Source organism: Gymnoscopelus braueri (genome assembly GCF_963280865.1).
Source record: "Gymnoscopelus braueri genome assembly, chromosome: 9".
Lineage (NCBI taxonomy): Eukaryota > Metazoa > Chordata > Actinopteri > Myctophiformes > Myctophidae > Gymnoscopelus > Gymnoscopelus braueri.
Genome location: NC_137610.1, coordinates 26,915,225 through 26,987,313, shown reverse-complemented (window position 1 = coordinate 26,987,313; position 72,089 = coordinate 26,915,225). Strand labels below are relative to the sequence as shown.

Genomic DNA, 72,089 nt, shown 5'->3' with positions numbered 1-72,089 from the left:
CTGTTGAGTGAGAAAACATTAAGCAAATCATTTAGAGGAGAGTGGACCCCCAAAAAAACATTTGGAGACCCCGACCCACAGGTTGAGAACCACTGATATAGTTCACCATTGTCTACTTTATAGTTGTGGTGTGAACTCTGCCATCCACTTGACTTAGAACGATTTAGAACTACATCTTTATAGTTATAGTGCTTGGTGCGAACAGCTAAGTGAGCTTTTAAAGTCTCTGTTACGGACATTCTGAAAGACAAATGCTGTCCTTCAGACTGTTAAGCCTGATTTATACTTTGTTGCACGCTGGTGTTGCATGCCGTAAATAGCAGAAAGATATACAAGCTCACAACGCGTCACATTCGTGATGCGCTGTGAGCTTGTAGATCTGCTATTTACTGAGCACGACACCGGCACACAACTAAGTATAACTGAGGCTTTAGCCCTTATTGTTGTCTCTTCGGCTCTGCAGTGCAGTAATGTGTTTTGTGCGCACTTTAACTGGATGTTGATTTCTTTCAGCCCCTTTAATACCTCTCCCTCAAGAGACCTTGCCTTTTGCCAGCCCCCGCAGTTGTAAATAAAAATGTGTTCTTAATCTAGCCTTGCCTGGTTAAATAAAAGTTATGTGTTTCTGAAATAGGTTTCTCAAATAAATAATTATCTATAAAAGCAACAATGTTGTCCATATCTCCCTACCAGATGGAATACTACTGTACGTGGCCAAAGTACATGCAATATTATCTTATCAACAGTTTGAAGCCGACCTCTGTTACTTTCTAGGAACTGGGTTATTTTTGGTTAAACATTCCATGAACACGCAAGCCAGTGCATCAGTACACCATCACACGTCATACAGTAAAGAGTGAGTCACATGGTCATGGTCAGACATCACATGTCAAGCCCATGTCAGTCTGAGAATATTTCCATGGTATACACTGGACTGTACTCAGTCACAACCATGACCATGACCTATGGTATCGTGTTACAATATTCACCTTCCTCGCATTTTTTGCTTGTACAAGTGTGCATCTTTATCAGCATCAGTACAGTGACAAAACAAGCTAAGTGAATGGAACAGAGGCAGACACCCAACAACAACCAACAACATGCATTTCCCTTAGTTTATATTTCGGTAGACCCTTTAGCAAGGTCAAAAGCAGAACTAATTTCACAAATGGTTACATGTCTGAACTTTTGTGGCTTGTGGCTTAAATAAATCCCAATTATTTTGCTTAATTTTGTAATAATATTCGGTGGAAAATGTTTTTATCATCTTCATGACTTTGTAACTCATTGTGCCTATCAGAGCCATATCTTAGGTTAAATGTCTTCTGTGTGATCTTATTGTACCTCTGTGAGCCTGATGGATGTGGAGATGGCTTGTACAAGGTTCTGTATGTGTATAATGATGAGGAGAAAAGGGCAAGCTGCAATAGCTGACGAAATATAAGACGTCGTATGAATTGATTGCAGAAATTAATTGCATTGAGTTTCACAATTGCACAATTATGTGAAACCCAAAAACAGTATGGTAGATTACTTGGAGCCCCTGGGAGTCAATACTTGGTCCCCTCTTTTTTTCCATCTACTGTACACAAAATCTCTTTGCCAAAAACAGCAGATCTACGTTCTCACAACGTGCTGCAACCCGGTGCATTGAGAGCTTGTAGATCTGCTATTTTCAACATGCCCAGAATAGGGACGCTATGGTTGATGTGGTTAATTGTGCAGCCCTAATGTGAAGAACATACGGCAGACAACATACCTTTTCTCTTTGCACGAGGAGTCTCTTGGCTTTCTCCTCTGCAGCTTTTTGCTCCTTATTGACCGTGGCTTCGGCAGACTGTTTTTCTTGTACAACCACTGACATCTTCTCCTCCACACTCACAGCAGCACGTCTGGACTCTGCTGCCCTGAACTTGGGGACCAAGGGAGCAATGTAGCTCCCTACAAAGGCCTGGACAGAGGGAGCAGAGTAGGACAGGTAGTGACCGATGCCCTTCTTATGTGATGATGGGGCACTCGTAGCAGCAGGCTCTGAGGCCAAGGTATTGGACATTTGCACGAGGTCACTAGTTTGTTGGCCCGGGGAGGAAATGGATGATTTGGCACCACTGTCTACTTTCTTCTCATCCGTCTTCTTAGTACTGCTGCTGAAGTATGCGTCGATTTGATGGGACAAGTAGTTGTTGTCCACTTTCTTCTCATCAGTCTTAGTAGTACTGCTGCTGAAGTATGCGTTGATGTGATGGGACAGGTAGTTGTAAGTCTCATCCAGGTTGGCTGAGAAGGTGCTGGGGTGGAAGAGCTGTTGTGTGGTGGCAGGTTTGGAAATTGTTGCTCCCTTGTTGTTGGTCTCACTTCCATTTGGCGATGACGGTTTAATCTCGTCCAACACTTTTGCGGCAACTTTTGTTTTGACAGTGGAAGCATGAACACGCCTCAGCTTTTTCTCCCCTCGCTCGCGGACGTTCGGAGCTGCAGGTGTGGCAGTCGCCTGGGCAGCAGTGGCAGTCGCCTGGGCAGCAGTGGCAGTTTCCTGGGCAGCATTACAGTTTGGTACAGAGGTAGTGGTTTTGACGTCAGGTGTAGCAGCAGGAAGAGGAGTAGGAGCAGTAGACACAGTTGAGGTGGGTGTCGGTGTGCATGCTGTTGTAACAGTGGGAATGGGAGGAGGTTGGTTGAGAGTAGGTATGGTTGTGGTCTCTTCAGCCTTTGGCTTAACTTCAAGGCTGGTCTCAATCTCTTTGCTCAGTTGGGAAGCGTTGGGTTTGAGTCTGGCGATTTTGGAGAAAAGTTCTGTTCGTGTGCCGGCAGCGCTAACAGCCTTAGAGACAGTGTCAAGCGTGTTCCTGAAGCGCGCCATGTATTGACTCAGACCAGCGGACCAACGAGAGGTCGAGGTGTTCAGACACAAGGCACTGGTGTGCAGTCCAAGCCGCTGTCTCGCCTGACTCGCTCTGCCGAGCCAGCCCTTCCGTCCTCGACTCCGCAGGCCCTGGACGTGCTTCCACCTGAGATAGCCAAACCCGTGGATGGCAGGCTGTCGCACGTAAAGCCTGTAATGGGGGGCACGTAAAGGAGACAATGGAAGCGATGAAGCCGGCCTCTGAGCTTGCGCGTGCCACAAGTCGATGGCTCTGCTCACTTTCAGCACCCAGGTCTCGGGAGCCCCTCTGTAAGCCATTGCTTTTTTAGGTCTTTGAGGTCACGTGTGTCACAAGGAATTATTATTCCATCCAAGGTAACATTACATCTACACACTCTTGCTTTTCATAAAGCTGGTGAACAACAGAAAAAAAAACATGATGCAAGCATGAGTGAAAGAAGGTAATGAAAACAAAATACTACAAAATGTTATGATGATAAAATGAAAACATGTGATGAGATAGCTAGCATCGTGTTTAAACTTCACTTGCTGTTCTCCTTTGTAAACCCTTTTTTTTTAAACTGTGGTTGACATTAAATATACACGCAACTATAAGCTGTTACGTAACCCAGTGGTGTAAAGTAACTAACTACATGTACTCAAGTACTGTACTTAAGTATCATTATTCTGTTGTTATCATCATCTATGCTGCTGCATTGTCTGAAGGAAGCCAAACCAAAACAAGTTTTACTCTTATGTACCTGTACACAAGATGTAACATTAAAGTACAACCTTCAACCTTGAACTTTAAGTACAATGTTCAGGTATTTTTTACTTTACTGGAGTATTTCCAATTTTCTGTACTTTTACTTCTACTCCACTACATCTCAGAGGCAAATGTTACACTACAATTATTAGTATTATTTTCAAAAGATTTGTAAACATTTTATACATTTGAAAACTTGAAAATGGTACATTCTGCATAATGGGTACTTTCTACTTTTGGTACTTTAAGTATATTTTGATGCCAATTACTTTTGTTACTCAAGTAAATTTAGAATTCCGGACTTTTCCTTGTAACAGAGTATTTTCTACATTGCAGTATTGATACTTGTACTTCAGTAAAATATGCGAGTACATTTTCCATCACTGTTATGTAACTACACTTCACATTCATCAGCATTAAGCTAGCTAACTCAGAGATCAGTCAGTCAGCTAGCCATGCTAACCCGAATGGAATAAATAGAAGTATGATGAACATACCAGTGTTCTTCATGGGAGCTTTTCGAAGAAGATAAGCCTTTCTGCCATTCATTAAAATATCATTCAGATAGTGATGATGAATGTATAAATAGAGCGTTCATTCACATTCCACACAGACTAACGTGTGTTGTTATCTTGTTGACAGTTTCTTTCCAGAATGGTGGTGGTGACGTTGTGTGTGAGAGGAAAACAATGACCACGTGATCATCGGTCTGTCTGTCACGACGGTCATGGATGAACTTCAACCTGGTGTTTGCACTTACTATCTTTTTGGTCCGTACATCAACATGACTGTTTAAATTTCAAATATAAAATGCTTACCTCATGGCCATGGATGTTAAAATAATATGCGGGTCCTTAAAAGTACCCGTATTTTTCGTATTGTTCAATAAAAAGCATTTTAATACGATTAATGGCCATTTTCTTATTTTTTTTCACCAATTGCTTTCATCCATGTAACCCTATTGGGTGGAAGGTGTATTGCACACTAATACATAATAACTCTATGATAAAATAGCCACCGATCAAATTAAAATGCTTTTTATTGAGAATTACAGAATATAAAGGTACTTTTGAGAACCCGTACATAATTGAAACATTTGTGGGCATAAATTAAGTACTTTATATTTGAAATTTGAATGATTATGTAGATGTACAGGTTAAAAGGAAAGAAAGTGCAAACACTATGTTTAAGTTCATCCATGACGGTCATGAAAGATGACCGTCTGGAATCCATGGCTAGGTCTGGCCTGTAATTGGTTGTCTATCGCCCATCCCTAAGAATGGAACGTGTTCATTGGTTAAGGGCAGAGCCATCGGGCAGAGGCTTATAATGGATTCTCAACCGCCCAGAATTTCAATGGCCTTTTGACTGTTTTGAATGAAATAACAGCAGTGATGGAAGAAGTACTCCATTTTTTTTAAACTTAGTAATAGTATCAATACCATATTGTAGAAATGGTCTGTTACAGTACAAGTACAAGTTTTAAGTATTACAAGTACAACAAGTATTAAAAATGTACTTGAGTAAAAGTACAAAAGTGTTGGTATCAAAATGTACTTAAAGTACCAAAAGTAAAAGTACTACTCATTATGCAGAAGGTCCCATTTCACAAGTTTTCAAAAATATTTTGAAAATAGCAGATCTTCAAGCTCACAATGCGAGTGAACTTGTAGATTGGCTATGGGCTGAAGTGTTTAATGTATGTTTTGTAATAATAATAAAAATCAACAAAGTATCTATCTAAAGTTTTCAAATAATTGTAGGGGAGTAAAAAGTACAATAGCCTATTTGCCTCTGAGATGTAGTGGAGTAGAAGTAAAAGTATAGAAATTTGGAAAAACTCCAGTAAAGTCAAAGTACCTCAAAATTGTATTTAGGTACAGTAGTAGTAGTAGTTAGTTAGTTATTTTGTAGCCTATACAAGAACACTGCTGATAGAACCAATACGGCATTAGTGTGTCGTCTTCCCCTGGTTCAGGTTAATTTATGTCTGGAGGTGAGATATGGGTGCTTTAACGGTGCGTCCAGCCTGGGCTCTGCGTGGTGGTGGCCCTGGTGGGTGCTCGGAGCCGCGGCCAGACTCTGCAGTAACGTCCATTCCAGAGTCCAACACCGCCACCCAACGCCCGGCGGCGGTCACTGATCTCGGCGTGCTCCGCGGCCGCTGCCGCCCACTAGCCCTGGTCCAGCGCATTAGAACCAGAACTCAAGTCACTAACGCTCTGGACCAGGGCTAGCCGCTCCCTAGACGCGGGCGGCGCCCCAGCAGTTTCACACTCACTCACGGTAGGATACACTCTTTTAAATGCAATTAGTTGGCCCTTAAAAGGACCGTTGGTGGGAGTTTTAAACTCCAAGCTCACTCCAGTGACAGACTGCTCATCGTCTCCATCACCCTCCTCTCCTCCTTCTGTACCTCCACAGAGGAGAGGTATTTCTGGATCTGATGCAGTTGCTGATGTAGTTGCTGCATACTATCAGCCCACTGAAGGAAAGCCTCATTCCTCTTCCTCATCTTCTTCTTCTTCTTCTTCATCCTCCTCCTCTCATCCTGGAGCCAGAGTTGGTGATGGAAGGAAGAACCGAGGCCGGGTTGAGAGGCCACCGGGGGGCGGTGAGGAACAGGCGGTTTAACCATCTCTGATGCAAAGAACGCTCTTCTGCTGCTGCTGCCGTTGATCAGGAACGATATAAGCCGTAACGATAACTGTTGCTATTTTATAGCGCAACGCACAGGTGCATATGCAAATTAGGTGCACGACTCCCAGAATATGATTGGCTGACAGGCACGTCACTTTCACCGGCCATTTTAAATTGTAGTCAGCCAATCGGGATACGACGCTCGTCGCGTCGTATCATTGATTGGCTGACTGCCGCCGCTGTCTGTCAACGCCACTCATAAACTTATCGGACGAGTGAGAATTTGAAATAATAATAATAATAATAATAATAATTTATTTAAAAATTTAAATTTAAATTAATAATAATGATGATGATGATGATGATGATGATGATGATGATGATGATGATGATGATAATAATGGAAGTGAACGTTTTAATCTTTATGAACTGACAACTGAAGAGTGTTTATGATTTCCCAGAATGTAGCATTGAGCAAAATTAAGCATTATGGATTCATTTTATTGAACACTTTTTGTTTAGTAAAATTAGTGGACGCAACTTTCTTGCATACCTGCAGGGCAGGCCAGGGGTAAAAGTTAACATCCACGTGTGATTATCCTGCACCAACACAACTAATGTCTGCCTCCTTGTCTACTGTGATACAGAGAAAGTGGTGACCTGTCGAAATATTTGTCTCCCACCACTATAGTCTCATAATTTGGTAGGTCACTAATTTCACCGCAACACCACCATGCTGGAGGATCTCAGGCAAAGAGTTGTGTGCACGGCCACGACGGGCCAGCTGGATGTCTTTGGGCAGCATGATGGCAGCATGATGGCAGCGGTGTAGTAACTGTACATTTACTCGAGTCAAGTACCGTACTTAAGTACATACTTTACTGGAGTATTTCCTATTTTCAGTACTTTTACCTCTACTCCACTACATCTCAGAGGAAAATATTGTACTTTCACCACTTCTTCAGCATACTTTGGAAGTTTGGCTATTGAAGATAGCTGATCTACAAGCTCACAAGGCGTCGCTTTGAAATGGGACATTCTGCTTCATGAGTACTTTTACTTTTGGTACTTTAAGTATATTTTGATGTCAATACTTTTGTACAGTTTTTTATTTTGAATTCTGGACTTTTACTTGTAACAGAGTATTTCTACATTGCAGTGTTGATACTTTTACTTAAGTAAAACATTAGAGTACTTTTTCCAGCCATAACAGAGGAGCTCTGGAAGCGCAGGTCTGTCTCGATCGGTTCGGTAATCTTCTTCACTGCTCATTGTTCATGTTTAAGTTCATGTTTAAGATTTGACTAAATTATGAGCCATAATTCATTTATTACTTAAAACTTGTTTCATTTATACTTAGTCGAATGACGAACTTCATCATGAAAGCTCACAGAAACGTCGTGACATGACGCATTGTGAGCTTGGAGATCGGCTATTTTCGTTATTTTTGAACATGTATAAACATGTCTGTTGTTTTGCTTCATAAAGTTCATGATCATTAGCTGCCAGTGAATCTATCAAACTAAGTGTTATGTTGTCTGCTTTGCTATGATGCTCTGAGTAGTCTGACTAGTAGAGTCTAGTTGTTGTTGTTGTGTGGTGGTGTTTTCTGGGTAGTGTAGTGCAGGGGGTCTTCAGCGTTGTTCAGGCCAAGGACCCCTTAGCTGAGAGACAGATGAAGCAGGGACCCCCACTACATATTGTATAATAACATTGTGTTGCAGATTAAACTTTTTCATAGATTTCATAGATGGCTTCATTGACTATCAGTGTTGTGTGAATTCATGCTTTTTGTTTATTTCAGACATTTAACCACTTAAACCCTCAGCTTGACCTTTGACTTAGTATTTGGTTTGCTCCTTTCCCCTCTGCACACCAAACCATTTTGCAGAAAATAACCGGTCGTGAGCTTGTAGATCTGCTATTTTTGGCTAATGTTCCCCTCAGAATGGGGATGCTAGGGTTCTAGTGGTTAATCCTATCACACAAAGATTTGGTGGCCCTCCTGTAGCAAGTAACTCTGAGGACCCCCTAGGGGTCCCAGACCCCCTGTTGAAGATCCCGAGTGTAGTGTATTGTTGTCTTGTGTTCTATTTGTCAGTATTGAATTATACTTAGTGTTATTATTAAGTTTAATCCTAAAGCAATGTTTATAGAGCATGACAACTGAAAAAGCCAAAAGTAAAGACTTGTCATCTAAACCCCTGAAGGACTTGGAAAACAGACTTATGATAGCTGTTTGGTGCTTTTAACCTCTGGTATGGATTGTTGTTGTCGCCTTCTTGTGTTCTACCTACCTACCTACCTACCTACCTACCTACCTACCTACCTACCTACCTAGTACCACTACCTACAATGCATGATGTTGACATTAAACATAACAGTAGAATGTATATATTTTTCTATTTTCCAATTCCTCTCGTATACCTCTCCTATGTAGTACCTCCATGTACGCTGAAATAGTGTACACTGAAATAGGGCATTCATTTATGACAAAATCATAAATATATTAAATATGGAGATACAAGGTGTGTGTGTGTGTGTGTGTGTGTGTGTGTGTGTGTGTGTGTGTGTGTGTGTGTGTGTGTGTGTGTGTGTGTGTGTGTGTGTGTGTGTGTGTGTGTGTGTGTGTGTGTGTGTGTGTCTGTTTGCAGGCAAAATAAGCTGCAGAACGAAACGTGTGAATCACAGCAGCTGAGTAACGACATCGCCAACAACAGGAATGATCTGCTGTTGAAGATTGAGGCGGAGACCACCCAGGTCCAAGAGGTCTGTATCACGCACGCACACACACACACACACACACACACACACACACACCACTTATACCCTACATACTATACAATGAATGTTGACCAAGGTCCCCCAGGGCTCTATCCTGGGCCCTCTCCTGATTCCCCTCCGCACCAAATTTCTATTGCGAAAATAGCAGATCTACAAGCTCACAGTGTGATGTTTTTGCTATGTTTTCGTTTTTTCTAACTATGCTATTGTTTAATAATACTACTACAACGTCTGAGGAATCTGCCAATAACATCATGAATCATGATGATGTTTTATATTGTCAGAATCTGCTTAGTTTGCGTCCATTTACATGCTAAAATAGTGACTTTGAGAGTTGTTTCACCATGCGATGTAAGTCAATGAGGAGCATTTTTTTGATCATCCATTTCTAATCAATGGAGCAACAGGTTTTGATAATCTCGCCCACCTTTGGAGTTACATCATGACAAGATGACTAAACAACCCAAATCTCTACTATTGCCTTAAGTAAAAGTAGCAGTACCACAGTGTAAAATACTTTGTTACAAGTACAAGGCCTGCATTCAAAATCTTATAAGGCAAAGTATCAAGCATCAAAAGTATCAAAATATACTTAAAGTAGCAAAAGTACAGAATCATAAATATCATGTTATTGGACTATAATTATTGATCATTAACCACTTATTTTATATTTCAGCTTTTCGAAAATAGCAGATGTACAAGCTCACAACGTATCACATTGCTGTTACATCTGCTATATTTAGAAAACACAGGACATGATGTTAAAGATCCAAAGTGCCGAGGGACTCTCCCTGAGCCAGGCTTGCACTTGACCGCATACCTAAATAATTAGTATTAGTATTAATATTCTAAACCTGCCAAGTAACTAGTAACTAAAATGGTCAAATAAAAGTACAACATCTTACTCTGAGATCTAGTGGAGTACAAGTATAAAGTATTTAAAACTAAAATACTCAAGTAAAGTAAAAGTACTGATACAGACCACCTCGAAAATTGAACCTTGACTACCTCATCGTCAGGAGCTTTCAACAGCAGAGACGCTGAATTAGAAGCTGTGCAGTCAGCTGGCAGAGTACATAAACCGTTGTATACACAGTTACACACAATGTGTATACTTGTATACACACTATTGTTAGACTACACTATTGATAGTACAGTGAATGATTTCAATATCACTTGAGGTGTTTGTTTTTTCTCGTGCATATGTCAGTAATGATGATATACTCTGCATCTGCTCAACTAGACCTACTGTATCATCATTGATATGAGCTCTACTGTACTGCATATGAAGCTTGTCAGTCATCTTTGCTGTGCAGGCCATCGATACATATGCTTCTCAAATATGTTTTCATCTAATGTCCAGTCTGTTCCTGACATAAATCCATACATTGCGGTCTTATGTGCACCATATTTAACTAATTTCCTGCCAATCGTGCATAAATGCGTTCTATTAAATAGCGCACTTGTCCGCCAAGATCGCATTAATGCGATCTATTGTTTAATTGTGGTTTAATAGACGATCGCGCTGTTTTCTATACATTCCGAGATCAGTTTCGTTTTCGACTCACCTCCGCCTCACCCGGAAGAAAAATCAGCAATTTCCGTTTCCGGTTTCCGGTTTCAGCTTGAAAGGAGCCAAAATAGGGCAAAACACGTTTTTTCACACAGTATAAAAAACGAATGGAGAGCTCCGGTTCTATTTTCTTTAGTCTGGATGACGAACAGTTATCGTCGTTGTGTATACCAACGACCTGAAACCCGATCAAAGCTAAGCTAAGCTATTTCTGCCCTACGGAAGTGAGGCGGAAATACGTCGTCAGCCACCCGGATATGACGTTTGCAGCCTGTTTGGGAGGGGGGGAGCGAGAGAATGGAGACGTAGAGAGAAAACTCTTAACTCTTTGAGTGCTTCTCTATATGTCGTGTGTGTGTTTATAAACACAGCCAGACAAACGATCAACAAACGAGCAAAAATCTGTAACCGGTTGAAAAGGGTTATAAAACGCAAATCGCTGGCACAGGGGTGAGTACATTATGAATAAACTCTGGCAGTTAATGTGTATGAGGTCTGGATAAATGCTGAATTACTGACCCTGAACTTGTTATGTAGTTACCTGGGCATAAGCCTACATTTTCCATCTTTATCTGTTGCTTCTGTTGCTCGTGTGTTCCATGAGCAGTCTAGGAGCCGAAGGTAAAGTAGATTTACTCAAGTACTGTACTGTGTATTGGTATGGAAATAACCAGATACATTACTGTCGAAGGAGGGGTTTGGTGGTGGAGGTAATAACTTATTCAGGATAGATAGATCGGCTATTTTCGGCAAAGATGTGTGTGTGTGTGTGTGTGTGTGTGTGTGTGTGTGTGTGTGTGTGTGTGTGTGTCTGTGTGTGTGTGTGTGTGTGTGTGTGTGTGTGTGTGTGTGTGTGTGTGTGTGTGTGTGTGTGTGTGTGTGTGTGTGTGTGTGTGTGTGTGTGTGTGTGGCACATTGGGCACAGCTACCACGTCTGTAGTTCCCATCGGGAATGTCTTTCAAAAAAGTATTTCGTTTCTGTTCAGGTGTGAATGATCTCACCAACTGTTCCCTGAAATTGGGAGGGTGTTTGAAGGGGCTTCTTTATAAACCGTATTGAGTCTTGGGTCTGATTAGATTATGTGCCAATCTTTTTTAATTCAAACCCCATGGGTGTACCTGAGAACACAGAAAGGATAGCTGGCCTTTTTAAGTTTAGTTTTATGTATCAGACATTCCTCATCTCCTGTTTTCCATATTTCCAATTCAAATGACTATAAGCTGGGTATCTGCGCTGTAGCTGACATCAGAAAAACGTATACAAGCATCAACTCGAGAACAGCCAGTGGGTACCGATGTTATAAAATAGCATGTAACACGTTCTCTCTCTCTCTCTCTCTCTCTCTCTCTCTCTCTCTCTCTCTCTCTCTCTCTCTCTCTCTCTCTCTCTCTCTCAAGCACTTGAATGGTCAAGTGCTAGTCAAATTCTATGAACGATTTACAGATGATATTTTTTATCATCTTTTCAGGCACTCGGCAAGACCTCCACATGTTCCATGAATACCTCAACAGCTGCAATGAACACCTCCACTTCAACGTGACTGCAGACATTAAGGAAATCAGCTTCTTGGACATCAAGGTAGTCAAGGACAACAACATTCTAACCACCAATCTGTTCCGTAAACCCATTGATTGTAACACTCTCCTCCAGTGATTCCTCACTTACTCCCCACTGGGTAAGGAAATCAACAACACACTGCTCAAACACTGGCACAGCATCAGTTCTGACACCGCTCTCAAGCCAACCCCCTACAAGTAGTATACAAACGAGCACCCAACATCAGGTCCATACTGGTCAGGTCAGAACACAACCCTCCCGGACCCTGAACCTTTTTAGACAATATCCCTAGATTCCCCACTGGTAATTTCAAATGTGGATCATGTGCTCATTCTGCTCAATACAGTTTTATTACTAAATGTCAATTATTCAACCATCCACACACTGGGAAATTAAAATCAAACAAACCATCACCTGTACAACAATGTGACAATGTGATTTACGTATATATGCTCAAGTGTCCACACTTGTGACGTGTGTTTGGACACACACACACACACACACACACACACACACACACACACACGTGTCCACCTACACACACACACACACACACACACACACACACACACACACACACACACACACACACACACACACACACACACACACACACACACACACACACACACACACACACACACACACACACACACATCCTACAAAATAGTTTCAGTGCTTTCTTATGACTTCTGATGAATAGCAATCACAACAACAAGAATGATTCTATTAGACTCCATTCACATCATTATTGTTCTGTTACACAGTAAAATCCTTGGTTCATACTTGTTCATTTATTATTTTTTATCTGAGTTTAAAAATCTTCATCAGAATCATGTTATGGTCTTATTACCTCCCTATTTTCTTGTCAAATTGAAAAACAGACTATCGTACTACAATATACATTTTGGAATGCAACTCTTCATCTCTAGTTCAGTCTGTCTACGTTTTGTGATTTATTTGTTGTTTTCTCTAGTTCATCGACACGGTGGTCAACATTAACATCACGTCTGTGTGTCTCTCTGGCTGCATGTCAATACACTTTAGTCCCCTTGTAACAAGGAATATAAACAAGCTCTTAGCTCTGTTAGCTTATGATATATCTGTGTGAAATGTTTATATTTGGCCTGACGGTTGTGCTAGAGGATAGTTCATGGGTCACTCAGTCAGGGTTCATTCAACAGAGTTACAGGAAAATAAAATGAATAAATAGATTCACAGTTTAAATTATAGTATACATTTGGCTTAAGATTGCTATAAAAGTTATTGTTTTGGCATTTTCAACAAACTAAATAGTTCAGACTTCAATATTGTATGTGCATTGTTTGTGAATCATAGGGCATTTATTGTTTTTTTTTAACTAGAAAGATTAAATATATTGTATGTACTGAAAACACTCTTCAACAAACAAAATAGGTCCCTATTTCTAGCATTGATCTGTAAAGAGAGAGGTTACGGATTGACTGTTTTCTACATTTTTGTGAGTCATAGCACAGTGATAGAAAAAATGGAACAAAAAAACAAAAGAAGTAGCACAGTGTTTTGTGTGTGTTGTACCAATCAAAGTTTCTTCCTATTACAGTGGTTTGTGTGTGTTGTACCAATCAAAGTTTCTTCCTTGCAGAGTGTATTGCAGTTTTTCATGGCCAACAAGCTGAGTAAAATAAGAAGGCCCACGATGGACAAGCCGAGTCCAGAGCCCTATGTGCCAGCAGAACTCCAGAGCCGTTGAAAACAAGCGCTTCTTTTCCAATTTACCTGGAATGCCAATTTACCTGTAACATATATAATATACCAAGATCATATTCCTGTGTCGTGTATGTTCTCTTTTTTTGCACTCTTTCTTTTTATTCTCGTTATTATTATTATTATTCTTATTACCTATGCTGCTGCATTGTCTGAAGGAAGCCGAACAAAAATAAGATTTACTCTTATGTACCTGTACACAAGATGTAACAATAAAGCACAACCTTGAACCTTGACCTTGGGTGTTGCTTTCCAAAAAGCTTTTTGGCAAGCGACACTGTGGTATTACAGAGTATAAACCAGGCTTTATGTTCCTCTATAGGGCTAGATGACCAGGGCTCTGCTTCCAGCCAGACTCATTACCAGCTACGTGATTGGCCTGCCCTGCACTTGTCCATGCAAGAATCAGAAATAGGGTTAGATCATCTCAGAGCAGCAGTGACCATGAGGGGACCAAACCATGGTATCTTCATGGACCCAGAGCAGAACAGAGAGATGCGAAGAAGAGCTCAAATTCACTTAACTGATGAACATTGGTATCCTGCCAACTTAAGTTTCAACCAGAAACATAAAATCTAAAGCATGGGAAAATATAAAATGATCAACTAGAAAATACCTGCTAGTGGACGAGAACGGTCATGCACATGTGAGCTCCGACGGTTTGCCTCACAGTTACTTCAAAATGTTATCATTTGTTTAAAAAACCTCAACTAACAGAACAATAGTTGGATTATTTCGTCGGTCGGTGCATGGAAACTTACAACCTCAGAAGCAAAAAGGCTACTTTGTCGGAGGATTCTAACGACGCCACATCGTGCCAAACAATGGCGGTCGGAGGTGGACCCCTAACGCTAGAGACGGTGTTGAAAGCGATACGTGAGTGCAAAGATGATTTGTCTAAACAGATTGATGCCAAAACATCCAACATTCAATCGGCTCTCAAGGCGATTGAGAACTCTCTATCAACTTTATCAGACCAAGTTGGAGCAATGGAAGTACGCGTGTCTGCTAATGAAGACAACATGGCGGACGTTCTTCTCCGACTCGAAAAGGCTGAGAAGCAGTTGGGAGACGCGGAAGGCAAATTGAATGATTATGAGGACAGGAGTAGACGAAATAACGTGGTTTTATTTAATATACCAGAAAATGCTGAAGGTCGGGATGCTACTGCATTCCTAGAACGCATTATACCACAGGTCCTCAACCCTATCGTCTTTGAAACCCCGTTTATCGTTGAACGCTGCCATCGCCTCGGTAAACCCATTGAGAACAAGACCAGGCCACTGATAGCAAGAATCCTCAACTTCAAGCACAGAGAAAAGATGCTCCACCGATCCAGAGAGATGAAAGAAGTCTTCCTCGACAAAAGAAGAATATATCTCCACCCTGACTGCAGCGCCGAGACGCGACGCAAAAAGAATGCCTACAAAGCGGTAAAACAGCTGCTGTTGGATAAAAACATCACTGACTATCGCCTACATCATCCAGCAAAATTGCGTGTCGCCCACGGTGGAGCTGTGAAATGGTTCAACACACCAGAAGAAGTGGAGGACTTCTTGAAGACCTTGGATTAAAACTTTTTTATTAGGATCATTTTTCAACAGGTTAAACCTAGCGGACATTATGGCAGGACAGCCACGGAACTATTCTTCCTGAAAAAGGAATGGGAGTAAGTCATATAACTACCTTTACAATGTTTTTTCCCTGATATAGATATGTTTGACTTTTTTTAGTTGACTTACATTACACGTAGAGGGGGATCTCCCTTGTTACAATTGGATTTTACAAGGACTATTTTTTGTTTATATTTCGGATCACCACTTCTGCATTCTCCTTTTTTTTCATCTTTATATACTGGCTCTGCCTGATTTATTGTTTATTTTTCCACCGCTAGGTTATTTGTTTTGCCTTTTTTTTCTGTTACAAAAGCTCCCTAACATGGTGAATTTGATGTTTCTTTTATTGAACTATGGCTCGAATTTAATTTAACTTTTCAAATATCAGATGTCTTCAAATGTTGATCTGTAGTTTTTGTTTTGTTGGGGAGGGGGGGAATAATTATGACCGATGTTGTGATTTACTACGAATGACGTTATTAGTGATGATGCCTCCATCTACATCAAACCTGACATCCTTATAGGCACTCCAGTTATTGAATTAACATAGTAGAAACCCATTTGGACTACTTTTTCTTATAGTATAATATTTGATTTTAGAATTGATAAGTTTTTAAAAAAATAACTGGGATGTCTAGACTTATTATTTTGTTTAAATATGCTTGGCCTACCATCTTGCCCATACTCCTCACTCCTTTAATTTATATAATTGTATTTTGCTGTTGCACATAACGGTTAGGCTATAAAGTATATGCATACTTCTACATATTTTTTATTTTTGCTAAGTTAAATTATTTTGGGGACTATTTTGACTTTTGATGTGCTTTGTGTAGATTTAGCAGGGAGCAGAGAGAGGGGGCGGGATTGGAATGCTAAGAATGTCTGCAGGCTACACGGGGATGTTGCTAGACTGCAGTGTCAGAATTGACCTGTTTTTTTTTTGTGGTTAATTGGCGCCATCGTCAGGCGAGGTGTGGATATGACTTTTTCAAAAAAAAACAAAACAATGGGATTTCTTTTCTTCTCTCAGAGCTGCAGGATGGAGGCTTCAATTCACTACTTTATTTCACTACTTTATTTCAAAAAAAATTATTTTTGTTCTGTATTGAGGTTGGTATTTAGAGAGATGAATAGTAACTGTGAGGGCAACCTTACACTAGGTAAGAGTAGCCCATCTAATGTTTGTTTTTCTGTTTTTCTGTTTTCTTGGGGATATTTCATGGGCTCCTGGGGATTTGAATGGTCACTACTTGGGCTCGCTATTGTATTTTAATAGCTACGGCACCTTATTCATGACACAATACCTGACTCATAGCTCACTTTACATTATTGGAATCCTGTTGTGCTCCTGGCTGGGAATTTATTATCATAATATGCTCCATACTAATTTAAATGACTAGTGAACTAAATTTTGTCTCCTGGAATGTGAAGGGAATTAACTCTCCAATCAAGAGGAAGAAAATAATTACTTATTTAAAGAAATTATCCACAGGTGTTGCCTTCATTCAGGAAACTCACCTTACTGATCTGGAACATATGAAGCTAAGAAGGGACTGGATCGGCCACGTCTTTTTTTCCTCCTATACTATAGTAGTGCACGTGGAGTTGCCATACTTGTAAACAAAAACATAATGTTCAAATTGAACTCAGTAAAAAAGGATAGGAATGGCAGATTCTTGCTCTTAGATTGTGTTTTGAACTCAAACAGGGTAACATTAGTAAACATATATGGTCCCAATCATGATGATCCATCATTTTTTAGTGACCTTCTCTTGAAACTAGCAGCAGTCGAGGGCCAGTGCCTTGTCGGAGGTGACTTCAACCTGGTTTTATCCCCGACAGCCGACCGTTCTCAACCAAAGACACTCACACCATCCCGAGCAGCCTCGGTGTTGAACCATGGTATGAAGGACTTAGGACTGTGTGACATTTGGCGTACACTTAACCCCAATGGTAAGGACTTCAGCTTTTATTCTAATACACATAAATCCTATAGCAGAATTGACATGTTTTTAGCTCCACAAAATATAATTACAAGGGTAACGAGCTGTGCTTATTTACCAGCTGCATTATCTGATCATAACCCAGTAAAGCTGATTTGGAAAATGGAGTCTGTACGGCCCTCCTCGTTTCGATGGAGATTTAAATCATTCATGTTAAAAGATCCAGATTTTATCTCCTCTATGAACACTCAAATTGATCACTTTCTTGAGGCTAATTTGAACTCGGCTTCTCATGCCAATGTATGGGAATCGTTGAAGGCTTATATGAGGGGTTGTATTCTGTCTTACAGTGCTCATAAATCAAGGGAAAAGAGAGAAGCCTTATTAAAATTGGACGTAGAAATTAAAATGCTGGAACAGCAACATTCTCAAACTAATAGAGTGGACGTTTTTAATACTTTGACCTTAAAACGGATTCAATACAATAATTTGTGCACTAATAAGGCGGAGGCTGCTTTGGCTAGGACCAACTATCACTATTATGAATATGGAAATAAAACAAGTAAGCTTCTAGCATGGCAAATTAAAAAGGAGGATGCAGACAGGATTATTCACTCCATTGTTAACGAAGAGGGCAGTGTTCTGACTGGTTCAACAGAGATTAATGCTGAATTTAAACTCTTTTACGAAACATTATATAAATCTGATCATGGCACCATTAATGCTGCTGCAGAGCGTTTCCTGGAGGGCGTACCTCTTCCTCAGATCAATCCTGAGGATAAAGAATGGCTAGATGCTGATGTAACTGAGGAGGAGGTTCTCCTGGCCATTAACTCTCTGCAAAATAATAAAGCCCCTGGACCAGACGGTTTTCCAATTGAATATTTTAAATCATTTTCAGATAAATTATTACCCCCATTGACAAATATGATTAAGGAAGCACTGGACAGTCAAGCCCTCCCACCAACTCTGGAATTGGCAACTATAACATTATTACCCAAACCTGACAAAGATAGACAAAAATGTGGCTCCTACAGACCCCTAAGTCTTTTAAATGCAGACTACAAGATAATCTCTAAAATGGTCGCAACCAGATTGGAACTGGTCTTGCCAAAAATAATCCATCCTGACCAAACAGGATTTGTCAAGGGGAGGCAAGGGTCAGATAATGTTCGCCGCTTGTTCCATATAATAGATGCTGCTCAAAGGACAAAGGAGCCCACATTAATAATATCAATGGATGCGGAAAAATGTTTTGATAGAATTGAACCTAGCTTCCTGTTTCAGACTCTTGAGGGAATGAACTTTGGAGAAAAAATGATAAAATATATTAAGACCTTTTTCAATGCGCCAAGGGCTCAAATTCTTACCAATGGGCATCTGTCGGACCCCTTCTTGCTCTCTAGAGGAGTTAGACAGGGTTGCTGCGTCTCTCCCATGTTGTTTACGATCGCCATTGAACCGTTTGCCCTTGCAATTAGAGCCAATGAAGCTATTTCTGGTGTTAAATTTGGTACAACTGAACATAAACTGTCCATGTATGCTGATGATGTATTGATTTACTTGACTGATTTGGCCGATTCAGTCCCTCCACTGTTCCAGTGTTTACAGGAGTATAGCGCAGCTTCGGGTTATAAAATAAATCTAACTAAGAGTGAGGTTCTTCCTTTAAATGCACAGGATACAAATGTCAGAGAACTTATTGATCCACTTAAAACGTGTCCTAGTGGTTTCAAGTATCTGGGTATAAATATTAGAAAAGAGCGTGATAAGGTTTTTAAAGACAATTATTTAAGACTATTGGAGAGAGTTAAGATCGATGTTCAAAGATGGACTGATTTGCCTTTGTCCCTAATTGGTCGAGTGAATACGATTAAGATGAATGTGTTGCCAAAATTTATCTATCTGTTTCAGTGCATCCCATTGTCTGTTTCCAAAGGATTTTTTAGTGATCTCAACAAACCCATTTCCTCCTTTTTGTGGCAGAACAAAACTCCACGTGTCAAATTAAGCACACTCCAAGCCCCCTATAATAAGGGAGGCCTAAATCTCCCTAATTTTAGATATTACTATTTGGCTTCGCAGTTCCGCCCTTTATGGACATGGTTACACCCTGAGGTTGGTGAGGTCAGGTGGCTGCATATAGAACAGGTAGAGCTTGGTCTAACCCCTTTGAAGATCGTTCCCTTTTTGGGCTCAAAGAAAACCCTCTCCAAAATTACAAAGAATCCTATAATATTGAGCGCTTTTGAAGCATGGCAGGAGTCCCATAAATTATTAGGAAAAGATACATCTCTGATGAGATTGACACCTTTATGGGATAACCCTAATATTCCATACCCCATAGCTGATGGTACATTGAAGAGATGGGTCAATAATGGAATCAGAACTGTGGGGGATCTATACAAAAACGATATATTGTCAAACTTTCAACAATTGTCGTCCAAATTTAACCTGCCCAGACATGACCTATTTAAATATCTCCAAATTAGACATTGGATTCGAGAAAAATCTACAGACTTTCCAAATATCCCTAATAAATCCCCTTTGGAGGATCACATGGCTAGTACACTTGTTACCTCCACCAAAGGTCTAACATCCTCCATTTATAGTATTCTAAACAAAAATCTGCCAATTTATAATGCAATGACTTTTAAACATAAATGGGAGACAGACTTGGGATGCACTTATGATGATGTGGATTGGCAAAACATTTTAGAGAGGTCCCAGAGAGTGTTGATTTCAACAAAACATAGACAGATGCAATTTAACATTTTTCATAGAACTTACTTTACCCCACTCAGATTGCACAAGATGGATGGGAATATTTCCCCTCTGTGCCAAAGATGTAAAGTATCAGAAGGTAATTTGGTTCATATGTTGTGGAGCTGCCCACACTTAGATGATTATTGGAAGTTCATCTTGTCCAGTGTCTCGGAGATCGTGGAATCTGACATTCCACATGACCCAAGAATATGGTTACTGGGGGACGTCAATCCGCTCAATATAAATTTTAATAAAAAATATTTCGTGTCGCTCGCCAGTACAGCCGCGAAGAAAGTCATCCTAGTTAATTGGAAATCCGAAAATTCACCCTCACAGAGACACTGGTTAAATGAACTCTCATCCTATTGCACACCAGAAAAGATATTGTATAATGTAAGAAGAAAACCTGCAATATATCAGAAAATCTGGGGTAATTTCTTTGAAGTTCTTCCATCACTATCTCCTAACAGCTGATTTTTCTATCTCCTCTGGTTTTTATTATTATTTTTTGTTTGCTTTATGATATTTGATAATGTCTGAAAGGTGTTGTGAAAAGAAAAAAAAAAGGAAAATAAGAGAATATTGAGTGTTGAGTAGTGTACCATTCTGGGAAAGGGGTGGGGGGAGGGCATGGGAGGACTGTTTTTGTATTTTTGTCTTATTTCTGTTTTGTTTTTGTGTATTGTGTCTTTTCTTTTATTTTTTGTATTTTTTATTATGTCTTGTTTACAAAAAAAAAAAAAAGAAGAAGAAATGTGATAATGATGTGTACGTTGTACATTGTCAATAAATAAATCATTATAAAAAAAAGAAAATACCTGCTAGTAATAGACCTTAAACACATTCACAAACACATTAGATATACCAGTCCACGTAAGAGCAGTGAACAAGGAAAGACTGCTTTTATTTAATATGCGCAAATGGAACAAACTTCAGGACTCTCTGAAACTGGTGCAATTGGTCTCAATAGAGACATTTAGGGTGCTTCTTGAGGACACACTACATAGTGACAACACCTGTTTCATGTAACACTATATTTATTTGCATCCGTGACGTTGTAATAGGATTCAAATGTTTGTTATTCTTCTTGTCATTATTTATGTGTTTTATATGCTGTTATCAGGGTGTCCTTGAAAAAGAGAGCTTGCTCTCAATGGGCTTCCCTGCATAAATAAAGGAGAAAAAAAACAAAGAAAGAATTACACAGGCATGCATTTAAATTGAATTTCTTAAACAAATGTCATCAGTTATTATACCAGATGGGCCTCTCATTTGCCTGGGATGTCTAATGTTTGGACTATGTGCATAGGCGCCGGAGGCGGGGTCACACGGTCCTCTGTGTCCCCCCACTTTTCAGCTATCGACTTCTTTTTTTTATATATAAAAAAAACTTTTGAAAAAAAAAAAAAAAAAACTGTCTTTTTTTTTCTCTACCGGCGCAGTAGCTCCGCAGCCTCCGCCCACCCCACCGTTCGCATTGTCAAGCGGCCCCAGCCAGACATGCTAATTGCCTCTAATAAACAAGTCTTGATCACTGTGGCTGTGCTAAACATGTTCTGCAGGTTTTGGGGAGGGTGTCATTATTGTCATTATTGAAATGAAGGGTCGCTATGCTGTGTCCCTCAACTCCCTCGTCCTGTGTGCACTAACAGTCACTCACTGCATGCACTGAATACCAGTGGTGGAAAAAGTACTCAAATGTTTTACTTTAACAAAAGTATAAATTCTGCGAAGTAAAAATACTCTGTTACAAGTAAAAGTAAGGTATTCAAAATGTACTTGAGTAAAAGTAGAAAAGTATTGGTATCAAAATGTATTTAAAGTACCAAAAGTAAAAGTAGGCTACTCATTATGCAGAAGGTCCCATTTCACAAGTTTTCAAATGTGAAAAAAAAGTTTTCTAACCCTTGATACTTTTACTTAAGTAAAACATTTGAGGATGGGACACACTGGGATGGGTAGAGTGTTGTTAACTGTTTTATGGTCATTTCATGAATTAATTAAGCAAAAAAAATCTAGCGCGCTTCGCGCGCGTACATGCCCGCAACGCAGTGGGAGGGGGGCGGGGGGAAGGGAGGAGTCATGACGTCGTCGCTGTCCCCCCACTATTTAACCCCTTCCGGCGTGCCTGACTATGTGTAATCATAACATGAATGCTAGAGGTGAGTGGTGTTGCGTGCTCTGTACACCAGGTGGAGCTATCTAGCAGAGTCTAAGTTATTACCTGTCGTGTCCATGACGTAATTTCCACCCCGTGTCACGTGCTGTATGATCATATTGATAGAAGGTCAAACAGAGACGAAACAAGCTCTCTGCTATATTTCCACCGGGCGGGGAGACATAGGTGACAGTGATGATTTTAAGGAATCAACTAGTATTAGAATTACAGGCTTGCTGTTTGTCTTGCTGTTAAAGCAGGACAGCTTTGAAGGAAACTTAGCTAACACGCTGGATGTGCTCAGCCTCAGACCTTGTTTTTAACTCTATGGCACGGACTCAGAGCTAGCATTAGGATTGGTGATAGGAGCTCTGGGGTCTAGATCTAGCGGATTAACAGCTACTGGAGTTGTCGTAATAATATCAGCAGTAGATGGAAATGCTCTGTAAGGTCTGAGGCTCAGGATGCAGGACGAGACACAAATAAGGACGCTTGTCTCCGGTTAGAGCTGAACCACGACGACGCGGTGAGGCCTTTGGTGGATTGGAGCTGTACTGGCGGTTTCTATCGACTGACCCCTGGAACCTTTTCTATTATGCGTTCCCCGGATGCAGTACACTCCATATGAGCCTGGCATGGAATCGGTGAGAGGACATCTCTCCTGGGGAAACTTAAAACGTTCTAGGTGGATAAGTTACATCCATGCCTGGATCACAAAGGAATAGCTCAGAGACCTTGTGGTACCATAGGTTTTCTTTCTGAGCCCGTAGCGGTGGGACAGCAGATTTTCAATCCGGATAAGATCAGTAGGATTGGATCTTATGAGCCTAGGAAGAACCCGATGCAGTCTCTGGTAAGTCTAGTCTTTCTAGTAGAAATGTAGTGCCCTGGTTGTAGCCACTATAGATATATATCTATAGGTATATATGTAGATATATTATAACTATGGTTGTAGCCTAGCAGCTAAAGTATGTTGAGTCCACTCCACACGGTTCTAATCTAATCTGATTTCGGTCGCTCAGGTCAACTTTGTGTAACAGTTTGAGATGTAGGTCAAGATCAACAACCATGTAAGGAATGTAGTTAAATAAAACAAGAAAAGCTTCAAAACAGGGTTAAAACCATTTGACGCCGTGTCCACTGAGAAAGCCCTTTGAGCTGGCAGCGCCAAGCCACCAGCCTGCCACAGCAATACATGTCTATGTAACGACGCTCCTTACAAAAATAGGCATTTGCTTCTCAGCACCACCGCGCTCCGGCCCCCCGCGCTGCCCCCGCTGAACCCGGTGCCCATCGCTTGGTACTGGGTTGAGCGCGGGTGCTCACCGTGCTGGGCGCTTCAAGCTTAAAACGAAGGGAAAGGAGCGCTGCTCTCTTGATCTTCATCTGTCTCTGTCAGACTGAAGACAACACACCCGGTCTGACGTTGAATCGTTGCCACAAAGCCACGTGAAGCCCGCCTCATTTACCATTGTTTTCAGCCAAGCTATATGTTAATAGATCAGGAGGACATTTGATTTGAGCACAGTAATGGTTGATCGGTTTGAATGTTGTAATAACGTCCATGTGAGTGCTATGGACATGATGCATGCATCCACGGTGCTCCTCAGCTCAAAGCCGCGCGTTATGGCGACGCCATCACAGTGTTTTGTCTGTAAAATAAGTGATTTATTTTGGGCGCTTTAATTGTGTGCTGAGTGCTCTCTCTCGCCATGTTAACAAGCTAAGAGCCTATTTATTTTTATATAATAGTTAGTTCAAATCGTGAGTTTTTTGTTTGTCTGGACTCTCAGTGAGTCTGGTTCATATGTGTCTGTGTGTGGAGGTCAGGTGAGCGTTTATATGGGTGCTTTAACGATGCGCGCTCAACAATGACAATGACTTCGTGGTGGGTCCGCTAGGGACCGCGGTCCGGACCAGTCCAGAGTTGGCGCTGGCCGCAGCCTACCAGGCCGGCTGGCTGCCGCTCAGCTGGCGCCGCTCTTACGGATGTCTCCAGCTATGGTCCCCCTGCGGTTCATACCGCACAGTTTATTAGTGTAGGCTACACACTCTTTTTGTGTACAGTTGGGTGGCCCTTAAAAGGGCCTTTTTTGTGGGAGATGTAACTCCAAGCCAAGGTCACTGCAGTGACTGACTCCTTCCTCCAACTCTTCTCCTCTACGCCACTATCATGGAGAGGATTTGTTGGATTTGGAGCAACTGTAGCTGCAACCGATCAGTCTGTTCAAGGAACTCCTGATGGTCCTCTCTACTCCTCTGTCTCCTCTCCTCCCTCCTCTGTCTCCTCTCCTCCCTCCTCTGTCTCCTCCTCTCCCTCTTCTCTCTCCTCATCTTCCTCCTCATCAGCAGGTAGTGGTGAAGAGAAACGGCCGTCTCCTCCATGATGTAGGAAGGGTAGGCGCTCAACTGACGGTGTTCAATCGGTTCAACCATCTCTGATGCAAAGGAATCTTCTTTCAGCTCAGGAACGATAACTATGTGGAGCGGTAACCGCTGCGCTTTTATACAGGTGCATATGCAAATTAGGTGCGCGACTCCCATGATATGATTGGCTGACAGAAGACTCGAAAATCCGTAGCGTTTAAATTGCAGTCAGCCAATCAGGATATGACGGCGAGTAGCGTCGTATCGTGATTGGATGACTAACTGCCGACGGGATAGATGCTTTCTTCATTAAAACGAGAGTAAACCACTTTTTTTTTTATCCAACTGGGCGTGTCCAAGGAGCTATCACTCAAGTCTCCTCAAGTTTGCTTTTTCCAGGCAAGACAAAAACGGGTTTTTGAGCAGATGCGCATTATGAAGTCAAAAATGAAAAATAGCAGCTGTAGATGAGAAATAAGTCTATATTTAGTTACTATATAACCTATTTATGGATACAAAATCTACATAATGTTTATAAACAAGCTGCTAAATTACTCAACGAGCCGTCTGGTCGCTACCCCCCCCATGCTGCTCTCTGTGGAGCCCGTCATAGGAGCCCGATCACGGCGAGCATGGTTCCCTGTGCTAGAAATGACCAAATCTCAATAAAAAAAAAGCACAAACTAACTACTTCACAAGAACAATCTTCAATACTTTAACATGCACAGCTGCTAATTAAAAACATTCATATAAATTCGCGAATGCTGTGTGGAAAAAGCATCGGGGAACCGGCTGCCTGCACCAGCTTGAAAATAGCAGATCTAGGGGAAATGGCCCGGCATCTCCTCACGACCGCATCGCGACCACCGGACTGGAGCTGTGTTTAAACTTATTTTGTCTGTCTATACTCTATAGATGTAGGTCTAGTACATCTGCTAGATTAAAAACTTTAATGTTTTGTTTTTGTGGGTATGTGTTTTTAGTCCACGATCGGCATTCAATGGTTAGGGGGACAGTGACAGAGCTAAAGTAACTAAGTACATATACTCAAGTACTGTACTTAAGTACTTGAGGTATTTTTTACTTTACTGGAGTATTTCCAATTTTCAATACTTTTACTTCTACTCCGCTACATCCCAGACGCAGATATTGTACTTATACTCCACTACAATTATTTGACAACTTTAGTTACTAGTTACTATGTGGATTTTCAACCCTATATACATTTCGGCAATTTGAGAATAGCAGATTTAAAAGCTCACAATGTTTAATGTTCACAACAACAACAATAACTATAATAATAATAGGCCTATATATATCTGATATATATATATATATATATATATATATATATATATATATATATATATATATATATATATATATATATATATATATATATATATATATATATATATATATATATATATATATATATTATTATTATTATAATAAACGATCTATCTATCTTATGCATAGTCCTATATTCTACACTTTCAGAGTTATGGGGGTCCTTGAAATTAAAAGGTTTGCGCACCACTGTACTGGTGGACTCCTGTAATTTGCCATAGTAAATCAGTGTCAGACATATTCTTTTTTTATAATGATTTATTTATTGACAATGTACAACGTACACATCATTATCACATTTCTTCTTCTTTTTTTTTTTTTTGTAAACAAGACATAATAAAAAATACAAAAAATAAAAGAAAAGACACAATACACAAAAACAAAACAGAAATAAGACATAATACAAAAACAGTCCTCCCATGCCCTCCCCCCACCCCTTTCCCAGAATGGTACACTACTCAACACTCAATATTCTCTTATTTTCCTTTTTTTTTTCTTTTCACAACACCTTTCAGACATTATCAAATATCATAAAGCAAACAAAAAATAATAATAAAAACCAGAGGAGATAGAAAAATCAGCTGTTAGGAGATAGTGATGGAAGAACTTCAAAGAAATTACCCCAGATTTTCTGATATATTGCAGGTTTTCTTCTTACATTATACAATATCTTTTCTGGTGTGCAATAGGATGAGAGTTCATTTAACCAGTGTCTCTGTGAGGGTGAATTTTCGGATTTCCAATTAACTAGGATGACTTTCTTCGCGGCTGTACTGGCGAGCGACACGAAATATTTTTTATTAAAATTTATATTGAGCGGATTGACGTCCCCCAGTAACCATATTCTTGGGTCATGTGGAATGTCAGATTCCACGATCTCCGAGACACTGGACAAGATGAACTTCCAATAATCATCTAAGTGTGGGCAGCTCCACAACATATGAACCAAATTACCTTCTGATACTTTACATCTTTGGCACAGAGGGGAAATATTCCCATCCATCTTGTGCAATCTGAGTGGGGTAAAGTAAGTTCTATGAAAAATGTTAAATTGCATCTGTCTATGTTTTGTTGAAATCAACACTCTCTGGGACCTCTCTAAAATGTTTTGCCAATCCACATCATCATAAGTGCATCCCAAGTCTGTCTCCCATTTATGTTTAAAAGTCATTGCATTATAAATTGGCAGATTTTTGTTTAGAATACTATAAATGGAGGATGTTAGACCTTTGGTGGAGGTAACAAGTGTACTAGCCATGTGATCCTCCAAAGGGGATTTATTAGGGATATTTGGAAAGTCTGTAGATTTTTCTCGAATCCAATGTCTAATTTGGAGATATTTAAATAGGTCATGTCTGGGCAGGTTAAATTTGGACGACAATTGTTGAAAGTTTGACAATATATCGTTTTTGTATAGATCCCCCACAGTTCTGATTCCATTATTGACCCATCTCTTCAATGTACCATCAGCTATGGGGTATGGAATATTAGGGTTATCCCATAAAGGTGTCAATCTCATCAGAGATGTATCTTTTCCTAATAATTTATGGGACTCCTGCCATGCTTCAAAAGCGCTCAATATTATAGGATTCTTTGTAATTTTGGAGAGGGTTTTCTTTGAGCCCAAAAAGGGAACGATCTTCAAAGGGGTTAGACCAAGCTCTACCTGTTCTATATGCAGCCACCTGACCTCACCAACCTCAGGGTGTAACCATGTCCATAAAGGGCGGAACTGCGAAGCCAAATAGTAATATCTAAAATTAGGGAGATTTAGGCCTCCCTTATTATAGGGGGCTTGGAGTGTGCTTAATTTGACACGTGGAGTTTTGTTCTGCCACAAAAAGGAGGAAATGGGTTTGTTGAGATCACTAAAAAATCCTTTGGAAACAGACAATGGGATGCACTGAAACAGATAGATAAATTTTGGCAACACATTCATCTTAATCGTATTCACTCGACCAATTAGGGACAAAGGCAAATCAGTCCATCTTTGAACATCGATCTTAACTCTCTCCAATAGTCTTAAATAATTGTCTTTAAAAACCTTATCACGCTCTTTTCTAATATTTATACCCAGATACTTGAAACCACTAGGACACGTTTTAAGTGGATCAATAAGTTCTCTGACATTTGTATCCTGTGCATTTAAAGGAAGAACCTCACTCTTAGTTAGATTTATTTTATAACCCGAAGCTGCGCTATACTCCTGTAAACACTGGAACAGTGGAGGGACTGAATCGGCCAAATCAGTCAAGTAAATCAATACATCATCAGCATACATGGACAGTTTATGTTCAGTTGTACCAAATTTAACACCAGAAATAGCTTCATTGGCTCTAATTGCAAGGGCAAACGGTTCAATGGCGATCGTAAACAACATGGGAGAGACGCAGCAACCCTGTCTAACTCCTCTAGAGAGCAAGAAGGGGTCCGACAGATGCCCATTGGTAAGAATTTGAGCCCTTGGCGCATTGAAAAAGGTCTTAATATATTTTATCATTTTTTCTCCAAAGTTCATTCCCTCAAGAGTCTGAAACAGGAAGCTAGGTTCAATTCTATCAAAACATTTTTCCGCATCCATTGATATTATTAATGTGGGCTCCTTTGTCCTTTGAGCAGCATCTATTATATGGAACAAGCGGCGAACATTATCTGACCCTTGCCTCCCCTTGACAAATCCTGTTTGGTCAGGATGGATTATTTTTGGCAAGACCAGTTCCAATCTGGTTGCGACCATTTTAGAGATTATCTTGTAGTCTGCATTTAAAAGACTTAGGGGTCTGTAGGAGCCACATTTTTGTCTATCTTTGTCAGGTTTGGGTAATAATGTTATAGTTGCCAATTCCAGAGTTGGTGGGAGGGCTTGACTGTCCAGTGCTTCCTTAATCATATTTGTCAATGGGGGTAATAATTTATCTGAAAATGATTTAAAATATTCAATTGGAAAACCGTCTGGTCCAGGGGCTTTATTATTTTGCAGAGAGTTAATGGCCAGGAGAACCTCCTCCTCAGTTACATCAGCATCTAGCCATTCTTTATCCTCAGGATTGATCTGAGGAAGAGGTACGCCCTCCAGGAAACGCTCTGCAGCAGCATTAATGGTGCCATGATCAGATTTATATAATGTTTCGTAAAAGAGTTTAAATTCAGCATTAATCTCTGTTGAACCAGTCAGAACACTGCCCTCTTCGTTAACAATGGAGTGAATAATCCTGTCTGCATCCTCCTTTTTAATTTGCCATGCTAGAAGCTTACTTGTTTTATTTCCATATTCATAATAGTGATAGTTGGTCCTAGCCAAAGCAGCCTCCGCCTTATTAGTGCACAAATTATTGTATTGAATCCGTTTTAAGGTCAAAGTATTAAAAACGTCCACTCTATTAGTTTGAGAATGTTGCTGTTCCAGCATTTTAATTTCTACGTCCAATTTTAATAAGGCTTCTCTCTTTTCCCTTGATTTATGAGCACTGTAAGACAGAATACAACCCCTCATATAAGCCTTCAACGATTCCCATACATTGGCATGAGAAGCCGAGTTCAAATTAGCCTCAAGAAAGTGATCAATTTGAGTGTTCATAGAGGAGATAAAATCTGGATCTTTTAACATGAATGATTTAAATCTCCATCGAAACGAGGAGGGCCGTACAGACTCCATTTTCCAAATCAGCTTTACTGGGTTATGATCAGATAATGCAGCTGGTAAATAAGCACAGCTCGTTACCCTTGTAATTATATTTTGTGGAGCTAAAAACATGTCAATTCTGCTATAGGATTTATGTGTATTAGAATAAAAGCTGAAGTCCTTACCATTGGGGTTAAGTGTACGCCAAATGTCACACAGTCCTAAGTCCTTCATACCATGGTTCAACACCGAGGCTGCTCTGGATGGTGTGAGTGTCTTTGGTTGAGAACGGTCGGCTGTCGGGGATAAAACCAGGTTGAAGTCACCTCCGACAAGGCACTGGCCCTCGACTGCTGCTAGTTTCAAGAGAAGGTCACTAAAAAATGATGGATCATCATGATTGGGACCATATATGTTTACTAATGTTACCCTGTTTGAGTTCAAAACACAATCTAAGAGCAAGAATCTGCCATTCCTATCCTTTTTTACTGAGTTCAATTTGAACATTATGTTTTTGTTTACAAGTATGGCAACTCCACGTGCACTAGTAGTATAGGAGGAAAAAAAGACGTGGCCGATCCAGTCCCTTCTTAGCTTCATATGTTCCAGATCAGTAAGGTGAGTTTCCTGAATGAAGGCAACACCTGTGGATAATTTCTTTAAATAAGTAATTATTTTCTTCCTCTTGATTGGAGAGTTAATTCCCTTCACATTCCAGGAGACAAAATTTAGTTCACTAGTCATTTAAATTAGTATGGAGCATATTATGATAATAAATTCCCAGCCAGGAGCACAACAGGATTCCAATAATGTAAAGTGAGCTATGAGTCAGGTATTGTGTCATGAATAAGGTGCCGTAGCTATTAAAATACAATAGCGAGCCCAAGTAGTGACCATTCAAATCCCCAGGAGCCCATGAAATATCCCCAAGAAAACAGAAAAACAGAAAAACAAACATTAGATGGGCTACTCTTACCTAGTGTAAGGTTGCCCTCACAGTTACTATTCATCTCTCTAAATACCAACCTCAATACAGAACAAAAATAAAAAAAATTGAAATAAAGTAGTGAAATAAAGTAGTGAATTGAAGCCTCCATCCTGCAGCTCTGAGAGAAGAAAAGAAATCCCATTGTTTTGTTTTTTTTTGAAAAAGTCATATCCACACCTCGCCTGACGATGGCGCCAATTAACCACAAAAAAAAAACAGGTCAATTCTGACACTGCAGTCTAGCAACATCCCCGTGTAGCCTGCAGACATTCTTAGCATTCCAATCCCGCCCCCTCTCTCTGCTCCCTGCTAAATCTACACAAAGCACATCAAAAGTCAAAATAGTCCCCAAAATAATTTAACTTAGCAAAAATAAAAAATATGTAGAAGTATGCATATACTTTATAGCCTAACCGTTATGTGCAACAGCAAAATACAATTATATAAATTAAAGGAGTGAGGAGTATGGGCAAGATGGTAGGCCAAGCATATTTAAACAAAATAATAAGTCTAGACATCCCAGTTATTTTTTAAAAAACTTATCAATTCTAAAATCAAATATTATACTATAAGAAAAAGTAGTCCAAATGGGTTTCTACTATGTTAATTCAATAACTGGAGTGCCTATAAGGATGTCAGCCCTGCTGAAAAAACCAGCACAAACCAGCTTATGGTGGTTGCTGGTTTTAGCTGGTTTTAGCTGGTATTAGCTGGTCTTAGCTGGTCTTAAGCTGGTTTAGATGGCATACCAGGCTGGACAAGCTGGTCAGGCTGGTCAGGCTGGTTTGCCAGTGTAGTTGGTTAGCTGGTCACTAAGCTGGATTCTGCTGGTCTTTGCTGGTCAGCCAGCTGGCTGGCTGGACTGACCAGCAAAGCCAAGCTGGTAGCTGGTCTTTGCTGGTCAAATGGGTGGACTGCCCAGCAAAGACCAGCTTACCAGCTAGACTTAGCTGGTCAGATGGCTGGACACTGGACAGACCAGCAAAGACCAGCTTAGCAGCTGGTCAAGTTTGGTTAGATCAGTGGTTCTCAACATGTGGATCGGGACTCCCAGGGGGGTCCCCACGTGATTTGGGGGTGGTCCCCAGATGACAGTGAAGTGATAATTTAAGGACCTTTAAGACCTTTTTAGTACCTAAAAAAACCACCATTACTGCATCAAAAGTAATCAACAAACTATACTATAAAAAAATGTCAAACATTGGCCAAATTGTCTAACAATAATAATAATATAAGAAAACATTTTGAAAATAGCAGATCTACAAGCTCACAACACCTTCCTTGCGAGGCGTTGTGAGCTTGAAGATCTGCTATTTTCACAATAGAGTCAAACTAAACGTAATGCATCAACTCCTACATTCCAAGTGCTTTAAGGGTGGGGGGTCCCCAGTTCAAATATGATTATTTTGGGACGTTGCGGCCTGAAAGGGTTGAGGACCACTGGGTTAGATCACGTGTGTGTTTCCCAAAACAGTGGGTCGGGGCCCATTTGTGGGTCATGTACACATCACGAGGAAAGATCCTTTTTTTTGTTTCCTACAAAAATATATTACTATATTATTTCAAAACATTTCCCACCCAAAAATCTAAAATCTTCATCAATAAAAAAACTAATAAATACAAAATCTAAGAAATTCCATCAATTAATAAAAAAAAACATGCAGTGAAAATAGCAGATCTACAAGCGTTGTGAGCTTGCAGATCTGCTATTTTAACTAGTTTGGATCCCGGGGAGACATCATACCTGCCATTAGACTGTGAAGATTTTCTTCTGTTACAATTGCCCCCCCCCCCCCCCCCAGTATATACAGTATATTTTATTGTATTGTATTGTATTGTATTGTATTGTATTGTATTGTATTGTATTGCATTGTATTTTACTTTACATTTCTTGTCCTTTGCTTGTGATGTGACATAAATATTATATTTAATAATAATAATAATAATAAGGGTAATAATAATAAGAATAATAATAATGTATTATTATTATCATGACAACATTCATCCAAACTTATTTACTTAATTTCGCAATTGGCAAATAATATGCTAGTTTGATTCTAAATAACACTTTTTTTTGCTATGGTTACCAAAATGAACAGATCTACAGATCTACATCTTGTCGCAATTTGACGTGTTGTGAGCTTGTACATCTGTTTTTACAGAGAAGTGGGCCCTTTATGGGCCCTGAGCAGTGTTGCCATATCTGCTTATTATAAGTGACTTTGGTCTTGTTTTTCTGTAAAGTTGCTTGTAAATATTAGTGAAATATTTCACTTATTATTTTTGAAAATAGCAGATCTACAAGCTCACAATGTGTTGCAAATGCGACGCACTGTGAGCTTGTAGATCGGCTATTTTCAAATAGGTTTAAAGTGCAAATGTCGCTTCTTTTGGGCTTAATTTTTTTCACAGACCTGGCTGCTTATTTCTCTCACAAAATCTGGCAACACTGTCTCAGCAGGCTCGCGACCCTTGAACTCTATGTCCGCGACCGCTCGAGATGCGCGGGGAGAACGAATGCTGCATGCAGGCTGCAGCTCTCACTTCAATAGAAAGTTAGATAAATTGCGTTGCTTTGGATTCATCAAAAATAATTATAAACCGGCTTCAGAGAAGATAAAAGAAAGAAGAAGAAGCGGCGGACATTTTAGGTGAGTGTTGACACACAGAAATACTATTTATGTAGGCGTTTTAGGCTACTATTACTGTATTGAAGTGCGTAGGCTGCTGTGTTCGAAGTCAATCACAAGTGACTCATGTCATGACCCAACTCTACACATTTAGTTATTTAATTTGTCTTGATAAAGGGATTATGACAATAAATTATAGTGGGAATATACAATATAATTTATACTATAGGCCACTACTGCTTGCCTGTGTGCCGCTCAAAACTAAATTCAGAATATGACGTCTGTGTGTGTGTGTGTGTGTGTGTGTGTGTGTGTGTGTGTGTGTGGACACATGCTTTCAGTGATGAAGCTACAGAGTGTTTTAATATCCCGTGAACTCTGAACATTAATGATTCCCTTGTCTGTCTGTCTGTCTGTCTGTCTGTCTGTCTGTGTGTGTGTGTGTGTGTGTGTGTGTTATTATTACACATTTCTTTGGCTGCAGTGGCCAAAATGAATGGTTTGCAGCCCTACTAAAAGAGAAAAAGGAAGAGAGAACCATTATGTGTTATGCCCCCCCCCTCCCACAAAGAGAAGAAAACAGTTTGAAGGTAAAGTGATATTGTTTTGTTAAATGTTAAAGTAATCATTGCTTGTTCAGTAACAGGGGTCTCCCAGACTCTCCACCTCTTTAGTAAGCCGAAAATGCATTTCCAGGAATACCAAATTTAACCAATCAGAACTCATACAGGATACAGGATAAATAAGTTACAATTGGAAGTGATGACACAAAGAAGTGGGCATACAAAATTTGAACCCATTTAGACCAGGAACGCATCTGTGTAATTGTTTTGATTTCTTTGGCTAGACCTTTGGCTTCAAAAATAGCAGATCTACAAGCTCATAGCGCGACACCGAGTGGCGCGCTATGAGCATGTAGATCTGCTATTTTTGAAAATCTTTGAATATATATGTTTTAAAGTGAACATTTGTACCTCAAATCTTTTTCCTTTTATGTTCAAAAAACTTTTAGGATTTAGAGAGCATTTTTAGAATCGGCCCCAGGTCTTAATGGGTTAAAGCTGCACTATGTAACTTTCCTCTTCTACCCCGGATTTGAACCCGGTTTCCTGAGCAAGTGCTGTAACCTTTTACCATTGAGCTAATAGAGCCTGCCTGCTTGCTCAGGTGATACATTGAATCTTGACCATCAGATCAAAATTCATGTCAGATCCTGTGTCTAGGTGAGACATGACCTTTGACACTATCTAAATGTCTCAATAGAAGAGCAGGGAGACTAAATACAACCACCCCAATTATATAAGTTATATTGTATTATTTGTATTAACATACTCTAACATACAGATTGTATAAGTTATATTGTATTAATATACTCTACGATACAGGTTGCATAAAATTACATTTTATTCCACTTTAACTTTCTAACAAAAAACATCTTGTTTTATCCAAAATATATTACTTGCACTACCTTTAGACTCTGACTCGTCTGAATACGGTGGAGATGCTGTTGTTCCCCAAGCTATCCACGACGAAATGTCAAGTACAGTCATACCCAGAAGAAGGCCAAAGAGTTGGAGCTGGACCTACAGCATCTTAAAACTAAGTAAGCAATGACTAATGTTAACGAAACAGTTGCATGAGTTTGCTCTTCTCTTTTTGTATATATCGATATGTTGGTTATTTGTTCTCATGTTCTTTTTTACTTAGATCTTGACCACAAATGTTAAAAAACATTATATAGAAAGCATGTTAAATGGAGTGGACAGATGCTAGGCTCATTATTAAACTGGTATCTACTAAGGCATACATCAATTCAGTTTTTATTTTTCCGTACCCTGTTCATGCTTTAAGATGCAACAAATTAGAGATTGCCAAACAGAAACTGGAGGAAGGGCCCCAATATAGCTCTGCAGCAAAGCCTGACATCCCTGCTGCAGATAAGCAAACCAGTGACAGCATAGGTGTGTTTAGACAGTCATACTGTTCTACGGAAAATGGTGACAATGTGTACAATATAAGTACTGTGATACTGCCAAAAGGAGCTTAAATATGATTCTCTACATTTTCAGTTGCAACTTCCTCCGTTTCCTCTTCCCCAGAGTCAGACGATTTGGCATCGACACCTGGGATGTTTGACGGCAACGGTGACAAGGTATTGAAGAAACATACTGTGTAGGACAGTGGTTCTTAAAAGTGGGGTTCCACAGTGTCCCCAGCTAAATAAGAAACAGTTATCATTTCAAAAATAGGCAACGTGTCATGATGCATCGTGAGCTTGTAGATCAGCTATGTTTTGCTATTTTTGAACTATTTTTGAACAGTTTTGCCTATGGCATGAACAAAATAGGGATGCCGGGTGGAAAAGGTTAATTTCACTACTATTTTACCAGCTAGAATGTAATCCAATGACAATGTACTGTATAAGAATTACTTCAACTCTCCCCACCTACAGTATAGACAGTTGTAGAATTCTGTACTAAATGTAATCCAACAATTAACATCTTCTCTATTGGAGGTCCATGGCACCAACTCTTTTCTAAATGGGTCCACATTTGGGGGTCCTTGAAAATGTAATTTCTTTACAGTAAATTCTGTTTGAAGTGGGCCTGCTTTTGTCAAAAATGAGTCTGAAATGTCATGGTAAAATGTTTTTTAATTTCTAAAACATGTGTTGTTTTCTTCTGTTTCAGGTCCACATTGGCTCTGGTGTGTGGCTCGAAAAGGAGATCTGGAAGATGGTGGCAGCAAACACCAAGGACTCCCTGTTCATGAAGGAGCTTGCTGTTGCCATTTGGGGGACAACAACCCTGAAGACCATGCAGGAGCCTTACAAAGAATGCCCCACTAGCAAGGGGGAGGCCAAACCCCCCTGACCGCAGGACTCAGAAGAGGTATGTTTACTGAGGGGTGGGGGGGTTCATTATGACTTGATCTCATAATTCAATCTGCTCTGTGCATGACTGTAGTTCTCTTTTCCAGAAGGTGGAATTCCCGTTAGCGTTACCTGTTCAGTTTTTCATACCTTCATTTGGTTGTCTCAGCAGCATACTGTTTCAACCAGAAACACATATGGAGATGTTGGTTGTAGCCAATCAAATGAAGCTATGAAAAACTGATCCGGAAACGGGAATGTCACCTTCTGGAAAAGAGATTATATTAAGCTTATTAATCAATCATAAAAGAAAATACTCTATTGTAATAAAATCGATTTTATGGCTGAAAGAAATGCCGATCTACAAGCTTGCAACTCGTTGGACGTGTTGTGAGCTTGTAGATCAAAAAAGTAATCAATAGAATAATCGCAAGTAGAATAATTGGTAGTGGCAGCCCTACATGCATGTTTGGCAGGGGTAGCTTTTTCCCCCAAATTGTTGTTGTCCATTGTAGCCATCTGACTTATTGCCTGCCCACTGTCCACCCACCTTTTTCATTCAAATGCATGTTTTCTAACTGAACTGAAACACGGGGTTAAAAAAACACTTCACCCCATTTTCAACTCATCTTCATATAATTGGTCCTCACTAATACACATTTTAAGATGGCACCATTTATGTCTACTCACTCTGTGTTTCGTTGATAGGTCGTGGACAGTTTAGAAACCTGCCTACCTTTGACATCATCGGTAGGCAGGTTTGGTCATTTAGAACAACTTTATTTGTTCATTATTAATGCAAGAACAATGGCTTCTACTTCTGCATGCAAACTTTCCAGGTAGAGACACACTGTAGTTTCCATTAGCTTGGAATCTCCATTGGTGATGTCACTGGTAGGCAGGTTTCTGAACTGTCCACATTCCACCAATGAGTGGCAGAACGAGTAGACAGAAATGGTGCCATTGTATAATGAACATTAGCGAGGATCAGTTAGTTATATGAAGATAAGGTTGAAAATGGGTGAAGTTTAAGTTACTTTAAGTTTTTCTCAAAACATCACAATTCATTTAACTCACCCCATGCAGTATATTGCTAATTATATTTGTTTTATTGTTGGGGGTTCTTGTTTGTTTTCTTTCAGACTGTTTCCATTGGTGGCTGCAGGGGCAGAACATTCTCACAAAGAGGAAGGCCATGGACCATGGCCAGGACATCAATAGAAAGGACAAGAAATTGTGTGTCTGTGTAGGGGGGGGTTGATATGGGGGTAATGCTTTATAGCGCCACCAGCAGGCCGATTTTTGCAAGACAAATTTTTGGCTGCAACTTTACAGATGTTTTCCAAACATCACACACATCGGTATACAGTATCTCCATAGTCATGTAATCAAGACGGATCTGTCCGATTTTTCATATTCTTTCACTCTTTTCCAGTCATTTGAACACTGTGTGTGTGTTAGTGTGTTCCTCAGGTTGAAGTTCATGTATTTATGTGTTTATTTATACATTTATTTGTTATTTAAATGTTGTTTTTGAGGGTTTTTTATAAGTGTTTAATAAATTATTGTTATGTATGAAATTGATACATGATTATTTATGACTTTGTGGATTTTGCTCACTTTTATATAGGCTACTGTAGGCTACTGTTTTTTAAATATACCACGTGCTGTGGGCACCTGGCTGAAATTCACCATGATCATGCATCCTCTCCAGCAAAGTTGGTCACTGCATATCCAGAATACACCTGAATACACATAAATACCAGATAGCAGCTTAAACCAGCTTAAACCAGCTACCAGCTAAACCATCATAAATACCAGCTACCAGCTTAAACCAGCTAAACCATCATAAATACCAGCTACCAGCTTAAACCAGCTAAACCATCAAAAATACCAGCTACCAGCTTAAACCAGCTAAACCATCAAAAATACCAGCTACCAGCTTAAACCAGCTAAACCATCATAAATACCAGCTACCAGCTTAAACCAGCTAAACCATCAAAAATACCAGCTACCAGCTTAAACCAGCTACCAGTTTAAACCAGCAAAACCTACCACCTTAAGCTGGTCAACCACCAAGACCAGCTTAAGGTGTGTTTTGGACGTCCAAAACACACCTTAAGGTGGTCAACCACCAAGACCAGCTAAAACCAGCTGGTCCAGCTTAGGCTGGTCTAAGCTGGTTTTTTCAGCAGGGAGGTTTGATGTAGATGGAGGCATCATCACTAATAACGTCATTCGTAGTAAATCACAACATCGGTCATAATTATTCCCCCCCTCCCCAACAAAACAAAAACTACAGATCAACATTTGAAGACATCTGATATTTGAAAAGTTAAATTAAATTCGAGCCATAGTTCAATAAAAGAAACATCAAATTCACCATGTTAGGGAGCTTTTGTAACAGAAAAAAAAGGCAAAACAAATAACCTAGCGGTGGAAAAATAAACAATAAATCAGGCAGAGCCAGTATATAAAGATGAAAAAAAAGGAGAATGCAGAAGTGGTGATCCGAAATATAAACAAAAAATAGTCCTTGTAAAATCCAATTGTAACAAGGGAGATCCCCCTCTACGTGTAATGTAAGTCAACTAAAAAAAGTCAAACATATCTATATCAGGGAAAAAACATTGTAAAGGTAGTTATATGACTTACTCCCATTCCTTTTTCAGGAAGAATAGTTCCGTGGCTGTCCTGCCATAATGTCCGCTAGGTTTAACCTGTTGAAAAATGATCCTAATAAAAAAGTTTTAATCCAAGGTCTTCAAGAAGTCCTCCACTTCTTCTGGTGTGTTGAACCATTTCACAGCTCCACCGTGGGCGACACGCAATTTTGCTGGATGATGTAGGCGATAGTCAGTGATGTTTTTATCCAACAGCAGCTGTTTTACCGCTTTGTAGGCATTCTTTTTGCGTCGCGTCTCGGCGCTGCAGTCAGGGTGGAGATATATTCTTCTTTTGTCGAGGAAGACTTCTTTCATCTCTCTGGATCGGTGGAGCATCTTTTCTCTGTGCTTGAAGTTGAGGATTCTTGCTATCAGTGGCCTGGTCTTGTTCTCAATGGGTTTACCGAGGCGATGGCAGCGTTCAACGATAAACGGGGTTTCAAAGACGATAGGGTTGAGGACCTGTGGTATAATGCGTTCTAGGAATGCAGTAGCATCCCGACCTTCAGCATTTTCTGGTATATTAAATAAAACCACGTTATTTCGTCTACTCCTGTCCTCATAATCATTCAATTTGCCTTCCGCGTCTCCCAACTGCTTCTCAGCCTTTTCGAGTCGGAGAAGAACGTCCGCCATGTTGTCTTCATTAGCAGACACGCGTACTTCCATTGCTCCAACTTGGTCTGATAAAGTTGATAGAGAGTTCTCAATCGCCTTGAGAGCCGATTGAATGTTGGATGTTTTGGCATCAATCTGTTTAGACAAATCATCTTTGCACTCACGTATCGCTTTCAACACCGTCTCTAGCGTTAGGGGTCCACCTCCGACCGCCATTGTTTGGCACGATGTGGCGTCGTTAGAATCCTCCGACAAAGTAGCCTTTTTGCTTCTGAGGTTGTAAGTTTCCATGCACCGACCGACGAAATAATCCAACTATTGTTCTGTTAGTTGAGGTTTTTTAAACAAATGATAACATTTTGAAGTAACTGTGAGGCAAACCGTCGGAGCTCACATGTGCATGACCGTTCTCGTCAACAGCCAAACCGGAACTCCGTGTCAGACATATTCTGAAGAAAACCTCGAGACTTTAATTCAGTAATTGGGTCTTATGATCAAAATAAGAACATTATAATGTCAGGTAAAAACAAAATAAAAAAATTGCAGCGGACAAGTCAAGCCACGGACATGTTTGTCTGTGTACGGACATATTGTTGACCCCTGGTCGTGACATGACAAGTTGTGAGCTGGGAGATATAATTATAGGCTATTTTCGTTATTTTCGTTAATTGTTTTGCGCGATAGTTAATGAACATTTAGCCTCCAGTGAATCAGTAGCAAACTAATAGTGTTGTGTTGTCTGCTTTGTTATGATGCGCTAGTCCCTGTTGTTGTGTTGTCCTGTTATGTATTGTGATGTAGTGTAGTTTTGGGTTGTGTTCTATTTATACGTTAACGTTAATTTATATGTTGTTAATGTAATCCTAATGTAATGTTTACAGAGCATGGTACAGAGGATACGCTCAATAAGCCAAAACCCCTGAAGGACTTGGACAAGAGAGATATTATTATTATCAGGCATGCTATATCATTGTTGTTGTTGTATGTTGCCTTCTTGTGTTGTGTTTGTGTTTACTAATTGCTTTGTTTGTTTGCCTGTATGAGATATCCGTCTGTCTGCCTGCATGTCTGTCTGTCTGCTTTTGCATGACAAAACATTATTTGACAATTTCATATTCTATGAACAATCACTCTTTGTCTGCAGAACCTTAGTTAGGTTATTTGAGAAGAACAAAACACCCATCAAAAATAAAGATGCATGTAAGCAGTATCATGATGCAGACTTTATTGCTGATGAGTTACTTTTTAAAGTTTGATTATAAAAGTTGAAATACATTTTACAGAGAGGGATGTTGTAAAGCACATTATAATCATCACATTTTGAATGACAGTTTACTTTGTACTTTGTTAATGTGGTAGCTACGTTTGCACTTACATGTTGGTGGGGCAATTAGAGACAAGTGCATGATGTTGAAATGTGAACCTTCTAATCAATCAATCTGGTATCTGACTTATTTGAACCACTGATCTGATTTCATTTTTCAATTTTAGTGGAATGTCTGAATGGAAGGAAACACCTTTTGGATGAAGAAGAGATGACACCCTCAAGGGACAAGGCTAACTTTTTGTTTAATCATTGACCATTTAAACCCTATATACTTTGTTGACTGGAGTCCCCCAGGGCCCCCTCTTGTTTTCCCCTCTACACCAAATCTCTTAGAAGAAAATAGCCGATCTACAAGCTCACAACACGTTGCAATGTGACGGGTCACGAGCTTGCAGATCGGCGATTTTCACTGAATGTCAGCCGATTGTTTTGCCCAATTACAAGAATAAGGAGGCTATGGGGTTCGTGTGGTTAATTAGAAGTTACAGAAAACGGTCTATATTTTGTTCTGTGTTGTTTCAGTGATGGACATAAATATCCCCACCATAATGCCTCTGCAGTGTCACACATCTCACGTTTGTAGAGAGGGAGAAGGTCTGCACACTGTCTTAATGCTCCCAGAAAAATATATTTATTTATGCAGCAGTATAAAAACATAACGTTTCCGCTCTGTGGCCTTCGTCAGGTGTACTGAACAACGTGTGAAAAGGCAGGTATATAAAGGGAATAGTGGGCAGAGCTCACATCAATCCATGAATGAGGACACCCGGGGCCGGGGACAACAACATCGAAATGATATCTGCCTGTTAGATTATAATATATCTGTGTGAAATGTTTATATTTTGCCTGAAGGTGGTGCTAGACTAGAGGATAGTTCATGGGTCACACAGTAGTTAGGGTTCATTCATCAGAGATACAGAAAAATCTATAGATACATTAACAGTTTCCAATGTACAAGACAACTAAAATAACAAAGAACAATATGGTGTATTCAACTTGCTACTACTCAACTAATTAATGTTTATATGCCAGTAACTTTGAGGATTTACAATGAGTCACACGTTGGTCGCGCCTTGTTGACATTGACACTTTATATTGCCTAAGCAACGGTGAGTCATGGTATGGATGGACAGCTGTGACTGTTTTTCTTTTTTGTTCTACAGTGTAGGCTACAGTATTGGGGAATTGTGTGTATACCTTTTGCTTACATAGTGGGTTGTGTTAAAGGTGGGATACTGTGAGGACACTGTAACCATGTGTTGTTGTTTCTCAAGGACACTTTGACACAAGACTAGGAGGAGCCGGGGATGGAAACGGAAACCTTCTGGCTGTACCTCCTGAGACACAGTGGTACATACAGTCAGTATGTATGTAATCTGTACTGCTACATTGTTGCTCACACTCTCAATCATGCCATTTATAGATAACTCATGATCGAATAGTTCTAGTAATGTGTTAATGTCACCAAATAATAAGTTGAAGCTATAGTTTTCTTTTACAAATAGTTGGCAGAAGAAAAGTTTTTTGGCCAATGCTGGACAGTGCAACCAGTATCCTGAAAGTCATTTCAATTATATAAATATTTAAAAAGTTGTATGAAATGACAAACATTAGTTCTATTATGACTTATGAAAGTTGAAAACCGCTTGCATTCATCAAGTGAATCCAGGGATTTAGAGTCTTTGTGTGTGTAAAGCAACTCAGTGGCCTTGTGCTTAGACTAGATTGTATGCACTGAGACTGGGAGGTTGGGTGCTCAGAGCAGCAGTGACCACGAAGGGACCAGAGCATAGCGGAGAGATGTGAAGAAGAGCTTTAACAAACTGTTGCATCCCTATTGGCTCCCTGCATAACTGCAGTGTCAAGTTTTGAGAAGATGGCATACCCATTTCCTGTTGCAGTTCGTCTTCCCATAGCTTCATTTGATCGGCTCTGCAGCAGGTTTGAACCGGACACGCATAATATGACACCTGCTTCTGCTTCAAACCTGCTGCTCAAACAAAGCTATGGGAAAATGGACTAGAATATATGATTTACACTGCATCTGCTCAAATACTGTATCAACATTGATATGAGCTCTACTCAATACTGAATGAAGCCTATATCATTCATCTCTGCTGTGCAGGTCATCAATAAATATGCTTTTCAAATATGTTTTTATCTAATGTCCTGTCTGTTCCTGACATACTGTGAATCCATACATCTGTCTTATGTTATATGAGGTCTGGTTAAATGCTGAATTACTACTGACCCTGAACTTTGGTAGAACCTTGTTATGTAAGTTATCTGGGCATAAGCCCACATATTGTCCATCTTTATCTGTTGCTTATGTGTTTCATGATCAGTATATGAAGGTAACAAAGTAGATTATTCATGTACTGTACTGTGTATTGGTATGGAAATAACCAATAACATCACCATAGATGGAGGGGTGTGGTGGTGGAGGTGATAATTGATTCAAGATATTAAGCAATTAAACCCTATTCACTTAGTTAACCGGATCAACCACGGTGACAAGTTGTGAGCTTGTGGATCGTCTATTTTCGGCAGACCCCTAGGGGACCCCGGTCAACGAAGTATATAGGACTATATATCTATGTATATAGGTTAATGGTCATATGGACAATATGGAAATGTACTTAAAGCCTAACTTGGACATTGTCACAAGAATACCAAAGAGTACATATATTTTCTTAACAAGAAAACTGCAGATGGAACCAATAATTCATTCAGGTACAATTAAAATCAGTCATATGGACACAAGCAAGTTAATTAAACAACAATGGTATCAATAGATGCCATCATTTTTCCAGAAAAGGTTTGCTGGGCATATTTGTTGTTGTTGTTTACAACAGCACATTTCATTGATGAAATAAGGTTCCAGTTTCCACACAACCTGAGAGTTGCACAACTCATTGCCACTGAGCAGCTGCACTGGTGTGCTGTCTCCTCCTGCTGGTTCATTTGTTTCTATGTGTGCAGGTGAGTTCTTATATTGAGCGTTTCATCACAGTGATAATTGTATTAAGGTGCTTTAAATGTGTCCCTCAGTCTCGACATTAACCCGATGAAAATGTCAAGAAAAGTGCAATAAAACATGTGACAAGACCATTTCAAGACCACAAGACACTATTTGACTATCACTAAACAAGATAGGTGGGCACTATAGGACATCTGGGCACCATATTTTTGGGATGACTGGGCACCGGAGAGGTGGGCACCAGGATAACTGGACATTAAGTGCCCACTCGTCCAAGGTGCCCAGTTGTCCCTATTGCCCAGATGGTTTTGGTGCCCACCTATCCTGTTACCATATAGTCTACTACCCACAATTTGAACACATTGCCCACAGTCCAAGCCATATTTATATACAAGAGATGGTTCAAACCGTGCAGTGTGAGTAGCTAACAGGCAATAGTGGCTGAGTTTAAGTAACAACGTTAAACAATGGACTAGGCTAAAAGCAACGATTTTGGGAAAGTGAACACTAACACGATGATCTTATTTGTTGTGTTACTAAAGCGTATTGATTGGTTCTGGCGGCAGGCTTTGAGCCTGGGCTCGCATCGCATGACACCGGCCCGGTGCTTCCCCCTCGCCGGCTTGTGGCGCTTCGGCGCCCGTTGCTGGGGTCGCTCAGGAGGACCGGTGTGACGGCGTCGACCGGGATGGGCGAGTAAGCGGTGGCCGGTGGCCCCGCATTTTCACTGCACACTGCACAGTAGTTTCTAGTCTATAGGTTACACACTCTTTCAAGATACAAGTGTTTGGCCCTTAAAAGGACCGTTTTGTTGTGGGTCAAAATACTTCAGGCTAGTGGCTCACTGACTGCAGTGACAGACGGAGTTCTCTGACGGTTGTATCTCTCTCGGCTGGCTCTCCCTCTATGCCGCCTCTTCCTCCTCTGACTCTGGGAGCCGGAGGAGGTACAGGAGTCAGAGGAGTTGGAGATGGTGATGGAGAGAGAGTTGTCTCCTCCCAATCTCTTCTTCCTCCTCCACCTCCTCTTCCTCCTGTTGGAGGAGCTAGAAGGAGCCTCCTTGCCGTCAGAATGGTGGATGACGACCTGCCGGTCAGGCTGGCTTTCAGGAACTTTACCCATCGTTGAAAGGAAAACTCTCAGAGTGAATGTAGCCTCTTCAGATGAACAGGAACAATAAGTACAGTCTGTTAACTGCTGCTGCTTTATACCGCAACACGTGCGTGTATATGCAAATTAGGTGTGCTGCTCCCATCATATGATTGGCTCCTGACAAACTGTGCACGCCAGCCAGGTGCACGCCAGACAGAGCACCAGAGCGTGCACACCTCGTTGTTTGTAAACGGCGATGTAAAGTAACTAAGTACATTTACTCAAGTACTGTACTTAAGTACATTTGTTTGTACTTTACTGGAGTATTTCCAGTTTACATTACTTTTACTTCTACTCCACTACATCGCAGACAGAGGCAAATATTGTACTTTTACTCCACTACAAATATTGTTCTATAGTTAGCCTACTAGTTACTTTGTAGATTTTCATTGTTATTATAAAACATACATTAACCACTTCAACCATATACATTTCGGCCATTTGAAAATAACTGATCTACAAGCTCACAAATGCTTGTAGATCAGCTATTTTCAAAATATTTGTATACATTTTAAAACGTGTGGGGAGTGGGGACATTCTGCATAATGAGTACTTTCTACTTTTGGTACTTTAAGTACATTTTGTACAACTTTTACTTGTAAGAGAGTATTTCATTACATTGCAGTATTTGCTCCAAAATGTAATATATATATATATATATATATATATATATATATATATATATATATATATATATATCTATATATATATATATATCTATATCCTGCAACGATACATGTATTCGTATTGAACCGTTCGATACGAGGGTCTCGGCTCGGTACGGCTACGAACCAAACGACATAATATACTTTTTTATTTTTTTTAAAACTTCAGACGATGCGCTCTGTGCTCAACATACTAACCTTCAATGGATAACCTTCAGTGGATCTGAGATCAGCTATGAAACCTAGAACAACCTAGCCTGCTCCTCCCCCCCGCTCCCCCCACACAGAGTAAACAAACAAAAAAAGTCACGCCGAAAGAGAAAACACGCTGAATTTAAACTGTTGCAACAATGGCTAATGCCACAGAGGGACCAGAAATAGAAGACCCTCCACTATCCAGAAGATCTGGCGTTTGGAGCCACTTTGGGTTTCCAGTTCAGGATGGCAAAAGAGTCGTGGATAAAAAGACTACGGTATGTCGCAAGTGTTTCACGACGATACATTACGCCAGTGGAAATACTACAAATATGTCAACTCATTTACGCAGACATCACCCCGATGTGACAATGTTCTTTCATAGTTACCAAGGCTACCCTAACATACACTTCCAGCTGCAGGGAACATATCATAGCATTTTGGTTTCCTCAACCATCTTTGGTTTCCAAACTATAAAATGTTTAAATCAAGCAGTGGTCATCTTGACAATTGCATGTGTGCGTGTGCGTGTGTGTGTGTGTGTGCGCGCGCGCGTGTGTGCGCGTGCGTGTGCATCAGTATCACATATCACAATATAAGTAGGTCTACATTCCCATCTAACCAAGTACTGTACAATTTTGAGGTATTTGTACTTTACTTGAGTATTTCCAATTTCCAATACTATTACTTCTACTCCACTACATCTCGGATCCAAATATTGTACTTTTACTCCACTACATGTATTTGAAAACTTGAGTTACTTTGTATATTTTGATTATTATTATAAAACACACATTAACCACTTTTCAGCCATTTGAAAATAGCAGATCTACAAGCTCACAATTGCTTGTAGATCAGCTATTTACGACATTCCCCCGGATGTGATTGAAAAAGGTCACGCCTCACTTCCTGTTACTGTGTGTGTGTAAAGAGTAGAGAGCAGAGCAATAGCATAGAGTTAGCGAGTAGTAAGTAGCCTAAAACCCTATGGGAACGTATCCACGTGGAGCTGTTGCTCCGGCACCCTTCTGTAGAAGAATTTGGAGACTACTGGACACAAAGATAAAGAGAGGTTGGACAGATGCCAGGATGTAGCCCTGATGAGCCGCTCGATGGAGACCTCCAGCTCAGAGACCTTGTGGTGGAGACATTGGTTTCCTTTCGGAGCCCGTAGCCCGTAGAGACAGCAGATTTCCAACCCGGATAAGATCAGTAGGATTGGATCTTAGAGCCTACGAAGAACAGAACCCGATGCAGTTGTATAGTCTCTGGTAAGTCTAGTCTCTTAGTATAAATGTAGTGTCCTGGCTGTAGCCAGTAGATATAGATATATCTATAGATATATATGTATATTATAACTATGGTTGTAGCCTAGCAGCTAAAGTATGTTTAGCCATGGTTCACATGACGCTCGACTGTCATGTTTCAGGGCTAAAGTATGTTCAGTCCACTCCACACTGTTCTTCTCAACCAATGGTTGTTTTGTTGCGTTTGAGATGTAGGCTAAGATCAACAACCGTGTAAGGAATGTAGTTTGTTAAAAAAAAATCACACCCTGTGTGAAGTGGGCGGTGTCTTGCTAGCTAATCACAATACTGAATGGAGTCAACCAATCATGTACAAAAAATAAATACATTTATTGAAACACTCTTTATGATGGACGAAACCATAACTTTAAAAAAACAAATTTATGGGTTTTTTTAAGTTATGGTTTCTTATATAGGGCTATGCACATGTGTCATGTGACACTGGCCAATCACAGTCCTGAATAGACTGTGATTGGCCAATCACGGTGCAGGGTTAGGCGGGGTACTTTTTGGCCAATCACAGCGCAGGATAATTGTACAAATTTCCAAACCTCACTTATAGGGGCGGTTTCACCGCCCAAAAACTAAAAAGATGGTTAAAACCACAAGGCGTCGTGTCCACTGAGAAAGCCATTTGAGCTGACAGCGCCAGCCTGCCACAGCAATACATGTCTATGTAAAGACGCTCCTTACAAATATAGGCATTTGCTTCCCAGCACCAGCGCGCTTCGGCCCCCCCGCTGCACCCCTGGGCGCCGGGTGCAGCTTGAAGCGACTATCGTGGTGGTGCTGGCTGGGCACTTTTGGAAAGGAGCGCTGCTCTTTAGTCTTTTGATCTGTGTCTATCAGACTGACAACAAAAACTGAACCTTTCTACGATGTAGAAAGGGTTCTTGTTTGTAAACATTAGTGGACGTGCCTGCATCCCTGGGGTAAAAGTTAATTTTCACACAGTTACTATGTTATGTTATGTAATAACCCGCGCCACCAGCGCAATGCAAGCATGTGGCCATTTAAATATCATTTCTGCTAGCTCTGTGATACAGTGAACTTTGTGACCATATTGTGGACATGCATACCCACTTGCCCACTGCTCACACAATGTTGGCAGGTCACACATTTCACCGTCACGTCGAGGACGGAAGAGGTGTAGCTCATTGAAGGATGTTTACATGTCGTTGTTTGCGACCTGCTAATAAATTCAGAGAGTTGAGTCGATTGTGTACAAATGTAACTGCTTTGTTATGATGCCCTAGTCTAGGCTGTGTTGTTGTGTAGAGTTGTGTTGTAGTGTAGTTTGTTTGTGGATATGAGTTTAAATGGATGCTTTAACGGTGCGTCCAGCCTTGGCTCTGTGTGGTGGTGGGTGCTCAGAGCCGCGGCCGGACTCTGTCTGCAGTAACGTCCACACCAGAGTCCAGCACCGACGCCCACCGCCGGTCACTGAGCTCCAGCAACGGCCGCGCATTTTCATACCACACAGTAGTTAATAGTTTAGGCTACACTCTCTTTTAGTGCACAATTGGTGGTCCTGAAAAGGACCGTTGTGGTGCGAGTGTAAACTCCATGAAGCTACAGTGACAGACTCCTCTTCCTCCTCCTCCTCTCCCCCACCTGCGCCTGTAAAGTGGAGAGGTGTCGTTGGATTTGGAGTATCTGTCGCTGTATCTTATCAGCCCGTTCAAAGAACTCATCACGCCGCGCTCGCTTCTCCCTCCTCTCTCCTCTTCCTCCTTCTCCGAAAACTGAGCCAGAGTTCGAGAAGTTTGTAGTGGTGGAAAGAACTGAGCTCATCCTCCATTTCAGAAGGATGGGTGATCAGCTGACGGCAGTCGGCAGTTGGTTGAACCATCTCTGTTGCAAAGTAATTCTCTCTCAGCTTCAGCATCAGGGACGTTATGACGCTGAACGAAAACTGATGAGCGTTTATAGTGCAACGCGCGCTTGAATATGCAAATGTAGTGCACGACTCCCAGACTATGATTGGCTGAACGAGAGTTAAACACGTTTCTTGTTTTAGTTTGAATATTAGAAAAACTTTTAGTTGTTTGAATCAAGACAATTTTACAAATGGATTCCCAGATTGTAGCATTAATCTGCTAATGCTAACATTCAAATGGATTATCAAAGGCATGGATTAAAATGAACCTATAGAAAGGTTTCTTGTTTGTTAACATTATTGACCCTTGCATCCCTGGGGTAAAAGTTCATAATTATTGTGACCCCACACGCAATGCACCTGTCAATCATTTTCGCTAACTCGCCTCCTGCGGTGTTACGCTGAAATGTGTGACCTGTCAAAATATTTGACCATATTGGACTCCACATAACAAGTCCTCAGTCACATGACATAATATTGGCAGGTCACACATTTCACCATAACACTACCAACGTTGCTCATTGAAGGAAGGTTACATGTTTTTCTGCTGTCAATTCGGCTGTTTGAATCTCGTGGAAAAGTGTAGATATTTTACTAAACACACGTTTAATGCCTCAACCTTCAAATGGATATGAAACTATAGATGAAAATCTGACTGTAATTAATTATTGGCTGAGTCTGATTGTAACAATGATAAACTCACCAATATTGCTGTATGGTAAGCTTATCCTCTTTGTCTGTGTCAAGTCTTTATTTATTATCTTTTAATCCACCATTGTCATGTTATGAGTCATATAAGCTCATAAGTAACATCACGTCGTGACATGACAAGTTTTGATTGCCGAGATCGGCTTGCTCTGGTCCAATGCTATGGACCAGAGATAGAGATTGGCTATTTTCATTATTCTTGAACATTTTTGAAAATGTGTTGTGACAGTCACAACACCTATAGAGCATCATAACAAAGCAGTCACAATGTGACTGCTTTGTTATGATGCTATAGTCTTGGCTGTGTTGTGTTGTAGTGTAGTAGTGTAGTTATGTTGTGTTCTATATATACTTGTTAATTGAATCCTAATGTAATGTTGTTTACAGAGCATGGTACAGGGCCACGCTCAATAAGCCCAAAGTAGACTTGTCATCCAAATCCCTGAAGGACTTGGACAGGAGAGGTATTGATATGAGTAGCTGTACAATCTGTTTGATGCTTTCAACCTTCGACATGCTATAGCTATATCATTGTTGTTGTTGTTGCCTTCTTGTGTTGTTATGTGTTTTGTTTGCTAACTGCTTTGTTTGTATGCCTGTATGAGATGTCTGTCTGTCTGCTTCTGAATGACTAGAACATTATTTGACAATATCATATTCTATGAACAATCACTCTTTGTCTGCAGATCCTTAGTTAGGGTATTTGAGAGGAAAAAATAAACACCCATCAAAAATAAAGATAATTGTGAGCAGTATCATTATGCAGACTTTATTGCTGATAAGTTACTTTTGAAAATGTGATTATAAAACTTGAAATACATTCTACAGAGAGGGATGTTGTAAAGATTATAATCAGCACATTTTGAATAACAGTCTACTTTGTTAATGTGGTAGCTACGTTTCCACTTACATGTTGGTGCCTAATTTTCTAATTGCATGATGTTGAAATGTGAACCTTCTGATCAATCAATCTAGTGTCTGACTTATTTGAACCAAATAACTGATCTGGTTTCAATTTGAGTGGAATTTCTGAATGGAAGGAAACACCTTTAAAATGATGAAGAGGATACTAACATCCATAAGGGTCTAACAGTAGGCAGGACATATTTTTGTTTTATCATTAACCATTTTAAACCCTATATACTTCGTTGATCATTTTTCCCCTTCTGCACCAAATCTCTTAGCAGAAAATAGCCGATCTACAAGCTCACAACACGTTGCAATGCGAGGTGTTATGAGCTTGCATATTGGCTATTATCGCTGAATGTCAACCGTTTGTTTGCCAATTACAAAAATAAGGACGCTATGGGGTTCATGTGGTTAATTAGGAGTTACAGGAAACATTCAACATGTTGTTCTATGTTGTCTTAATCAACATGCATTTCTAATTCCTAATCTTTCTATTCATTTGCAAAGGAGATGTGATGGACAAAATATGGTAAGGTGCCTCTGCAGTGTCACACATCACATCATGTTTTCCATATTTCAATTTCAGATGACTATAAGCTGGGTATCTGTGCTGTAGCTGACATCAGTAAGGCCTTCCTGACCAAGCAGAAGCGTGTGGAGACGTTCTTCTAGTCCACAGTGAAGAGCAGTCAGCAGAAGATGGATTAGCGATGGAAGACACAGCAGAGGTACAGGTTCTATACCAGCGGCTATAGCTGATGTTAGTGAGCCTGCCTAGGACTCCGGAGGTCCTAGGCGGACAATATAGACATACTGGCCCTCATTTATCAACGCAGCGTATAAACCGGCGTATATTTTTCCATATATTCGGCCGTACGCCAACGTCGAAGTCACATTTATCAACGAATCCTACACAGCTGATCCGAGCGTACATTTGGTCCCAGCCTTGATAAATCTCACGTCTGAAAACGAGCGTCATTTAAATAACACGCCCTTAAATATTCTCGAAACACCCCGATTTTACGACATGAAGAACCAGAATACGACCAAAGAAAGAGTTTCGCCGCCTCGCCTCGCTGCCTGTCAAGACACACGCACGCACGCACACGCCTCTCACTCACTCACTCACTCACTCACTCACACACACACACACACACACACACACACACACACACACACACACACACACACACACACACACACACACACACACACACACACACACACACACACACACGCGCGCCCAACTGTGTCTGACTCTTTCATAATCCGTTACGGTACAGTCTTTGTCAGTCACGTAGGCTTGTAGCCTACATGAATGACATATTATGATACCAATCACATCGCCATGAATGGAATACGTTTGTATATTTATTTACCCCATACCGAGCAGTGCGCGTTCGAGTTACACTAAAGCAGTCATGTAGGCTATATTCCCCATGAGACTCGGGCGGTCTGCAGACTGCAGTGATCCCGTGCCACCACCCACGTTATAAGAGATTGGAGCGTCAGGTTTATATCCTTAACCCAGCCAGGTTGTAGCCTATATAACTCTCTATGACATAACTCCATACCATAGGACAAGCTACTGTAAGTTTGTAGACCTCACTGTCCATGAAAAGATGGTCGGGAGTCCCGACTGCGGGTCATATAAGCCAGATTCCAAACCCGAAAATCTCGGCCACTCGCTCACTCCCACTCGGTCACTCCGACTCCAAACCGGATGTGCTAAATTCCAATTACTCAGTTGCTTCTTGGAGGAGGCGAGTGGAGTCGAGTGGAGGAGCCGAGGAGGCTCTCTACTTCCGCATTTAGCGAGTGTACATCAAGTGTAGGCTCGACCACTCTCCACAGCTCCTCCGCGGCAGACTTCCGCATCACGTGTAGACGTTTTTTTTGTTTTTTCCCTTCTCCCGTGACGTATACATGGTCCTCCTCCACATGTGGCCACACAAACAATGCTTGAAACCCGAAACCATGCCCCGAAAACACCGGCTGCCCCCCCCTCGCCCCCGCCGATCACTCGTTGCCCATCTCACACACACACACACACACACACACACACACACACACACACCCACACACAGTGTAAATTAACTGAAAAGACGCAACAAGCCACTGGCTTTATTGCTTTGTATGATATAAAGTATAATACAATTATATACATTGTAATATATTGTGCACACTTATACTGTCTCAAAAGCTGATAGTTCATTTCTCTCCGTGCATGCCTCATCTCAATGCAGTGCATGGACTACTATAAATTACTGTGACAAAGATTATGTTTAAAATAATGTATTGTATTTATATATAGACTGAATATAGGGTGACTATATTCTGAATTCCCCAAAAAGAGGACACTTTACGCTATTTAACTATAGCCGTACTCATTCAATTCTGAACCGATTCTTACATTTTAAAATTCTGTATTTGCTGTGAAGGGTCTTCTTTCATGTCTATCAGTCATGATTTATTTCGCTATCAAACAATATCAAGCAAAATCGTCTGAGTTTTTTTCTTTTTTCTTCGTCCCAGAAGTGGGGAGGATATCACCCAAACTCTCAAAACCCCGGACATTTGAAGGATTTTATAAACCCCCCCCCAGACAGCCCCCCAAAAGAATATATGTCCGGGTAAAAGAGGACGTATGGCCACCCTGCATGAATGATGTAATTCAGAGTCAGACATACTCTGTAATATACGGTGGCTGTTATACGCAGCAGTGCCGTGCGGGACTGCTGCGGGGGGTGGGGGGTCTGGGGACTGTAAGAGCAAAAAGAGGGACGGGTCAGGATTTAATTCATAAATGTAAGTTTGCTCATCCTGGCGCTTCGTTCACTATTTCAGGAATAAATGGCTTTGCACAAAATGTTAACTATAAAGATAACAATGTGGCCATCCACATTGATGAATTGTCTATTCTATTCTGTATTATTCTATACCTGCATATTATTCTATGCATGTATATTTTCATCCACGGCTCTGGTCCAGCTGTGTGAGACGTCATAAGTGATCGCGGAATTTGCCGTCGCTTTGAAATGACGCGCTAAGTGCAGTCCGATCCTTTGAGGCCAGCTGGTCGGCCACTCGTCCTCGCAAATAATCCTCGGCTCCTCGCAGGGGCGGGGCTTAGGCGCGAGTGGAGGAAGCGAGGAGAGTGAGCGAGTGACCGAACTTTGGGGAATGGAATCTGGCTATAGAGATCTGCTATTTTCAATGCAGCCAGATCTGCAATCTTATCTGAATGACTGTTAAAGCAGTTTGTTTAAATTACTTTATAAAATGTTATATTATCACAGTCATTATTTTATAGTGTAGATATACATTTTGGAGTGGATATATGTGTCCAGATGCCTGTCAGACAGTCAGACAATGTTGCTCTGCAGGTCTAGGATGGAACAAACGGGCGCAGCCAAAGTCAACAACTGGTCTCTACCAGACGTGAGATCTCAGCCTACGGTAGGATGAAGCCAACGTCAGGATATATTGATAAATGCCGAAAGGTGCGGAGATCTTGCCGTACGCCCATTATTTGGGCTGCACCGCGTGGATAAATGAGGGCCATTGGCTGTGTGGAGTAGAAGAAGGTGCTACAGTAAATGTACTCTTAGGTGTTCATGAATTGTCTAACCTTGTTATATGGCTATAGAGTGTTAATAACTGCACACATTGGTTTCAAATTGGGATTCCTTTTGCCTGATTGCATTTCTGCATGTGTCAAACATTGATACAGCATTTATGTACTCTGTAGTTTGTCATATTTTGCTTTGATTATTTCAAGGAAGGAAGTCCTAAATATGAAGCCACCAGAGGTAATGTTTTATTAAATGAATTAACCACTTGGACCATTCCTATTCTGGAGTTAACATTTAGCAGAAAATAACAGATATACAAGCTCACAACACATTGCAACGCGATGCGTTGTGAGCTTGTAGATCGGCAATTTTTGGTTAAGATATCTAGTGTAGTCCATAAGAATACGGTCAACTAAGTATGGTGGTTCAAAAACATTCACCCAGTTAAATTCTCAGACTTGGTTCATGCATGTTGTACCTCTGCTCACATATATTGGTCTGTGTTTACTACAGTTCTGTGCCCAGATCCTTGATGTATACCCTTATATTATGACTCTGTTTTGCCCTATTTTCTTTTACATTTTGGATGCAGCTGAGCTCCTTCCAACAGCAGGAGGAGATGGAGAGACTGCACAAGGCCATTGGTGAGGACCTTTTTACTGTCTATGGTGAGGATACACACACACACACACACGCACGCACGCACGCACGCACGCACGCTCTCTCAAATGTTTTCAGTACTACTTTCCTCCAGTACCCATGCAGTCACATCTAACGACATGTCTTAAGCCCTACTGTATGTACCTAGCAGAACTACAAGCTCACAACAAAGTTACTTTGGGATATGTTTTGAACTTGTAGATTCACTATTTTGGAAATTAGCTTTTAGAAGTTACTTTAGAAATTTGCCCTGAATAGGAATGCCAGGGTTAATGTGGTTTAAAAAGTATGGGCTATTAAACGTACACGCATTTTAATGTAAACAGTGTGTTTGTGTTGGGTGTGTTAGCATCCGTCCAGAGGTGAGCGAGGAGACTCTTTGCAGCACCAAGGACGTGCAGAAGCAAGTGGAGGAGAAGTACAAGGTGCTGGAGAACAAGATGAAGAACGCAGAGACTGAGAGAGAGAAGGAGCTCAAAGCTTCTCAGCAGAAACTCAACGCGGCCAAAGCTGATGCTTTCAATAAGAAGCTCAAGGAGAAACAGCAGGTATGCAGATTTCTGGTGTCTTCATGTTGCCTGCCAGTGTCATAAAGTTAAGTTAAAAGGTGTTGTAGGACTGTTTCTAGGTAGTTTGCCTTTAGCAGCAAAAAATAAGCACTAAGCACTCATAGAAAACAGTAATAACACATGTCATAGAGGCTATGTTGCACAGATTTTAATACAGGTGGGTCTTGAGATTTTGACTTGCACTTTGGTGTGCCATGGGCACAAAATGTTTGAAAACCACTGGTCTAAAGAATAATGCCATTTCTGTACATAGTTTGCTGTATGTTGAAGAATGATGTAAACATTGGAGTAAAGCAGACCTATATTGTGGGGTAAACAATTACAAATACCATATTTTCCATATCAAAATCTACAGTATGCGATATGACCCTAATTTCTATCTTTGGGGCAAACAAACTGCTTTTAAGAGTGGACAGGCCACAGTGCCACGTCTTACCCGTCTTCTATCATCTCATACTGTCTTCTGTCCATGTGTGGGCACATCCATGCATATAGGGTGGCCCTGGAGTTGGAGGAACTGCGAAGAGAGCAGGCTGGTTATGAGATCAACAGATCCAGGCAGTGGATGACGCCATGAAAGCCATTCAGGAATAGATAACTAGTATGTCTACCACAGTGGCCCAGAACAAGGTAAAGTATATACTAGTTTAGTAGTTGGGTGAGGGAATGAAGATTTTGACTGTGACAGATGCAGTTTCTGTATGTTTTTGTGTGTCTGTGTCGTCCAGTAAGCTACTACCTTGTAGAAAATATGGATTATAACAACAACTGAAAATGTCCTGTATGTTTTCCACAAATCCCATTTCACTGTTCAGTCCTTTACTCCATAGGAGGCTTAGTGTAATGCTCAGGAGGAACTAGCCCAGCAGAAGGAGGTGATCATGACTAAGAACAAATAAATTAAGGTAAAACCCTTTTGTTCATTTTTACAGCATTTCTGAAGTCCAAGCCATCAAGGTTGTACTACAATAACAGTACTTTCTGTCAACAAGAGGGCTATGAACATGCTGAGAGAAACAGTGGGGGGGGGGGGGGGGGGTTGTGTGTGTGTGTGTGTGTGTGTGTGTGTGTGTGTGTTTGTTTGTGTGTACTTGGACCAAATGTCCGCACAAGTATTGTTAAATTTGAGAAATAGACATTGTGAGGACCATTTTCTCTCCAGCTCTTTAGTAAACACAACATTACTTTTCAGCTGGGACACCAGTTTGATCCAGTCAGGAGAGAGAAACCATTCATTTGTTTTATCACCTACAATGGGAGTACGTTAAAAAAAGTCTGAATGAATGATTTAGGGAAGTGCAAATGCACACGCTTGGACAGATAATTGTCTGTGTTATACCAGGAGTCTGAAGTTACAGTACAAGAGGGACTACTTTTACGTTGACGTCTTAACACCTCTGCAAGAATTTATACACACATTTTGTTTCCAGGAGACAAATTGGCATCTGAAAATAAGATAACTGATATTGTAATGTTGTAAAATCTAAAATATTAATGTGAATGTTAAATGCCTACAGTAATCTTTCATAGTTTAAAAAAGAAATGTCTGAAGTCTCTGAATCTCAATGTTTTCTGAATGAACATTGTGAAGCTGGTGTTTACTTCAGGTTCAGTGGAGTGTCTGGATAAGCCTCAAGTGAAAAGCTGTGTGAACATGCAGAGTAGCACAGAGGTACCTTCAGGAGGACAAACACATCCAGTGTAGACGGGCGTTCCATCACAGACACTTTATCATGGGTCTGAGAAGAGCTGCTCTAGGTGAACCAACGCAAAATGAAGGTATTGATTCAAAGACAGACGTTTCATGTAATGAAACTTATCTGTTTCCCTTTGGTATCAATTTACTTCTCCAATATTATTAAGGGGTAATATTCCTGACTAGTGCTTTACTGCCCCAAGTGGCACAGTTGTAGAATAAATAATAATAATTTGGTCCCCACTCCTTGGGTTGTTTTTTACCATATTTATATTTGAAATTTGTCCTATGCATTTTATCCATCCTTGGAGCAGTGAGCAGCCGTTGGTGTAAAGTGCTCGGGGGGGAGTTAGGGGTTAAGCGTCTTGCTCAGTTTGCCACTTAGACACATTGCTGACAGCTGGAATCAAACCTGGGACCTTCGCCTTCCCAGGCGTACTCTCTAACCATCTAACCATTCAGCTATGGTGCTAGGTGCTGAGTGTAAATGCCTTTTGGCATCTTATTTTGCAGTAGCAATAACTCACAATGGACCTCTCCAGGGAAGAAGCACACTCAGGATGTACAGAATGTAGTTGATTGGATGGATGGATTTTAGTTTGACAATGGACAAGAATGTACAACAAATTTATTTTGGTGGCCAAACAGTCCAATGCAAGAGAAGCGATACAGTGCATATAATGTATAGTAATATAGATGCCAATAAATACATAATAATCAATGTAGGTACAGTAATAGACATTAGAGTCAATTCAGTGTTATTAGACAGCATAGAGGAGAGAGACAGGAATGCTGTACACAGTAAAATACTGTGTTAATTTATCAATTTGTAACACCCAGATTGTACAAATGGAACTTGTCCATTGGTTAAACTTTTTTCTCAGAGTTAAATTAACACTGAGGATTTTGCTGTGTAGAAGAAACAAAGAGGGGATGACATTCAGCACAGGCCATGGGTCAGATTCAAACTCACAACTGTTTAAGTTTAAATATCACAGCCCCAACATCAAGGCACTTTACTCCTTTAACCTTGACAGAGGGCATGTAGAAACATTTATCCACTTTGCTGAATAGTTGACTTATCTGTGGTTTTTCTCAAATGAACAAGAAACCCTGCCACTGAATTTCTGAAATCAACTGATGCTTATCCTAGCACTACTAATCGTATCTTGGAACTGACCACTTTGGTCCTACAGAATAACTACTTCCTTTTCAAACGACTTCTACTTACAGAGGGTGGGCTGTGCGATAGGTAGCAACATGGCCCCATAGCTGGCTAATATATAGCTGTATATGGGGACATTTTAGAACACATTTGTATTGTGCCCAGAAAATATATTTTTTGATGTCAAATTCTATGAACGATTTACAGAGGATATTTTTATCATCTTCTCAGACACTCGGCAAGACGTACACATGTTCCATCCATGAATACCTCAACAGCTCCACTTCACCGTGGCTGCAGACATTAAGGAAATCAGCTTCTTGGACATCAAGGTAGTCAAGGATAACAACATTCTAACCACTTACTCCCCACTGGGTAAGGAAATCAACAACACACTGCTTAAACACTGGCACAGCATCAGTTCTGACAACGCTCTCAAGCCTATTTTCCCCAACCCCCTACAAGTAGTATACAAACGAGCACCCAACATCAGGTCCATACTGGTCAGGTCAGAACACAACCCTCCCGGACCCTGAACCTTTTTAGACAATATCCCTAGATTCCCTACTGGTAATTTAAAATGTGGATCATGTGCTCATTCTGCTCAATGCAGTTTTATTACTAAATGTCAATTATTCAACCATCCACACACTGGGAAATTAAAATCAAACAAACCATCACCTGTACAACAACGTGACAGTGGCTGCGGGTACATGGACAGTTTCATTCGGAATGAATACACTTCTATTCGGAATGAATGAATGGATGAATTCATTCAGAATAGAAATGCTCATGTAAACACCTCAATTGGAATAGAATATTCCATTCCAGTCTGACCCGAATGAATTTTCATTCGGGTTAGGAGGGGTGGTATAGACCGTTTGAATCGGGATATACCAATCGGAATTGACCATGTAAACACTTTATTCCAAACACTCCTCTCTGTTTGGAATACATGCATTACTTTGCGCATGTCCGTGCTTAGTAGTGCTGTCAGAATTGTCCAAAAATGACCTATCAAATCTCTAATTCGTCCACGGTCGCTCCTGCGGAATAAAATGAATGATTCTATTCTATAGCGTCATTTAATAAGCCTGTATGGTTAAGCCCAGACTTGTCCAGGAGAACGGACGCTCCGAGGATTGCTGCCCTATGCTACACTTATATGGATCTTCTTCTAAACGGGTATTTTAGGCCTCAGTTTTTTAAAAGAATCCCTGGCCACATGACAAAGATTTTTTTTTTAAATCCCTGTCCACACGTAAACGCAGAAACACATTGATCAGCTGCAAGTTTCAATTTTAAATCAGATTTACATTTATTTTATATATGAGGGGCCAAATACGTATACATTTTTAATCACATGTTAAGGCCCAATACTGCAATAGCTGCATTGTTTTAATAGCATACGTGAACAAAAATAAATGAAAACAACATTATTAGGGCGCAGCTGCAGCGAAAACAGATGAGTTTTACTTAATCAATTCATTACATGGCAGTCGGAACGGTCGTCCCAAAACACCACGCCCCACGCACCTTTTGAGCGGGCCATCCACGGCCGCTGGATTTTGACCCGGGGCGATTGTGTTTTAGGGCGACAGACCCCGCATTCACCCGTGTGCGCACCGCGCGCTACTCGGCGCAGTAAGAGGGTTTTCAAAGCTTTTTCATAATAATACAAGAAAAAACGTGACACTCGGTATAATGAGTAGCTTATACTTTCTACTTAAGTATATTTTGATGCCAATACTTTTGTACTTTTGCCATAAATGAGCGTGCCTTGTTTCATAGACTCTCTCTCTCCATTTATTATTATAATGACCATGAGCGGTCCGGTGTTTATGTATTATTATTTATTATTATAATGACCATGTGCGAATGCGCGATGACGTCATCGTACCTACATGAGAAATGTGACAAATACTATAGGCTAGCCTACGTGTCTGGTACCAATACAAAAAAAGAAACTGGTCTGAACTTGTAGATCTGCTACTTTTGCATTAAAACGGTGATAACAAAGGAACACAGGCTTGTACCGCATACAACGCTGCCTGGCCAGGAGTCGGTGCGTTGCTTACCGGCCTGTCTACGACCGACAGACCTCCGCCGCGGAGGCACAAGGGGGCTATTGCCTCCTCCCATGCCCACCAGGGGAAGCTCTGCTCCGGGTAGTGGCCCCTGGTCCATGCCCGGGCGTAGGAGGGAACCACTTTGCGCATGTCAAAAGTTATATTCCGAATGAATGCTTTGGTCATGTAAACGAGGAATACTTTTATTCAGGTCCCATGTAAACAGGTGAGTGGATCAGATTCCTCTATTCGGAATGAGTTCATTCGGAATGAATTCATTCTGAATGAATACATGATGGTCCATGTACCCGCAGCCAGTGTGATTTACGTATATATGCTCAAGTGTCCACACTTGTGACGTGTGTTTGGACACACCCACACACACACACACACACACACACACACACACACACACATGTCCACACACACACACACACACACACACACACACACACACACACACACACACACAGTGCTTTCTTATGACTTCTGATGAATAGCAATCACAACAACATTGAAAGATTTCTATTAGAGAATGATTCTATTAGACTCCATTCACATCATTATTGTTCAGTTACACAGTAAAATCCTTGGTGTTCATTCATCTCTGAGAGTTTAAAAATCTTCATCAGAATCATGTTATGGTCTTATTACCTCCCTATTTTCTTGTCAAATTGAAAAACAAACTATTGTATTACAATGTACATTTTGGAATGCAACTCTTCATCTCTAGTCAGTCTGTCTAAGTTATGTGATTTATTTGTTGTTTTCTCTAGTTCATCGACACGGTGGTCAACATTAACATCACATCTGTGTCTCTCTGCCTGCATGTCAATACACTTTAGTCCCCTTGTAACAAGGAATGTAAACAAGCTCTTAGAAAGAACACTAAAGGTGTTTACACTGAGAGTGTGACAAATAAATCAGAATCAAGCTATTAATCAAATAGGTTGATGCTTTTATTCACGGTGGAAAAATGAACCTTGTTTAGAAAGATAATTGCACCACTTCAAGTTCTGTGTGGATATAGCCATGACACAAACAGCTGTTTAGATTCATGCAAATGAATGTTTATGGACATTAAGGAGTCTAAAAGCCTCTAGAAGTCGTACTGATCCTTACACTGACATTTTAGTTTGAAGGGTGACACTAGAGGCAAAGCCATGGGGTCACCAAAGTCAGAATCTGCCTGTTGGCTTATGATATATCTGTGTGAAATGTTTATATTTGGCCTGAGTGTGGTGCTAGAGGATAGTTCATGGGTCACTCAGTCAGTTAGGGTTCATTCAACAGAGTTACAGGAAAATAAAATGAATAAATAGATTCACAGTTTATATTATAGTGTACATTTCGCTTAAGATAGCTATAAAAGTAATTGTTCTGGCATTTTCAAACAAATAGTTCAGACTTCAATATTGGTTGAGACTGGGAGGTTGGGGTTCCTGGCCGAGTCATACTCGAGTCAGACTACTTTCTTTACTTACTTGTGTAACTGTACCAATCAAAGTTTCTTCCTATTATCAGTGGTTTGTGTGTGTTGTAACAATCAAAGTTTCTTCCTTGCAGGGTGTATTGCGGTTTTTCATGGCCACCAAGCTGAGAAAAATAAGAAGTCCCAGGCTGGACAAGCGCTACGTGCCGGCAGAACTCCAGAGCCGGACCAGCGGTTAACTTCCCCACACCGTCATAGTGAGTGTTTTGTTGAACTGTTCTATGTGACTCGTAGAAACACATCTTTTCACATGAGGAGCGCAGTGTGACCCTGCGGATCCAAGCGGATACACAGGCGTAGTGTCGCTCCCTGTGTCACAAGCCCTTAAGCACATGATATTTGACATAATATCACATCACCCCCATCCCTCACACCTCCCTCTCCTGTCCTTTTCTTTCACTTTAATATGCTTGAACTGTTCCTACCTAAACTGCTGTATATAGAAGATACTGTGAAGTTGTTTACATAAAGTAATGTGGCAGCTACAAAAAAAAGCTGTTGGTGTATATAATATACCAAGATGATATTCCTGTGTCGTGTATGTTCTCTTTTTTAGCTTTTTTTGCACTCTTTCTTTTTATTATCGTTATTATTCTTATTCTTATTACCTATGCTGCTGCATTGTCTGAAGGAAGCCGAACAAAAATCTGTTTTACTCTTATGTACCTGTGTACAAGATGTAACAATAAAGCACAACCTTGAACCTTGACCTTGGGTGTTGCTTTCCAAAAAGCTTTTTGGCAAGCGACACCGTGGTACTACAGAGTATAAACCAGGCTTTATGTTCCTCTATAGGGCTGGGTGACCAGGGCTCTGCTTCCAGCCAGACTCATTACCAGCTACGTGATGGGCCTGTACTTGTCCATGCTGCACGCTACGTCAAGAATCATAAATAGGGTTTCATCATCTCAGAGCAGCAGTGACCACGAGGGGACCAAACCATGGGAAAGAATCGTCCAGCTTGTATCTTCATGGACCCAGAGCATTAATAGAGAGATGTGAAGAAGAGCTCAAATTCACTTAACTGGGTTTTAGGATTATTTAAGTGTGTGTGTGTGTGTGTGTGACACACAGAGACACAAACACTGGAGCTGTTCATTGATAGGAATTATTTTTTGGAACTGAACTTTCTGAAAAGTAATCAAGCTGTTAACAAGATTAAATTGAATGAAAAATGTTGTAAACTGGTCATGGCACCATACTTGATGGCCAATGGTACCTTTCATAATCTGTATTAATTTGTCTCTTTGTGGGAGCAATGTTTGTTGTCTTACAAAGTATTCACATAACCACAGTTTGCAGCCTTACCATTAACCACATGAAACCTAGTTTCCCCATTCTGTGTATGTCATAATAGGCAAATATTTGCCTATTATGACATACACAGAATAAGGCCTCAATGAGATGAACATTGGTATACTGCCAACTTAAGTTTCAACCAGAAACATAAAATCTAAATCATGGGAAATAATAAAATGATCAATTAGAAAATACCTGCTAGTAATAGACCTTAAACACATTCACAAACACATTAGATATACCAGTCCACGTAAGAGCAGTGAACAAGGAAAGACTGCTTTCATTCATTATTCTCCACACAAATGGAACAAACTTCAGGACTCTCTGAAACTGGTGCGATTGGTCTCAATAGAGACATTTAGGGTGCTTCTTGAGGACACACTACATAGTGACTGCACCTGTTTCATGTAACACTATATTTATTTGCATCTGTGACTTTGTAATATGATTCAAATGTTTGTTATTCTTCATTATGTATGTGTTTTATATGCTGTTATCAGGACATCCTTGAAAAGGAGAGCTTGCTCTCAATGGGCTTCCCTGAATAAATAAAGGAGACAAAAAAGAAAAAGAATTACACAGGCATGCATTTAAATTGAATTTCTTAAACAAATGTCATCAGTTACTATATCAGATGGGCCCCTCATTTCATTTGCCTGGTATGTCTAATGTTTGGACTATGTGTAATCATAGAGGTGAGTGGTGTTGCGGGCTTTGTACACCAGGTGGGGCTATCTTGCAGAGTCTAACTTATTACCTGTCCATGACGTAATTTCCCCCCGTGTCACGTGCTGTTTGATAGAAGGTCAACCAGAGATGGAACAAGCTCAGTCTCTGTTACATTTCCACCGGGGAGACAATAGGTGACGATGATGTTAAGGAATCACCTAGTATTAGAATTACAGGCTTGCCGTTTGCCTTGCTGTTAAAGCAGGACAGCTTTGCCTTTGAAGGAGCTTCACGCTGGATGTGCTCAGAGAGCTTAGTCTGATTATCAGCCTGAAGCTGCGTGGAGCTTCAGAGAGTGGGCGGGGTCTATGGTCTGGAACCAGGCTACAGAGAGCTAGCATTAGGATTGGTGATAGTCTAGGCTTGTTTTCCCTACAGAATGTAGCCCTGAAGGATGAGCCGCTCGATGGAAACCTCCAGCTCAGAGACCTCCCTCGAGACCTTATGGTTTCCTTTCTGATTGCGTAGCGTCGGGACAGCAATTTTCCAACCCGGATCAGATCAGAGGATTGGATCTTATGAGCCTAGGAAGAACCCGATGCAGTCTCTGGTAAGTCTAGTCTTTCTAGTAGAAATGTAGTGTCCTGGTTGTAGCCAGTAGATGTAGGTATATATCTATAGGTATATATTATAACTATGGTTGTAGCCTAGCAGCTAAAGTATGTTGAGTGAGATTCCTTTTGGAAAGGAGCGCTGCTCTTGTGATCTTCATCTGTCAGACTGACGACAACACACCTGGTAATATACGATCTGACGTTGAATCGTTGGCACAAAGCCAGGTGAAGCCTGCCCCATTTACCATTGTTTCAGACAAGCTATATGTGTTAATATATCAGGGGGAGATTTGATTTGAGACTAGTAATGGTTGATCGGTTTGAACGTTGTAATAACGTCCATGTGAGTGCCTGGTATGGACATGATGCATATTCAAGGCGCTCCTCAGCGCAAAGCCGCGCGTTACGGTGACGCCGTCATATGTGGAGTGTTTTGTCACAAGTGATTTATTTTGGGTGCTTTAACAGTGTGCTGAGTGCTCTCTCTCTCGCCATGTTAACAAGTTAACTCTGGACTCTCAGTGAGTCTGGTTCATATGTTTCTGTGTGTGGAGGTCAGGTGAGCCGAGCGTTTATATGGGTGCTTTAACGATGCGGTCCAGAGTTGCCGCTGGCCGCAGCCCACCAGGCCGGCTGGCTGCCGCTCACCCCGGCGCCGCTCTTACTCACGCCCCCCCCCCCTGTAATAATAACGCTGCATGCGAGCGCTATGGATATAATATCATCAACGGCGCTCCGCAGCTAAAAGAAAGCCGCTGCATCGACGACGTTGTCATATTGAGTGTTTTGGGTGCTTATGTGTGCTGAGTGCTCTCTCGCCATGTTAACAACCGTGAGTTTGTTGTTTTAAACTTAAACTGACTTAGCCTTCAGTTGATAAAAGACTGACCGATGACCGTCTTGATCCAAGGCTAGTCTGTACAGTGAATGTATGAGTGAGTGAGTGCAGGCTAGCCTTCCTATAACGTAACATCAACAGGAGAGGAATTTTCCCTTTTTAAAGAGAGAGTGGTTGGCCCTTAAAAGGGCCGTTGTGTTGTCACTGCAATCGAGTCCCTATATCGCCGCGGCAAGAGGAGGAGCCGCCTCCTCCTCTTCCTTGTCCTTCTCCTCCTCCTGGATGGTTTCGAGGATGTCGAGGTGGAGCCAGAGAGGGATTTGGTCGAGGGCATAAGCTCGCTTGACCGATTCAGTGACTTGGAAGATGGCCTCCAGACGCTTCTCCCGCCGCCGCCTCCTCTGACTCAAGGAGCCAGAGTTGGACTTGGTGAGAGCAAGCTTCTTGATGATCTTGGAAGGACGCATGTCGACGAGCGACTGGCGAGCAGGCGGTTTCCCCATCTCTGATGCTAACGGTCTAGTACAGTACCAGTGCAGCAGGAACGGTCTGACGCTGAACGACAACCGTTGCGTTGTTATAGCGCAGCGCGCGCGAGCATATGCAAATGTGGTGTGGCGCTCCCACGATATGATTGGCTGATGCCGTTTTCATTAAAACGAGACGTTCTTGTTTTGTTTTGATATTAGAAGAAGGCTTAAACTTAGAGTTGAATTGAATCAAGACATTTTTACAAATGGATTCCCAGATTGTAGCATTAATTTGCTAATGCTAACATTAGAATGTATTCAGCTTTAAACTGAACCTTTCTATGATATAGAAAGGGTTCTTGTTTGTAAACATTAGTGGATGTTATGTAATAACCCCCGCCACCAACGCAATGCAAGCATCTGCCCATTTAAATATCAATTGTTAGCTAGCTAATGGCTAACGTGTTCACATGTAGTTGATTTAATACACAATCTATCATAGAGAACATGGTGTTAAATAAATGTCCTTCAGAACACAGTAACATTATTTAAATGGACTGATATGAAACGCTGATTGGCGGATCTACAAGCAGATCTACAAGCTCGAACTTATATATCTGCTATTTTCAAATGGCCTAAATGTAGGCTGAAGTGGTGGTTAATGTATGTTTTATAATAAAAATAAAAATCTACAAAGTAACTGAGTAACAAAAGTTTTAAAATAAATGTAGTGGAGTAAAAGTACAACATTTGGAATCCGAGTTGTAATGTAGTAAAAGTATTGGAAACACTCAAGTAAAGTACAAATACCTCAATTGTACTTGAGTACGGTACTTAAGTAAATGTACTTAGTTACTTTCCACCACTATAGACTACACACCGAGCAGCAGCAGCTGCTATAGTGCCTGCCACATATGACTCATTGTCAACATGTTTACAAATGTATGTGTATTGTCTAGTAAACTATTCTAACTTCAGGTTCAGTCAGTCTGGGACCGAGACCCTCCACTTTCTAGGCAAAGCCCTGCTATATTATTTTTCATCTTTTGGTTCCAGTCCATGGCAGTTACTTTTGTGCACATTTTACCCAATAATCTGCATCCACCAAGAGATATTACTACTGTATGATGCACTACTTTTACATGGTTAATGGTTAATGCTGGTTAACTGTACATTAACGCTATCATCCATAGTTTAGGCTTGTCATTATGTATGAGTTCACATTACTAAAAGTTGTTATTAAATAAATCCATCCAGAATGCATCTTGTCATATTTTAACCATTACAATGATGATTGTTTTCTACAGTTCCAGGTATGTGTCCATACTTCCAGCCCTTCTATCAGCCCAATGAGTGTGGTAAAGCCCTGTGTGTGTGTGTGTGTGTGTGTGTGTGTGTGTGTGTGTGTGTGTGTGTGTGTGTGTGTGCGACCAGATATGATGGAACTGGATGAGCTGTACGAGTTTCCTGACTTTTCTCGAGAACCCACCATGTACCTGGCCCTGCGAAACCTCATTCTGGCCTCCTGGCACAGGGATTGTACGGTACAGTATAGATGAAGTAATGACGTCCAATTATTTTATATTTTCCCGGGAAAGCATCTGTGTAATTTTACCGTTGGCTATTAAAAAATAGCAGATATACAAGCTCACAGCGCGTCACGTTTTTGAAAACTCTTAAAAGTGTGAGAACGATGTTTGCTTCCTTTGCATGTAACCTGCTCTCTGTAGCCTTGAAGTGACCACTGGCACCCAATATGTCTGAAATCACAGCAGCAACAAATGAAAATAAAATGTTTCAGGAGAAACTTACCCTTGAAACAGTGAATAACGCTTGAATCCCCTTTGTTTCGTTCAATCCACTCATTCAGGAGGTGCTGACTCCCCAGAAGTGTGCTCCACATGTCATCGTCCATGGCTGTGTGCGTGTGCGCTGTGTGCAGGAGCTGGACCAGGTGCTTCGCTTCATGACCAGGAAGGGCCTCATTAACACTGGAGTGCTGGCAGTCAAACAGCCTCTCCTGCCTGAGAAATACCGCTCTGTGAGTGTTGACTCCCTTCTTCTTTTTCCTTCTTTAGAGTAGCCAATGACTTTTACCCTCTTTTCTACCCAATTTAGTCGTTATGCCAATTAATTCCTCCCACTGCTTGTCACTGCTGTTTTTACCCTACTGGCTCGCCTACCAGTGAGCAGCCCACACCGGGAGGACGTATAGCCATTGTCCTACTCCTCCCACTCAACATTACCCGCTGACAGGAACCGCCCCCAGCCTGTAGGATTAGGTACAGTGACAAATATTACCCTCCCCACACGGTTCGTATAGAAACTCGGCCAAGCCGGATGCAACACGGTGGATTCGAACCCCTAGACTCCGGGGTGGTGGGAAGGTACTTTACCTTCATCGCTGCACCACCCGAGTGCTTTTCACCTCGACTCATTCAAGAAGTCATCTGACAGATGTTGAGGTTTAAATATCTTGCTTTGAAGCATCTCAGCGATGGTAAAGTCTCTTGCTTTGACACTTAAACCACTTTTAGGTCAAATACCGTGAAGTATCTCTGTAAATTTGTCCCTCTAGTATGGCCCCTGGTTGTAGTGGAATATTTTGCCTGTCTTTACAGAAAAATGTGATTATGATCGGAGCGAGGGCATCAGGACTGGCTGCTGCACGGCAACTGCAGAACTTAGGCACGCAGGTTAGGCTAGACCATCAAACTAAAGTATCTTAGTCGGGGAAACTCCCCCCTGTCAGGTGACAAGAAGGTCAGTTGGCTCTCATGCATTGAAGGAGGCATGAGCTCGGCCCTGGGCTCCCTAGGCTGTGGGGGGAGTGTAGGATCACTTAGAAAATTGAGTGCAGGATCACTTAGAAAATTGGCACCGGGTGAAAAAGGGTTACAAAATCGTGGGATAAAAGACATTTAGTAAAAAAATAAAGTATCTTAGTAAACTATCTTCCAGTACATTGGCAGATGGCAGCAATTTTCCCTAATCCTGTGCAATATGAATGATGTTCCAGGTGGTGGTGCTCAAAGGAAGGGACAGAATTGGAGGCCGTGTGTGGGATGAAAAATCTCTAGGCCTCACTGTGGGTAGAGGAGCTCAGATTGTCAATGGCTGTGTAAACAACCCCATCGCTCTGATGTGTGAGCAGGTGAGACTATTTTTTTAACTTATGTGCGAAATCCTTTGAATAAAGTTTAACTTTACCCACCTACAGAAGTGCTGGAGTTCAATTAAATTAATAAACACTAGAAAGGTTTCTAAAGATATATCTCAGTCTGAACGCAGTAACCTGCTCTAATACAGCCCAAGTGAAACTTGTAGGAATGTACAGGAACGAAGCAATATATGAAGATGTATCTCGCTGCATTCCAGAAAATGGGTTCACAAGGTCCTATATGCAGTGTCAATTTGAGTCACAAAATTGATTTGAAAATATTGATCATTGTCTTTGCATCACTCAGTGGATTAGGGCATAAACACATCTCTGACTTGCTTCTACATTTTGAACCCTCAAAAAGTCTCAGGTCATTTAGGACCGGCCTATTAACTGTTCCCATATGTCAGTGTTTTCTAGTTATGACACGTAGTTCGTACAAACTTCCGCCAATAATGACAACTTTTAATTTTAGGCTAAAACTGTTCTGTTCGGTTACTTGTGACTGGACTTTTGTGACTTTGGACTTGGAGGTTTTATGACCCAGCTTTGAACTTTTAACAATTAGAGCACACATTTTATAAATGAATAAGTAATAAAAACAGTAACTCATGAGTATCTATTGTGTACCAGAAGCATTGTGTAGGCTACAATTAAAATCAACTTAACTAAATAGGTGATCTCACTACGATCACCAGTGGAGGGGAAATTACATAATGTGAATTTACAGTATATTTTGGAATGATGCATGATTTTTCACAACCGAGATTTTGGAGTGAATGAGGAATACTTAAGATTGACTTATATTTACTGTAAGTGACTTGAAACCAATGAACACTAACATACTCTCACTAAGTAATATGAGTGCATATATAAATAATGCTATAGTACTTGTTACAGTCAGTAGGCATATGCAATGCCAGTTGGTACCACAGGGTGGTGCACTGCTTCTTTTTGTTATGCTGTTTCTCAGTGTGTACAATATACCTGACATCACTTCTAATATTACCCAGTAGTATGTTGGCGGGCAGAGTAAATGCATGGTGGTATGTTCTTGATCTTGTTATTGATCCAAATATGTTAAAGACCTGGCTTGATATGGTCAGTATTTACATGTAAGGCTGCTAAACAAACAAGCCTGTTGCTGACCCAATGCTACTAGTCTTCTACTCCTGTTCCCAACACATTACATACTTCAGCTGCTGCTGACCATGGTTCAAATACGACACAAGCTGCTTTACTGCATGTGACCGACCCGCACTCTTCTGTCCTTCCTCTCTCCCTCTCACTGTCACTATCAGACATAAATTATAAGAATGGCAAAAATACATTTTAAACTTTGGCCGTGGGCCCCCATTAGAAAATGTGTTGTGCCTGGTTCCCCCAATAGCAAAGATTTGTTAAAAATGTTCAAGATGTTTGTGAAATAGCAGATCTACAAGCTCATAGCAGCACTTGGTGCCGTGCTTATATGAGTTTGTATATCTGTTATCTTTGAAGTGTGTGTGTGTGTGTGTGGGGTTCATAGAGAGCTGTCTGGTGAAAAGCCACAGTCGCCCAGCACAGAGCAGCTCCTCAAACATCCCTTCATCAGAGACCTGCCCAATGAGAGGCAGGTCCGCATCCAGCTCAAAGACCACATCGACCGCACCAAGAAGAATAGAGGAGAGAGAGGTACGCTGCATGGCCAGCATGTTGCCACATGTGGATTGGAGTAAACGCATGCTCACACAGTAAAATCCCATTGTTAAATTAACTCCGAAGAATGTAGCCAAAATGGAACCATTCGTACGCTGTTTGGCGTTAAGAGAACATTATGTATTTTACTGTGTACAGTACACACATATGCTGGTGCGTTAGGTAGAGCTACACCATTAAATCCGCTTTCACACTCTCATCAGTCATTTAACATTCAGGATTTTGCCACACACACAGAACCAAACCAAACCACCCAGAACCACATTTATTAAGTCCATCATGAAGTGGCATATTGTGAGGACTTTGGTCCGACATCTTCATGATGAAGTATAGAAAAGTTTTCTGCAGAGACGGAAGCTTTGTGTATCTGTCACTTTGCCACATTCAGGTGCTCACTGCAGAGTCCTTCGATGGTCAGCCTAGCCCTGGTCAGGAGCGTTAGTGAGTTCTCTCTAACGCCCTGCCAGGCGCTCGGCTCTGCTTATAGACAAGGAATTCAACTGCCCTGCGAGGGCTCCCAACTGTAGTGAAAGTAAACAAAACCACTTTGTTACTTACCGAAACAAAGGTTGTTTTGTATCCCTACTACCTCGTCCACTAGCTGTGTTCCGTGAGCAGCAATAACTTAGCAGTGAGTGAGTGCAAGCATTATGAGCTATTTAAATACACATAATAAAGGGTAGAAGGAACAAATCAATAACTACATGCGATTTTACATGAAAGAAAACGAGAAAAAACATTTAAGTGTTACATTATTTCTTTGGGTTTTCAGATGGAAGATGCTGCAGCCCTTTCTGTCTTGTCTCTCTCGCCTCTCTGTGTCGGGTCCGTCTGGAGCTGAGCTCAGGCTGGGAATAAGCCGGGGATGATGATGTGATCACAGGTTCGAGTCCCATGTGGCGCGCTTCTGGCCGATGGACTGCCGGTGTAGCGGATGCAGATTCTCTGTCCCCGTTCGTGGAGGAGTACCAATCAACGTGCCGCCCGCTATTAAGGTACTGGTCCGATCACAGCTTGGGTCTGACCGGTCTCTGTGTGTGTGTTTGTCAGAGTCTCAGTGCGTGCGTGTGTGCGTGTGTGTGTGTGTGTGTGGCAGTACACCCTGCCGCAGTGCACGTACAGTATATGCCTGTGTTTATCTCTGCCTTAACTGTGAGCACTTGCCCTAGTAGCTACAGTATCTTACTATCTGTTTGATGCTTTTGACCTCAGACATGCTATATCATTGCTGTTGTTGCCTTCTTGTGTTGTGTTTATGTTTGCTAACTGCTTTGTTTGCCTGTATGAGATATCCGTCTGTCTGTCTGGCTTACTATGTATTTCTTGCTCTGTATCTTTCTTTCACCATTAACACAGTGTGTCTCTGTCATTGCAGAGTGATTTGTGGTCATTGGGGATTACAGCCATAGAGATGGCTGAAGGCGCTCCACGTGAGTACACAGTATTTGCTTTCAATTGAGTGTAAAA

At 40.9% G+C, this 72,089-nt stretch overlaps 2 protein-coding genes and 4 long non-coding RNA genes across 6 annotated transcripts in view; 5 read left to right on the top strand and 1 right to left on the bottom strand.

Moving 5' to 3' along the window:
• The window catches only part of LOC308092409 (calcium-independent phospholipase A2-gamma-like), a 33,905-nt gene extending 29,638 nt beyond the window's left edge, over positions 1 to 4,267 (bottom strand). The window contains exons 1-2 of the mRNA XM_080438278.1: positions 4,127 to 4,267; positions 1,760 to 3,275 (exon numbers count right to left, since the gene is read on the bottom strand). Coding sequence (XP_080294404.1) covers positions 1,760 to 3,181 — 1,422 coding nt within the window. The 5' untranslated portion in view covers positions 3,182 to 3,275; positions 4,127 to 4,267. The remainder of the gene's footprint in view (positions 1 to 1,759; positions 3,276 to 4,126) is intronic.
• Positions 4,268 to 33,249: 28,982 nt separating this feature from the next.
• On the top strand, positions 33,250 to 37,510 carry LOC308091780 (uncharacterized protein). The gene is made up of 6 exons (XM_080437501.1): positions 33,250 to 33,391; positions 33,855 to 33,960; positions 34,845 to 34,973; positions 35,440 to 35,522; positions 36,061 to 36,261; positions 37,385 to 37,510. The coding sequence occupies exons 2-5, from the start codon at positions 33,867 to 33,869 to the stop codon at positions 36,241 to 36,243; spliced, it is 489 nt and encodes a 162-aa protein (XP_080293627.1). The 5' UTR covers positions 33,250 to 33,391; positions 33,855 to 33,866; the 3' UTR covers positions 36,244 to 36,261; positions 37,385 to 37,510.
• A 9,356-nt stretch (positions 37,511 to 46,866) lies between these two features.
• Positions 46,867 to 54,460, top strand: LOC308091492. Its single transcript, XR_013933726.1, has 3 exons — positions 46,867 to 47,116; positions 51,235 to 51,376; positions 54,430 to 54,460. It is a non-coding gene; the product is annotated as an uncharacterized lncRNA (long non-coding RNA).
• An 804-nt stretch (positions 54,461 to 55,264) lies between these two features.
• On the top strand, positions 55,265 to 56,357 carry LOC308091491. Its single transcript, XR_013933725.1, has 3 exons — positions 55,265 to 55,431; positions 55,948 to 56,082; positions 56,283 to 56,357. It is a non-coding gene; the product is annotated as an uncharacterized lncRNA (long non-coding RNA).
• Positions 56,358 to 58,639: 2,282 nt separating this feature from the next.
• Positions 58,640 to 63,090, top strand: LOC308092552. Its single transcript, XR_013933795.1, has 3 exons — positions 58,640 to 58,688; positions 61,949 to 62,071; positions 62,670 to 63,090. It is a non-coding gene; the product is annotated as an uncharacterized lncRNA (long non-coding RNA).
• Positions 63,091 to 68,789: 5,699 nt separating this feature from the next.
• On the top strand, positions 68,790 to 71,611 carry LOC308091983. The gene is made up of 3 exons (XR_013933758.1): positions 68,790 to 68,918; positions 70,453 to 70,598; positions 71,395 to 71,611. It is a non-coding gene; the product is annotated as an uncharacterized lncRNA (long non-coding RNA).
• Positions 71,612 to 72,089: the final 478 nt, after the last annotated feature.

Bases quoted from the DNA above. Each gene is read 5' to 3' on its own strand.
- LOC308091780 (XM_080437501.1), top strand. From the start codon at position 33,867: ATGGTTTGCAGCCCTACTAAAAGAGAAAAAGGAAGAGAGAACCATTAT. The intron at 33,961-34,844 runs GTAAAGTGATAT...CACTACCTTTAG, and splicing joins GAGAAGAAAACAGTTTGAAG to ACTCTGACTCGTCTGAATAC. The intron at 35,523-36,060 runs GTATTGAAGAAA...CTTCTGTTTCAG, and splicing joins TTGACGGCAACGGTGACAAG to GTCCACATTGGCTCTGGTGT.